Source organism: Eleutherodactylus coqui, chromosome 6 (assembly GCF_035609145.1).
Source record: "Eleutherodactylus coqui strain aEleCoq1 chromosome 6, aEleCoq1.hap1, whole genome shotgun sequence".
Lineage (NCBI taxonomy): Eukaryota > Metazoa > Chordata > Amphibia > Anura > Eleutherodactylidae > Eleutherodactylus > Eleutherodactylus coqui.
Genome location: NC_089842.1, coordinates 143,022,134 through 143,094,222, shown reverse-complemented (window position 1 = coordinate 143,094,222; position 72,089 = coordinate 143,022,134). Strand labels below are relative to the sequence as shown.

The 72,089-nt window shown below is 45.6% G+C and overlaps 1 protein-coding gene across 1 annotated transcript; it reads left to right on the top strand.

The window, feature by feature from the left end:
• The first annotated feature begins 13,094 nt into the window (after window positions 1–13,094).
• On the top strand, window positions 13,095–54,468 carry LOC136631485 (leukocyte immunoglobulin-like receptor subfamily A member 5). The gene is made up of 6 exons (XM_066605786.1): window positions 13,095–13,137; window positions 14,789–14,821; window positions 23,626–23,898; window positions 26,738–27,034; window positions 38,321–38,350; window positions 54,296–54,468. The coding sequence occupies exons 1-6, from the start codon at window positions 13,107–13,109 to the stop codon at window positions 54,436–54,438; spliced, it is 807 nt and encodes a 268-aa protein (XP_066461883.1). The 5' UTR covers window positions 13,095–13,106; the 3' UTR covers window positions 54,439–54,468.
• Window positions 54,469–72,089: the final 17,621 nt, after the last annotated feature.

Here is a 72,089-nt window from a genome sequence, read left to right as displayed (position 1 = left end):
ACACGGTCTATGCGACTGCAGCGTGTAAAGGGCTGTCACCATCGGACCCCCGCAATGTGATCAGGGGGTCCTGATGGGTCTCCAAGGCACCCGGAGGCTTGAATATAGCCTCTGGGTCTGCCACCTGGCTATGATGCTCAGACTCTGTCTGAGTGTCATAGCCTGTCTAATACCCTGCTATGCCTAGGCATAGCAGAGTATTAGACTAATAATAATAAAAAAAGTATTATGCAAGTCCCCTAAAGGGACAAAAATTATAAAAAAAAGTAAAAAAAAAAAAATATTTAGCAAATTTAAATCATCTTTCTCCCTTTACTTTGTAAAAAAGTAAAAAACAAAATTACTAGAGATGAGCGAGCACGCTCGTTTAAGGCTGCTACTCAATCGAGTAGCAGTCTTATTGAGTAACTGTGTACTCGCCCGAGCAGCATGCCGGGGGCGGGGCGGCGGGGGCCAGTGGGGGGGGGGGAGATCTCTCTCACTCTGCCCCCTCACATGCTGCTCGGGCGAGTACACAGTTATAACACGGAGGTTCCTAGCATCCATGTTATAGATCCATTCAGTTCCTCACTCAACTACGGAGTTCCACTTGAGCAGGACAGGTGCTGGACATAAAATTGGTGCAGCAGACAGGTTCAGGGAGAAGTGTCCTTTGTATCTAGCAGAGGCTGAGAGAGAGAGCCTGAGCTGGAGACACTGCACCACACTGCTGGAAGGTTTGCCGTGGCTATGCCTCATTGAACTCAAAGGACTTTTGTGTTGTTTATTACTAGACTGCCGATTTAAAAGGACTTTCATTATATCTTTTGTTATCTGCAGACTACCAGTACTTTATGTTCTGTTCTACAAGCTTGAATAAAAGAAAAGACGTTCAGCATTTGATGGTGGCCTGGTGTGTTTCCCCCTGCACTGCTACAACCTCTATGGGGTGCTTTGGTGTGGAAACATAGCCATGATAGAGCAGTTCCTATTTTTTGCCCCAAAGAAAGCAGCGGGTGCAAAAAAAAGAAGTGAAAATGAGCTGATTGAAATCAATGAGTTCTATTCTTTGCATTTTGCGGGTGGGATTTTCCCGCATTGCCGCCCACAAAAACTAGCAAAAACACGCTAGTCTCTTTAAGCCCTAGGAGACAGACCAAAATACACCAATTCTATGAAGAGGCATGTGCCTTTTAATAAATCTAGTGCATTTTACTTCAAGAAAGTTTCATTTAATAATGGCAAATGATACACCAGTGTTAAGCTGGGTGCAGGTGAAACAATTGTGTCCAGCCAGTTGTTTTACGTCGGAGTTAGACATAGCTGATGATATTTTTGTGCATCGGTCAGACATTAACAGTCTAAAAGAACAATGCTGCATGCTATGTTCTTCTGTCTCATGGAGGTAAACATCCGACGTCACACCTGATGTGCAGAATGCCAGAAACTATTCCATAGAATACAATGAGATCAGTTCAAGGCATCTATTTCCTAATGGCATTTCTGTATTATGCTGGAGGGGAACTATGCTGGATGGCCAGACATATGGGAAGTCAGCCTTAATAAATCTTCTCCAATGTCTTCATCATCCGTGTCACATGTCATAGTACCCTGCCCTATCTAGATCACAGTAAAATGACAACTAGTGGAGCTTTATTGTGCTGTGTCTGCAAGTCATGATGAAGAATGGGCCGTAGACAAGCAATCTAGATTAAACTTGGAAAGAATAGTCATGAAACCTCACCGAGGACACGGGATGAGTGATCTATGATTCAGCATGTGATGAGAATTCTGCTTCTGAGACACAAACCTTCATGTATCTTATTGGTTTACTTTTATTTTCAGATCTCTGGATCCTTGCTGACTACACAACGGCAAATAGAATACGTCTTGTTCTGGCCGGAGTTCTGATCATTTTGGCCTGTGGTTTTGTCATTGAATATTGGATCAGCTCCATCAAGCATTAGCAGAGTGTTATGTAATCACATTTTAAAATTGCTGGAGTATGTCATTTCTATAAATGCCCTTCTCAGTGGTATAGATGCTACCCAATAAATGTTGGGGTGTCACTTTTGGATTTTGAAATGAGTGAGATTTGCTGTATATACATTAGCATAGCCATTATAGAGATTTTCTAGCTGTTGTCATGGAATATAAAGTGTTAAGTTTCAGAATGCAATAAGTATATGTTTCTTACCTTTTATTGAACAATTGGCCCTTAAATAGAAGACTAAAACCTATGCTTTGTAGTGTGAGGAACTAGGATTTTAAGATAAGAAGTCAACAGACAAATTAAATAAGGCTAAGCTATGTTACCAGAGAAGACACAGAACTATTGCAGAAATAGTGTCTAAGGGCTCAGTCAGACGGGCGTTTTTTCGCGCGATTTGCGGATCGCATGCAAATCGCCCGAAAATCTGCTCCTAGCCGCGCTTCATTAGAAATGGGCCGGAGCTGTCCAGCGCAGTGCATTCAATGGAGACGGCAATACAGCCGTCTCCATTGAAAGCAATGCGCTGCGGGCGAGCCCGGGATGAATTGTCGGTAAGGGCTTAAATATATAAGCCCTTACCTGCAATTCATCCTAAAATGTGTTAAAATAAAAAAAAATTGTATACTCACCTTCTGCCAGCAGCCGAAGCTCCGCGCGGCCGTCCTGCAGTGGGTGTGAAGGGGGTGTGAGTCAGACCTGCCCCCTGATTGGCTCAGCGCTGAGCCAATCAGAGGCATGCCTCACTCACACCCATTCATGAATTCATGAATGGATGTGAGTCAGACCTGCCCCTAAGGCAGCAGTCACTCACCCATTCATGAATTCATGAATGGGTGTGTGAGTGTTTTCAGCCTCTGATTGGTCAGGGCTGTGACCAATCAGAGGCAGATCATTCAGCAGGCGGGGATTTTAAAGCCCCGCCAGCTGAATAGTGCCGAGAAGCAGTTCAGGAGAACTGACAGCGGCCGCGGCTGGACTCCGGCTGCAGCGGAAAGGTGAGTATACAATTTTTTTTTATTTTAACACATTTTAGGATCAATTGCAGGGAAGGGCTTATATATTTAACCCCTTCCCGACAATTCACCCCGCGCACGCCGGCAGCCCATTGCTTTCAATGGAGCGGCTGTATTGCCGCTCCATTAAATTCAATGGGCAAGCATCGTTCTTCTCTGCCACAGCTGTTACAGCTGTGGCAGAGAAGAATGATTTGTCTTCTAAATGTTCTCAATGGGGTCGGCGCTGCTGCCGCCGGCCCCATTGAGCGCATATACAGAAGAGAACAGGAATCGCAGATCGCAGATAGGTGCGATCTGCGATTTTTTGTTCTATAATTTATCGGACGAGCGCATAAAAAGCGCTCATGTGTCCGATACCATTGCAAAGCAATGGTTTTAAAAAATCGCCGGACGCATGCGCATGCGCAAATCGCGCGAAAAAACGCCCGTCTGACTGAGCCCTAAAGCAAAAACAATATCCTGACTTAGGTAATTTCCATGTCTGAGACGAGCCTTAAGAGCTTTGAGACTATTTGGTAGTTGTCAATAAGTCTTATATCAATAAGCATTTTCACCTTTGTAACAGTAAACTATGTAACACTAATCTTTGTACCAAGTAACTTTTGAATATGCCCTCTTCTTTCTGTATAAGAGTTGGTAATGTTGCTAATAAAGTAGAATTCATTGAGTTCTCATGGAGAAGTGTCTTGACATAACATGGAGTGATTTCATGCTATTGATAGATAATTGCTAGCAAATCTTCTCATCACGGGCTTCCATATCTACCAATTTGGCACCTGGCAGCGAGGTCATCAGATCGGTATCGGTGTGGTCCGATAACACTATCTGTTGCAATTATTTGGTGAAGGACACTTACTGTGTAAAATCATGACTTTTCTATGGACGTTTCCCTTGCAACATGAAGGAAGGAAAAACTATTTACAGACCATAAATCATATTCCTCAATTTGCATTATTACCATATGTCTTATTAATTAATCTGAAGACTGATCTCAACACAATAAATCAAATACAAGCCTGGTGCACATGGCAGATCTTTGTATAGTTGACTGTAAAATCCTTGCATCTACATACATAGTTGTATCACCATACGATACTTAGTACGGTGCTGTATTTCTTTCATACAAAACATCCTCTGTAGTCAGGACATTGAGGTGGATACAGTAGTTGAATGGAGTGGTAATATGTTTATCCACATGAGCACTAAAGGGCATATAAACAAGTACTGTACGTAAAGCAATGTAGTGTGCATAACAGTCTTGAATACTGATAACAGATAAATCATTTGGTGTAAATTCCTATTTATATGGGTGTATCTGCTTTTGACTATCAATGCTATTAACCTATTTATCTATGGATTACTATACTACAAGAATATTTTTCACTTGTTTCTTTTCAATGCTAGTATTTTCAATTGAAATCTATTGACTAGACGCTCTGTGTTAGTGTAACTTTTTAACTTTATTAAAAGTACAATAGACTATGTGTTTCAATGCTGAGATCCTGGACAAAAACACCTACTATGAGCTTTGATTTTTTTTATAGTGGCAGTCACTGGTTGATGTATTGTATGTGGCTGTATTACGTAGTTTACATACATTTGAAGCCATATGTTCAGCATGGTACTGGTATATCTTGTCGCCACCAGAAGCTATGGGTTTGGCTGCAGGTAATGCCCCGGCCAGGCCCCTCATTGCCAATTGGCTGGATTGCAGTGTGACAGGGAACCAACTGACAGGGGAGCATTGAGCACCTTGTGGCCCGCCAGAAGCACCAGCCATGGGAGGCTGCCGGGGACTATCAGGCTGAGGCGGAGATCAATAAAAGCATCCATGCATTGGACAGCGCACTGGGAGCAAACTGACATGGCAGCCAGATGTACAGCGCGGAGGCCGGTGGGGACAGTGAGCGCTTTTTGGTCAGCACTGACATCGCAGGATACCGTGAGTGGACATGGCAGTGTGTCGGGGACTGTGGCAGCGGACCAGGGAGCACTGATCGCAGGCCCCTAGGTAGGAGAAAACGCTGGGTGTGCTGCTCCAGGGACAATTATTGCTTGGCTGCAACCAAAGCTGCCTCACAGCTGCAGATGTGTGGCCTAGCGGGGACACTGAGACCAGCAGCATTGAAGGAAGACTGCCACGGCAGTGGCGTCAAAAGAGCAGCGAGACCACCTCTGCAGCGGGGGTCGCAGTCAAGCGAGATGGTCGGCTACACACTCACAGATCCGGCGTCTCACTGTAAGGAGTGCTGATGTCAGCCCATCAGGTAAAGTCACAGCCTCCAGCAGCCAATCACCACCTGTAGGCGTCATCTGGCTGTCAAGCCGACTAACCCTGGTCTCCACCCATACTTCTGGTGGAGACAAGATACACCAATACCGTTCAACATATATAGCATATACAAGTGATAGTTATAAAAATGTTAAGATTGAAAAAAAAAACATTTTTGTAAATCTTGGTTTTCACTGTATAAGGCCTAATGCCCATGGCCGGATTTCTGCGGCATTTCACCACAGCTATTAGGTTCAATAGAACCTAATAGCTCAATGTACACGCTGCGGAATCTTAAAGTAAACCAAAGGTATGACGTTTACTTGAACGCTTGTAAGCATTATTAAACAGTTTACACTTTGCAGTTTTCCAACAGATATGCACTTTAGTAGAGTTGCGGTAAACAGTAATACATTTAATCCCAATCCTTTTCCTTTCTTGCTAGTTAGGAAGGTAATCACAATTTACATTTTCTTTCTTTGCTATTTTAGAAGGTAATCCCACCAGTCTAAGTTATCCGGAGTTTAATTTCGAACAGTTATTTTTGCATTAGAAATGGAGGGCTTGAATGAGGCTGACTGCACTTGTACTGACTCTCAACTTATTCAGGGGCAAGTTACACTCACTGTTTTGCATAGTTCTTTCTTTAGTAGATCCTGCTCTTCCTGTAGCTTTCCCACACTTTCTCTCTCTTGCTGACTCCCTTCCTCATTCACCCTGCTTACTTTCCCGAGTTTGCTGCAACTCCTCCCCTCTACCAATCAGGGAATTTACTGAAAAGCAACCAGAGCTAGTGGTTGCTAGGCAGACTAGACTCAGCCCAATATTAGGAAAAACAATGTCTTTCCCCTGCATGATACCTTCTATGTTTCCTGAGGAGCGCATAGCCAGGTATTTAAGGACTTGCTGACTGTATGACTACCCTGTAGTAACCTCTGCGTCACTACACAGTGCGAGAAGATATCTTTCTGATGCTGTTAACATGTATAGCAGCAAAGCAGATAAATAAACTACGCTTTGGCATGGGGAATATTGCAGGTCTCTTTGGCCTCAGACGTCATTCAAAATCACCACTCTAGCCACTACAATTTATTTCATACCATACACAGCTAGCAGTGGGGTTTGGGAAATTCAAATTAAGCTGCACCAAACAGGGACAGCTCACAAAAATACAAGCTAAACTCTTTCGCTTTGGTCTTCTGTTCTCACATATCGTGCCTCCCAGGAATTGTGGCTTATTTAAGCGGTAGAGCTTTCTGCCAGCAGCCTCAGACATTATTCAAACTTGCTAGTTCGGCCACTATGAATATTTGTAGGCTTCTGCAGCTAGAAGTAGTTTTCTGAAAACTACAAAATAAGCTGATAAGTTATATTAAAAAGTCAACCCCCAAAAAACTGAACAAAAAAAATCATAAGGAAACACGAAGAAGCAAGGGGTAGGGAACATGTCGGTAGTGGTGGACGTGATAGAGGATGGGTCAAATTGACCCTTCAAGCTACTCCCAATGAAGCAAAAGCTCCATGTTCTGCAAGCCCATTCCTTTGAAGTGGTTCTGCCCATGCATTACAAATGGATGACACAGCACGTCTTAAGTACCACTACCTCCTCTTCCTCCCAGTCACAAGCACGCAGCAGTCAGTCTGCATCCCCCCTTTACTTTACCCCTGCCAAATCCCCAGCACCATCTGAAGCAGTCCACGTGGATCAGTCTGAGGAGCTGTTTGATAATTCAGTGTCATGGATGTCAATGGGCAGTCTAACGAACCAGAAGGAGAAGACCAAGACATTGAATGCACTGATGTCCAACTATTTTTTTTCCGAAGAGGAAGATGAGGGTGGATCAGTGTGTGTGGTTAGAACTCTACAGGCAATGTGTACTCAGGGGATGTGAAGGTGCCAGGGAGAATCATCATAGCCGCTCACAGGGGAAGGAGCAAGAGCCGGACATTGCAGGGCAGCACCTTACTAAGGCAGCGAGTAGGGTGTTGCAGGAAAACAAAAGGGCAGTGCCACCCTCAGGTACTACTAGTCGCAGCAGCACCAACATCATTCCAATAGCTAGGTCTGCTCACAGGATTTGTGCAGCCTGGACATTCTTTAAAACTGCGTGTGATGACAAAAGAGTGGTCATCTGTAAGACCTGCTGTAAGCGTTTAAAATGCAGCAAGAATGTAACCAACCTCAATACAGTGTGTATGAACAGTTATATGAACTCCCATAATCCACTGCTTTGGAAAGCCCACCTGGGCCAGAGGGCAAATAATCAGCCTCATCCTGCTTCCTCTTCTGCTACTGTAACTGTGTTTTTCTCCATGTCCCTCCATGTTAATGCAGTAGCCTCTGAGCACAGACAGGCAGTTTTCTATAGGGGCAGTAGCACGCTTACTCATCTCATACATCTCCTCCGCAATTGACGATTTGGCTGCAGGCTCCAGATCTAGGAGTGAGAAACAGAGAGCATAAGGGAGAAGTATAGAGGAGGAAGAAGAAGGGGAGGGAGATAATATAACAATAGAGGCAGGGGAGAGGGCTACACAACTTGCTTTCTATTCATCCCTAACCCCAGCCATTCTATGTTGATGGTGGGACCAGCTGGAGGACACTTTTAGGCATGACCCTGACGAATGTGGGCCATCACCCTTAGGCACTTTGAGGCATATGAGTGCTTTTATGCTGCGCTGCTTGCAGAAGGACTGTCACATAGCCCACATCAAAACATCAGATCATGACTGGGTGGCCACCTTCCTTGATCCCATCTGAAAGGCCAAAATTGACAAATCTCATTCTGGAAAGGGACTTCAAAATGAAGTAGTATCAGGACCTACTGTTAAGCAGCTTGTGCACAGCATTTTCCCGTGGCCATGGACATGCTTTCACAATGGTTCGCCACTCTGCAACTTATGGCTAATGAGCATCACCACCACCAATTGTAGGGGAGATGTAACAGAGGTGTGGCATAGTTTTTCAACCTGTTGCAGCTTGCAGGAAAAGCACAGAGTAGGACTTACAGTCACAGGCATAATCCATGATGGTCCAAGAGTATGTAAGACATGGCATTGGGCCCTTTGACTTCTGGGTGTCTAAGCTGGATAAGTGGCCAGAGCTTGCACAACATGCTTTAGAGGTGCTTGACTGCCCTGCTGCCAGTGTGCTATCAGAAAGGATGTTCAGCACAGCTGTGGGTGTGATAAGGGACAGACGCATCCGCCTGTCCACAGACAATGTGGATTGCCTCAAGCTTATATAAATAAACCAGGCATGGATTTCACTTAACTTCTGCATCGCCATGGCAGATTCCACTGATTAGCTAGTACGCTGGCAATTTTTGCTCACATATAACAGAGCATAGATTTATATAAAGTATTTCTGCATATTGAACCAAATTTGTGGCATGGCAGAATAGAATGCTTGCAGAAATAAAATATGCTGCAATACTGAAACATTTTGTATAAACAATCAAGCGAGTGCTAGTTCAAGTCCATTATGGGGAGAAAAAAATGTTAAAATAAGATTACTAAAGAAAAATTTTATTACTGCATTCGTAAAAATCCAATTTATTAAAATATCACATTATTTATACTGCCCTCTTGGAGCTGCTTCCATGGAAAATGTAAAAAAAAGTCAAAAGAAGACAACAGAAGGCAATTCTCTTAAAGGTACTAGTAATTATTAGGAATGTAAGTAACTGAAAATCTGTAATGACATCACCATCGTGTGATTAGGGGCGGAGCTCAGAGCTCTGGTGGTTCAGCTGCTCGCTGAGGTGTAATCGTGACTGGGATGAAGGACCTGTAATGACGTCACTGACATATGATAAGGGGTAGAGCATGCAACTCGCACAGTCACTCACGGACAAGTTGTTGATAGTACTTTGTTTTTATGTTTGAGTGCTACAACATTAACCCCTTAGTGACCACTCCATAGTGTTTTTATGTCCTGCCTTAGTGGGGTTTATTTCCCAAGAACGTAAAAATGTGTATCCCCTGAGGATTAAAGCCCTGCAGGCTCTGGACATGAGAGCTCCATGCTGTCAGTTCCCGAAGGTAGCTGACAACCTGGAGCTGTCATGGGAAGCCGCGGGGAGCCCCCCTTCAAACGGTAATGTGATCACTGCTATCCACCGCATACTGGCGATCAAATTAAAGTCAATAAAAAGTTTTAAAAAGTTAAAGATTCAGCTACCCTCATGGATCGCATCCATAGGGGCAGCTAAGGGAACTCACCCCCGTCCTCTGCAATGTCCCGCGGTGATCTGGTCCTTCAGGACCTGATGTTTCCCTTTTGCCCATGCATGCCACATGTCATTATGTCACACACTTGCACAGTAGCCGGGTGACCCAGGGAATTTGAAATCTCCTGGCTATTGAAGGTAGCCAGGAGGCAGGAGATAACACTGGGGACCACGGTGACTGGTCTCTGGGCCCGTTATCAACGGTATCCAATAGACACCGGCGATCACGGAAAAGTGTAAAAAAAAAGTTTTAAAAAGTTAAAGTCTCAGCTGCCCTCATGGATCAGACGCGGGCAGATGGAAATACTTACCTCCGTCCTCAGTGATGTCCTGTGGCAATCTACAGCTGCCGCGGGCTTCTGCACATGCACTAATGTGGTAGGCATGTGCAGAAGGACGGAGAGCCTTGCAAATTCAAAATCCCTCTGTGGGTGCCAGGATACTGGCTTGGATGACGGAATAAAGCAACTTGTGAAGTCATTGAGACGAGGGGAAATTGTATTTCAGTTTTGGCAAATATTTTTCGTTTGGTTTTAAGTTAGCTAAGACAGTCTCATATGAATACAATGTAATCGAGTCCAAGCTTGATATGATAACCAAAACAGAAATGAATGCATACCTAAATGTTTTGAAATCTGGTAAGGCAAAGTTGATGTCAGCATCTTGTTTTCTTAACTGAAAAAGCAAGATTTCATATAGGTTGTTAATATGAAAATGGATATACAAGAATTTGTTTCAATTGCTCTGTAAATGAAAATCCTTTGAATAAAAAGTGATTTAATAAAAATAGCCGAGTGCAAGGAGATGTCACCGGTCACACGATCACTGTTATTTATCGGATAACACTGATCATGTAAAGTTAAAAATTGTAAAAAAAAAGTTAAAGTTTCATCTCCCCAATGGATAATGGCGATCACGTAAAAGTAAAAAAAAAAAAATGAAGTTTCATCTCCCCTCACCGATGCGATCGGTGAGAGAAGATGAAACTTCTTACCGGAGGCCTCCGCATTTGAACCCCAACGCGATCCTCCTCCATAGACCTTCCCTGGCTTCTGCGCATATGCCCGCAGGCAAAATGCCAGACACATGCACAGGAGCCCGGGAAATTTAAAATCTCTTTGCTCCCGGCTACCAAAGGTCATATGATAAAAAGGTAGTGATCTACCATTAGCCCAGTCTCACACAACTGGATAGAAATTACGGATTCCGCATGCGGTAATACGCGGATCAATCAAATGCATTGAATTACAAAATTTCAATCAAATCAGAATGCAGCATGTTCTATTTTACCGTGGATATCCACGACATAGAGCCCATTGTGCTCAATGGTCGGGAAATATACCCACAGCCCATACGCAACTACATTGTGTACGGGCTATGGGTACCCGCATCATCATTAAGCGATGGCACGGGAAATAAAAACAAAAAACTGTGTGTGCATGACCGCCTGCGTAAGTACATAGTTATGCACAGTACATGACACGGCCGTACGCAGCGCCACGGCCAGGCTTACAGCAGGGATCCACTGCGGGCCTCCGCAAGCGGATTCCACATCCGGCCGGTTGAACAGTATTTAACCACTACCTATAATACGTAATTTACAAGAACCCCCGGGAACGCCCACCTTCTTGTAGTTCCAGTAGCAGCTTGTTGAGCGCCTTCTGTGTGAGACCGCCGCACCTCAGCAAGCTTACAAAGCCTCACAGAGTGACACTTTTTACACCCTATCCTTGCCACTGGGTCAGGAAATACCCCCCAATAAAGCATGGTAGAAGGAGGAATACCCGGTTTTATTGCCCCATGTGCCCATCCCAACCAGGCCCCCGTAATTACCCCTGTCTTCGGACATACCACACAGTTTACATTATTACTTTTATCTAAGATTTAAGGAACATCAAAAAAGGTGAGGGGAGGAGGGTGATTATTTTGAGGGAGTCAATTTTTTTCTGCACAAGTGAGCAATGGGGCCTGGAGTTTATTCAGTTGGGCCCTGAAATCCAATGGGTATTTCCTCCATTATAGGCCGAGCCATGTGTTCTATAAGGAGATTAGGGGCACAATGGGTATATTTCTGAACATGGCACAAACAGGGGTGAAAGTCTTCATTCATATGTATGCTGTACAAAAAAAATAGTTTTTAAAATGATACAATTGCCAAAAAAAATGATAATCGTAATTTTTTTCCTATTGCTTTGTTACATTCATTCAAAAACTGTGTGTGTGTGTGGGGGGGGGGGGGTCAAAATATGCAGTACACCCCTAGATGACTTTGTTACGGGGTCTAGTTTTTAAAATGGGGTCATTTGTGGGAGTTCGCCATCATTTTGGTTGCTCAAGGGCTCTACAAGTGGGCAATGGGGCCTAAATCACCTTCAAGCAAAAAGTCTGTTCTGAAAGCCACCGGCTGCTTCTTTTGGTTTGGGCCCCGTTGTACATGCAGACATATTATTAGGGCCACAGGACTAATGAGGGGTATCCATTTTGGGGTGTAAATCCTCATTTTTATGTGCACTATAGAAAACAATATGTCTTCAAAATGACATATTTGCAGAACTTTTTTTCCTCTAAATTGCATTAACTACTGAAAAAAACTGCGGGGTCAAAATACTCATGGCACAGCTAAGTGAAAACATTAAGGGGTGTAGTTTTTAAAATGGGGTCATTTGTGGGGGTATCTATAATTCTGACACCTATGAACCTTTGCAATCTTGGCTTGGTGCAGGAAAACAAAGTGTTTCTTAAGATGTTGATAAGCAATGTTAAATTTGTACGTCTCTTAAATGGTTAAAAAAACTACGGTTTTTCAAATGTGCGTCTAAAATAAATTAAACTTATAGAAAGAAATATCTTAGCAAAAAATTGTACAGTATGTTTGCACATATTTGAGATATTGCAATTGAAAATGTGAAAAAATATACACAAATTATATCGTTCTATTTTTACTACCTAAATGAAGTACAATATATGGCAAAAAACAATGTCAGAATCACTTGGATATGCAAAACCTTTATGGAGTTATTCTATGTTAAAGTGACACATGTCAGATATCCAAAATTTGGCATGGTCATTAAAGTGCAAACAGTCTTGGTCACTAAGGGGTTAAAAAAACTATAAATTTGTTATTGTCAAAATTGTACTGACTTACAATAAAAAGATTAAATATTATTTTAACTACACCATGAACATTGTAAGAACAAAAATCCCACTAAAAATGGTGAAATTGTGGTGGGGGAGGGTCTCTCCATTTCACCCCACTAAAAAATGTTAAAACGTTTTACAATAAATGATTTATTATGTTAAATGGTATCAATAGAAACTACAGTCCCTCCTGTAGAAACACATGACCTCATGTAGCTAGTCGTTGGAAAAATAAAAAAGTTATGACTTTCTAAAAGTGGGGATAGAAAAATTAAAACGAAAAAAAGCTTAAAACCTGCAGCGGGAAGGGGTTAATGAAAGTTGGACATTTTGTAAGAGTGTTTCTTGTAAGTGACAAGACACAAAATCAGGAAGTTTTTTTTTTCCTTTTTTTTTAAGGTGAAGAACTTCCCTCATTCCGCACTGATATCGTAAAGCTTTTCTCTGGTGTCTGTATGCAGGAGACGAATGTTGCCATGTCTTCACATCCCTTCACTATCTACTTCTGTAAGTAGACGGCTAAAACAATCTTCACACAGTAGAAGGAGCAGCATAGAGATTGTATAGACTGTTAGATGTATTATATGTTATGTCTCTGCTGTAGTACTAATGTGTACCTTTACACATGCGATTATGAGTGACTATTAGCCTATGTATATACGGCCCCCCACAGAGCACTGAGGGAGAAATTAGGAACAATGCACACGGTCGTATTTGCAGTGCGGAATCCGGGGTCGGCGTCCGCCCTCGGATCACACAGCAAATACCTGCCATAACACATTAAGCAAAATCGCTATTCCCTGCCAACAAACGGAAATCAACAGCGATTTTCCGCTAACGGGGGGAAAAAAAATCGCAACATTCTCTATTCTATTATGGGCCTCGCACAGATGGCTGCCATTGCAGTCAATGGAAGCCGTCCGTTCCGTGGCACTTCTGCAGTGAGCACTGCAGAAGTGTCACAGGATCCGAGTCAGCGACGGCTGTACTACGCATGTGAGCCAGCACATTCACTGGTCAGAGGCCAAATGCACAGGAGTACGCTGGGGGGGTACACAGGGGTCACTGCCAGGGCACATGGTTGGATTCCGCTGCAAGAATCTGCTGGAATCCCACCCGCTCGTGTACAATCTGCCTTACTCAGTAATTGCCAGTCTTCATGTTCAGGGTACACAGAAGCTATTCAATCTTTGAGCGACTGCCTGTTTGCTGTGAGGCGGCCAGCAGAGATCTCCAGCGCGCTCCACCTCCATTCTCTAACGGACTATCACTCCTGTGTACAAGTACAGAAGTCGCTGGGACGGTTGTCCCATGTAAAGGTATCTTAAGCTAGTGTACAACCCCAGACAGGCAATATTGTCATTCAGATTATATGTGATATGTCTATGAGCAGCATTTACTGAGAACTGTAGAATGATAATTATAATAATCTGCACAATGTCCTTCAGCTTCAAACAGACTGAACTGGAGAAAAGTTTCTATTGTATTGTATTGTCTATATTTATACTAACAGCTTGGATCCCTGATTCCTTCCCCCTTCCCTTTTAAATAGTAATTTATAATGAACATGGCCCTTCCTGTAGCAGCCTGTTATTTAATAAGCTGATATTTAGGGTTATGTATATGCACCCCTCTGTGTGCAGTATGTACAGGGCTGTGTAAGGTAATCACACTTTATAATAAATGATAATAATGTCAGTACATCCTGAGTTACGTGTCTTTCTTGTGGTTTTCCTGATACTACAGGAAATTGCACAAACACTGTATGAATGTACCATTACAGTCATAAACAATGTAATTTATTGTTATTATTTGAAAGTGGATGTCCGATTTGTAGGCTTTCACCAAAACTCCTTCTACTTGCAGTAAACTAACCAACCAGCATGTACTCCCCTCTTCCGGCTCTCTTTGTGTTCTGCACCGCCACTCCAGGTCCCCCTCTGATGTCACATTTACAGGCTGCAGAGCCTGTGATGTACCGTAAACTACGAAGCGAAGGTCTGAGCAGCAGAAGGAACACAGCGGGAGCGGGGAGAGGTGAGTATAAGCTGGCTTGTTATTATACTGCATGGGGAAGGGGTTTTAGTGAAAATCTACAACCCATTTAACAGCAAAATATTTTTCTCTTGGTTTTAACTGAATGCATCTTAACTTCCAGATATTCTGTTACCTGCATTACATTTAGCGTGGGGTGAGTACAGATATTTTTTGCACATTTTGAATATCAGTTTTTAATTGCTGAAAAGTCAAGCAAATATATTACAGATTCAAGAAAATAGTAGGATTCAGTAGAACTCTTCAGGGATAATAGCACAGGGTGATGTTGTTCTTGTTCAAAAATTGTGTTTTGGGTCTATGAATCTCAGGTGGCGAATAATATGATAGCTTGTTTTTACGTTTTTTTTTTACATTGTTTTTATCTGTTCTTTTACACTTTTTATGTCCCTGTAGGGGACTTGTACAATAGCACCTATGATCACTATGATAAGGCATTGCAGGACTTCTGCCCTGCAATGCCTTATTGCTTGTTACAGTGATCATAGACAATGGCGAAGCAGGACACCTGTAGCTGGCGTCCTGTTACCATGGCAACCCGTCAGGCTCTCTGCGATTATATCCAGTGATGTCACAGAGGGAGCGCACACCCTCTGTGAACCCTTTACATGCCATGATCTACATAGATCACAGCAGGGAAGGGGTTAACAGCGGGCACGCTGTCCTGATGCACGCCTGCTGTTGCATGGGGGCCCAGCTATCAGTGACAGACAGCTCCTGCTGCCGGATAGAGCGGGAGCTCTTCTGATCTCGCGCTATCCTTAGGGCGTAACTGTACGTTCTGTTGCACTAAGTACCTCCCTGCCAGGATGTACAGTTACACCCTGTGGCAGGAAGGGGTTAAAGATTACCCCAAATTGGTAAAAATAAAAGCATATAAGGCATCATTCAGCTGTTTAGATGCAAAAATAAGAAATAAAGCTGACAAGAAAAATTCAGAGTATAAGGGCTCCCACACACTTGCATTTTTTTAACGCTGCGTTTTTTGTTAACGTGATTGTCAATGGGACTTTCTAATGTTCAAAACGCAACGCAATGCGACTTGCATTTTGGTGTGTTGCTTTTTTAACATTGGAAACTCCTATTGACAATCGCGTTAACAAAAAACGGAGTGTTAAGAAAACGCAAGTATGTGGAAGGCCTAATACACACACTATCCTACCAAAATTATTTAGACACCCATATCAGTAGAATAGATCAAGTCTAATTAGCATGTCACGAGTCCTTAATCATGCTACATAGGATGCAGACCCTTGGAGGTGTTGGCCATAGTTGATTTTGCATTGTTTAGCTTAAAATACTTAATTCCAGGAAACTTACAGAGATTACATGTGGTATCATTGTTGGTTGTCTCATTAGTGAACTATCAGGTTATGACATTTCCATTAAAACCCAAGTCGCCATATGAACTATGAGCTATGTAATCACAAGGCGAAAGGGGGTGAGATGTAGCACAACTAAACCAAGAACCAAATGACCCAAAATATTAACCGATAGGAACAAATGACAGTTGGGGAGGGATTGTTTGCAGATTCACTTTTCCACTATACAGGAGGACACTGAGATTCTGCAAGAATTACCCAAGTCCGTGTTAGCAGCGTACAACAGGAACTGCACGCTATTGGATATACGGGTTATGCCAGTGCATACAAGCCATCCATCATGAAAGCCATCATGATTCTTGATCAGGTGTCCAAATACTTTTGATAGTAAAGTGTACTTCCTAGCAAGAAGAAATCTTGTAAAAAATTTGGTGCGTCTTATACTAGTAGTACACAATCAGGGGTCCTGTCTGCACCAGACTACCCCTCCACCACTTCCTTCATGATCAGTTGCAGCACTCATAAGAGAGAATTTTCTTTTCCTGTTTGGCATTAATCTTTATGATCAGTTAAGGGAAGAAAGGGTTCCCTACCAAACTCCCAAAACATACTAACTCATGCTTAAATATAACATTTCCTGTTAGAACTTATTTCAATGACATACTTGTCACTAACGCTCCCTGGTGTTATTTTGACCCCTTCATCAAAAATTCTACTTAATGACTCCAGTGCTGGACAGAAGAAGCCACTTGTAGTGCACTGGTTCTTATTGGCTATAACAAGAACAACTCCACCACCCAATCAACAGACCACCAGGGGGCACTTTAACAAGTATTTATCAGAAATATTTAGACAAAGAAGCTTTTTTAAAATTACTAATAATATTTTTAATGAGAAATGTTTTATCATTGGACAACCCCTTTAACCCTCTTCCCACTCTGTGATGTAAGCAGATCATTTCTTTGAATTGCCATACTTTTATATATATCTATCTGACATCCAGCTTTAACTGCCAGAATCACAGTAGCACAACTGTAGCACCCATAGTGACCGTGGCACCTAAAAGGTTTGACAGAGGGACCTTCTGTCAGTGTTACACTAATAAGAATAATTCATTGTAATGTATTAGTAAAAAAAAGTGAAAGTTTACTAACAATGTAAAAAAGTAAAAATATCTGAAGTGTAAAAAATAGTAAACCATATAAAATACATATACTATATGGACAAAAGTATTTGGACACTGCAGAAAATCAGCAAATATGCAAATACTGAGTTTGCAGAATGGTATGCTGGGAAAGGCATGGGTAAAATAAAAAGCTGCTCATTTTGAAATCATTAATCTGATTGAGCACTTGTGGGATGAACTGGAGCGATGGGTACGGCATTGCCACCCAAGCGCATCTTCACAACAATTTCTTCTCACAGCCTTGCAGGAGGAATGGCAAGCTATTCAAGCTTAGACTATGGCCCCCTGCACATGGGCCGAAATTCCGCGGCGGGATTTCCCGCAGAATTTCCACCCGTGGACTCTGACATAGGATTGCATTAGAAAACGCAATCCTAGGCAGAAATCTCACGTGGAAAACAAATCGCAGCATTTTCTATTTCTGTGCGGGTCTCGCAGAGGCCCGCACAGAAATGTCACTCCCGGGCCGCCGGCTCCGCTCTACGCATGCGGCTGGACAGCAGCCGGTACATCAGAGAGCCAGAGCTGCTGGAGCAGGTGAGAGCCGCACTGGTCGCTGCAGGGGTGCGGGTCCGGTTCCGCTGCAAGAATTCTGGCAGGGGATCCGAGCCGGCCGTCTGCAGGCGGCCTTAGAGAGAACTTGTGGAAAGTATGCCTCGACATGTTACCACTGTAATACAAGCGAAAGAATGGCCGACACGTTACTAAATAGAATAATAAAGCACTTTCTCTGAAAAACATACCGTGTCCTAATACTTTTGTCTGTATAGTGTATTTGGTATCAATAGGATTTTAACAACTCATAAAATACAGTAAAAACAATTCCAAAAAGTAGTTGCAAATTTTCTGTTTCTCTCTCTTCTACAACATCAAAAAAAATTAATAAAAGTTAGTGATGTAGCAATAGCAGTTGCAGGGGTCGCAATTGAGACTGGGCCCATAAGCTAGGGGGGGGGGGGGCAAGGGCCCTCTCACTACTAACCTCAGGGCCCAGTCACACGGGCACCGATGCACCCGTGTTACTGCACAAAGAAGACAGCCACGCTGCAGATGTGGACGACTCTCCACACCACCAGAAGAAAGAACACATGACCGGCAATGGAGCCGGTCATGTGTTCTTTCTTCCGGCGGTGTGGAGAGTAGTCCGCACCTGCAGTGTGGCTGTCTTGTCGTGCAGGAACACGGGCGCATCGGCGCCGTGTGACTGAGCCCTCACTGAGCTTCTCTCCAGAGGTATCGCAGATTTTTCTCCTACTTTACTACTTATGGCTAGGAGTGAATATAATAAACAAGGACATATAAGCTTTCTACAGACTGCACTTCAGGCGTGGAAGACTGACGTAAACTTACAAATGACGGACAACATGTTGCCTGTACTGTTGTACCTTGACGCCACCGGAAGGGGTTTGGCAGGGCTTGCATGGAGGATTGGCTGCATTCTTGAAGGTCCTAGCAGTGTCTGCAGTGATTTTTGCCTGCCCTGGAGGGTTAGGGTTAGTTTTGCTGTGAGGCTTACATTATTAGCTCTACATGTTTCCATGTTATAGCTGTAACATGGAAGCATTTACGGCTAATAATGTAAGCCTGACAGGAGAAGTAACCCTAACCTTAACCCTCCAGCCCAGACCAACATCAATACACACGCTGCTGCTATCCACTCCCTCCCAGCGCTCGGCCTCACATATGGACTCGCTGATGCACCCCTATCATTGATGTTGCGGCAGCGCGCTTCCCGTTCTGGCGCTGCACTTCTTGCCTTGGGTCAGCTCCCCCAGCCTCTGCTCCCCGCTCTACCGTTGTACTTGTTGCGCTGCCTCCGCTTCCCCCGTTGGCACTGTACTGAGCTGACAGTGACAGCGGCCCAACATGCTAGGAAGGCCCCACAGACGCTGGCCCCGACACTGACAGTGTCCAACATGCCATGCCGTCTCAACTGCCAAGCAGAAGCTAGGGGCTTGACAAGGGGTGTAGACCCCAGCAAAGCCAGGTCAGCCCCTAGCTTCTGGTGGCGTCAAGATACAATAGTACGCATGCTGACTTCTTTCTGTTATTGCAGAAGGCCCCTGAGTGATCGTCTGATGGAAATCCCTTAGTAGTTACAATGTGTAATGCCCCCCTTACAGCCCTTACATACCTGCTACATGGCTTAGTGGCGCCATAATGTTTACATTTAATAAATAGTCCTCATTGCTTTACTATTGTATGAGGAGCACATGTCACCTTCCCAGCAGTCAGAGGGTTACATCCTGTTTCCATCCAGCATTGTTTCACTTTGATTTTTCTATTTCTTTTTTATGAAAATACTAGCTTACCCGTCGCGCGTTGCTGCGAAGACAGACAGACATACATTCATTCGTTTTTATATATCTAGATAACAACCAATCACAGCGCAGCTTTCATGTTACCTCAGTGGTATAATATATAACAACCAATCACAGCGCAGCTTTCATGTTACCTTAGCAGTATAAAATATAACAACCAATCACAGCGCAGCTTTCATGTTACCTCAGCCGTAAGAGAAATAACAACCAATCACAGCGCAACTTTTATTCTGCCTCAGCAATATAAAAAATAGCAACCAATCACAGCACAGCTTTCATGTTACCTCAGCATTCTCAATATCCAGCAATTGTCTTGCGAAACGTTCGGCGGTGCATCATTTTCTGGTTGAACACTCATCCCGTTGCTCGTAATGCCTTTTGCTTTCGTGCTTGAGATGGAAATCAAACGATCTTTGTCTGGGGGGGCATAACTGTCGACGATGCTCGCACGCGCGCCACCTATCGTAAGATAGTTGTACTATGCCCATAATCTTCCCAGGAGTGTACTCAGCAACTTCCCAAAGTCTCAAGGCAATTGGATGAATGGTGTAGTAATGCATAAAGGACAGACAGACAGACATACATTCATTTATATATATCAGGAAGTGAGAGAATTAGATTCCATACGTAAAATTTGGACGCTAATTCTTTTGCGCATAGAATCGAATAATCGAGTTGGGACCCATTAGCTTTTCCTATTTATGACATATTCAATGCCCATGCCAAATTTCAAGTTTCTATGTGAGAAAATTACATTCCGTACGTAAAATTTGGATGCTAATTCTTTTGCACATAGAATCGAATAATCGAGTTGGGACCCATTAGCTTTTCCTATTTATGACATATTCAATGCCCGTGCCAAATTTCATGTTTCTATGTGAGAAAATTACATTCCGTACGTAAAATTTGGATGCTAATTCTTTGGCGCATAGAATTGAATAATCGAGTTGGGACCCATTAGCGTTTCCTATTTATGACATATTCAATGCCCGTGCCAAATTTCAAGTTTCTATGTGAGAAAATTACATTCCGTACGTAAAATTTGGACGCTAATTCTTTGGCGCATAGAATTGAATAATCGAGTTGGGACCCATTAGCATTTCCTATTTATGACATAATCAATGCTCGTGTCAAATTTCAGGTTTCTATGACATTGGGAAGCGAGAAAATTAGATTCCGTACGTAAAATTTGGACGCTAATTCTTTGGTGCTTACAATTGAATAATCGAGTTGGGACCCATTAACTTTTCCTATTTATGACATAATCAATGCTTGTGCCAAATTTCAAGTTTCCATGACATTGGGAAGCGAGAAAATTAGATTCCGTACGTAAAATTTGGACGCTAATCCTTTGGCGCTTAGAATTGAATAATCGAGTTGGGACCCATTAGCTTTTCCTATTTATGACATAATCAATGCTCGTGCCAAATTTCATGTTTCTACAACATCGGGAAGAGAGAGAATTAGTGGCAATGATGGAAATCGAACGATCTACGTGGGGGGGGGGGGTCGTAACTGTCGACGACGCTCGCGCACGCGCCATTTATCATAGAATATTTGTACTATGCCTATAATCTTCCCAGGAGTGTACTCAACAACTACCCAAAGTTTCATGGCGATCGGATGAATGGTGTAGTAGCGCATAAAGGACAAACAGACAGACAGACACACAGACAGACAGACATACATTCAATTTTATATATATAGAAAAGACTTTGCTATCAGTCGGTAACCCTATTACTACATTATGCAGGAGAAATCATTGATGATGACGAAGGGAAAGCAAATCTACTAAACAGCTTCTTCTCAAGTGTGTTCACCAAAGAAAAGGAAATGCCACACAAGATGCAGGGGAATAAAACGAACCCCTCACAAAATATCTCATACCTAACGCAGGAGGAGGTGCGGAAGCGTCTAAAGAAAACTAAAATTGATAAATCACCGGGCCCAGATGGATTACACCCAAGGATACTAAAGGAACTAAGTGACGAGATAGCTAGGCCGCTATACCTAATATTTCTAGACACTATCAAGACCGGAGTAGTACCATTGGACTGGCGCATTGCCAACGTGGTTCCAATTTACAAAAAAGGGAGCAAAAGTGAGCCTGGTAACTACAGGCCAGTAAGTCTCACTTCAGTAACGGGAAAAATTTTCGAGGGGATTCTGAGAGACGCCATCGATGAGTACCTCAAGGAGATTAAGGGAATAACTCCTCACCAGCATGGATTCATGAAGGGTCGCTCATGTCAGACAAATCTGATCAGTTTTTACGATGAAGTAAGCTCTAAGCTGGACCAGGGAGAATCTATTGATCTTGTATATCTGGACTTCTCTAAAGCCTTTGACACCGTGCCACATAATAGGCTAATATACAAAATGAGGCAGCTCGGACTGGGCGTAAACGTGTGTAAGTGGGTAAAAAATTGGCTCAACGAAAGAAAGCAGAGGGTGGTAATAAATGGTTTGTACTCTGATTGGACCACAGTCGCTAGCGGGGTGCCACAGGGTTCAGTATTAGGCCCCACTCTGTTCAACATATTTATCAATGACCTGATAGAGGGGCTGCACAGCAAAATATCAATATTTGCAGATGACACAAAATTATACAATATAATTAATGCAACGGAGGACAATGTGCGGCTACAAACGGACCTGGATAAGATGGGGGCTTGGGCAGAAAAATGGGAAATGAAGTTCAATGTTGAAAAATGTAAGACTATGCACATGGGCAGGAGAAACGGATGTCACCAATATTCACTTAATGGGGTACCGCTAGGGAAAAGTGATATGGAAAAGGATCTAGGGGTATTAGTGGATAATAGACTAAACTGGAGTAACCAATGCCAGTCAGCTGCTGCAAAGGCAAATAAAGTCTTGGGGTGCATTAAAAGAGGTATAGGGGCGAAGGACGAGAACATTATCCTTCCATTATATAAGGCACTTGTCAGGCCTCACATGGAATACTGCGTACAATTCTGGACACCGGTGCTCAGGAAAGATGTCACAGTGCTTGAAGGGGTTCAAAGAAGGGCAACTAAACTAATACATGGAATGACGGGACTGGAATACCCAGAGAGGCTATCCAAATTGGGACTATTTACTCTAGAAAAAAGAAGGTTAAGAGGCGACCAAATAACCATGTATAAGTACATGAGGGGACAACACATGGATCTCTCCCGTGATCTGTTTACACCCAGGACCACAAAGGTAACAAGAGGGCATCCGCTACGATTAGAGGAAAGTAGGTTTCATCACCAACACAGAAAGGGGTTCTTTACTGTAAGAGCAGTTAGACTGTGGAACTCTCTACCGGAGGAAGTGGTGATGGCAAAATCGATAGAGGAGTTTAAAAGGGGACTTGATGTCTTTCTGGAGAAGTATATTACAGGATATAAATATTAGGTTAAGTGTCAATCCTGGTATACAGGCAGGTAGGAACTATTAGGGGTTGATCCAGGGAACAGTCTGGTTGCCATTAGGGAGTCGGGAAGGAATTTTTCCCCCAAAAGGGCTAATTGGCTTCTGGCCTTGGGGTTTTTTGCCTTCCTCTGGATCAACACAGTAGGATAGACAGGCTGGACTAGATGGACAATGTCTTCATTCGGCCTTACATACTATGTTACTATGTTACTATGTTACTGGTAATGGTAGTGTATGCAGGCGGCTAAACTTTTTCCCCCAGGCCCATGAGCCTGTATCTACACCCTTGCTAAAAGGTAATATATGCACTCCAAAAGAATGCTATTGAAAACTGTAACTTGGCCTGCAAAAGTCAACCTGTCATACTGGCAAGTCAATGGAAAAATAAAATTGTTATGGCTCCCGATATGCAAGATCATAGAAATAGATTTCTGCTATTGTATAGAAGTGCATACTGTAATTAAACATCCTTTACCTTTGTGACATAATCCTGGTGACCCATACAACTACAGTGGGGGGAGAAGAAAAGTTATGGCTATCAGAATGTGGTGATGCACAAATATAAAAATGTTCCAACCTAAAAACCTGAAATATTCCGTGTCACTAAGGGGTTAAGTAATTTATGTAATGAGAAGAAGACATAAATAACATTTCTGTACAATAACATCACTTTACTTATTTTTTCCAGGAAATAAAGCAGAAATTCGAGCCTTTCCCAGTAAAGTAGTGAAGAAGGGAGACGATGTAACAATCAGGTGTTCAAGTCCTTATAATCAGGGAGAATTTCGTCTATATACAAAAACCGATTATTCTGAATATTCTGCTTCCAAAGCCATAAATGTAAATGAATATAACTTTACTGTGACAGATGTGCAGGAAGACAATTCTGCTTATAGATGCATACAGTTTACTAATGCCGGGCCGAGTGAGTGGAGCAATGTCCTTACATTACAAGTAATAGGTAAGTAGATGTTATAATATCTTTATTTATAACTAGTGCCAACCAGAGGCGTAAGTTGAAGCTTCTGGGCCCCAATGCAAAACCTGTAACAAGGCCCCCAACTATAATGCTTTATTCATAGTTCTGGGCTCCCTATATGCAGAAGAAAGGCCTTATGGGCCCTCTAAGGGTCCTGGGCCAAGGTGCAACTGCATCCCCTATAGCTAAACCAGTAGCGCCAGCATATTCCACAGCGCTTACAAAACAGGGGGAACAGAAACAAGACCACAGTTACATAGTAATCAATTGATGGAAACAGTAGGGGTGAGGGTCCTGCTCCAACGAGCTTACATACTACAAATAATGTGGTGATACAGAAGGTAAAGGGGCTGGAAAAGTGCAAGGTATGGCAGGGTGGAGAGTGAGGGATGCTATACAAACAGACAATGGTCAGACTGATTGCAGTGGGCGGTTGATTACGGCTAGCAGGGATTGCAGTCAGTAGGGCAGGGGCATGTTATCAGGCAGAGTACAGAAGGGTTTGGTTTAGGGGATACGGTATGCCTGCCTGAAGAGGTGCATATATAGAGCACACCAGAAATTTTGTGGGTTGGGGATTGCCCGGATAGTTTTAGGTAGTGTGTTCCAGAGGACTGGTGCTGCTCTGGAGAAGTCTTGGAGACAGAAATGAGAGGTTCGAATTAAAGGGGCACTTAATCTGATTTCATTAGCAGAGCGGCGGGCATGGGCTGGGTGGTGAATTGGGATGAGGGAGGCAATGTAGGGCGGTGCAATGCTATGGAGGGCTTTATGGATGAAGGTAGTGAGTTTAAATTGAATTCTGTATTTGACAGTCAGCCAGTGCAGTGAAAGGCACAGGGCAGAGGCATCCGAGTGGCTGGACAGGAAGATGAGCCTGGCTGCTGTATACAGGATGGACTGGAGAGGGGAGAGTCTGGCACAGGGGAGTTGCAATAATCGAGCTGAGAGTGGATGAGGGCAACAGTGAGAGTTTATAGCATGTGCACGGTGAGAAAAGGGCGGATTCTTGTGATGTTCTTGAGGTGCAGCTGACATGTTTGGACGAGTGATTGGATATAGGGGATTAAGGAGAGATCAGAGTTGAATATAACTCAAAGACAGCGTGCGTGCCGTCTGGGAGTTATGGTGGTCCCACCCACTGAGATGCAGGTGTCAGTATGAGGTCGGTTAGCAGAGGGTGGAAACACCAGTAGGTCAGTTTTTAAGAGGTTCAGTTTTAGATAGACAGAGGACATAATGTTAAAAACAGTGGACATACAGTCGGTGGCGTTCTCAAGAAATCTTGCTGTGATGTCACAGGAAGAGGTGTATAACTGGGTGTCATCAGCATAGAGATGGTACTGAAAGCCAAATCTTCTGATGGTTTGTCCTTTAGGGGCTGTGTAGATGGGGAAGAGGAGGGGGGTGAGAACAGAGCCCTGGGGGACCCCAACAGCAAGGGGAAGAGGAGGGGAGGTAGAGTAAGCAAAGACACTTTAAAGCCCTTCCCTGAAATCAATTGACGGCGTACCAGCAGCAGAATCCTCTACCGCAGCAGCCGCGGCTCCATTGAAAACAGTGCACGGACCTGCATTCGCGCATGTTTTTGCACGTACATGGGTGCTCACTTATGTACGCACAAAAACACGCTCGTGTGAAGCCACCCTTTGGGCTGAGAAGGGAGTAAAAAGTGTCAAAGAGCCTTTTAGGGTTGTGAGATAGTAAGGAGACAAGAGAGGTGAAGTAGACTTGTTTGGCATGGTGGAGGACAAGGTTGTAGGTTCTGAGCATGAATTTGGAGTGGAGAAAGGTTTTTGTGACTTTCTCCACAGCAGTTCAGCATCGCTGGATGAAGCGCATTTAAGGCGTGAGCCAGGGGATAATGCCAGTAGAAGAGGGATGGTTAGGGTGAAAAATGCTGCTGGTTGGGGAGTTAAACCCACTACAACTCCCAGCATGCCATCAGTCTGCAAGTGTCAGGTTATACTGAGAGTTATAGTTCTACCAACCTGTACTTCCTTCTGTTGAGATTTTGATAGAACTACAACTTCCAGTGTGCCCTGACAGTTCCAGACATTCAGGACATGCTGGGAGTTGTAGTTTTACACAATGCTGTATTTTGACCTTTATTTTATTGCCATAATACAGAAGTGCGTCCCGTAACTCCGAGCATTGTACATTACTATAATGGTTGGAGTTCAGGCCAGGAGACCCACAGGCAGGCCGGGACACACCATATTATGGACACAAAACGGAGATCAAAATACAGCAGTTCGGCTAGGAGCAGAGAATTTTTTAGCAGACAGAGTTATACTGGGTTCACATCATATTGTTACCATACAGCTGAAGCTGCGTTTCAGTGTGCAGCCTGTGTGTCCTCATAGGGTGCCTTCTAAATTGTCAAAAACAGAATTCAGCAAGAACCGCAGACTGAACCAGAGGTTTCCATGCCGTCCCTGAAATCCGGAAATCTGAACTGCTAACTGCAGTTTTTTCATGTGGATTTGCCAGCAGGATTCTGCTATTTTCAATTCTGCACCAAAATTTGCACATTAGCAGTGTGGATTTTGGGGCTGAATATTCCGCAGGGGGTATAGTCCACAACCTGCTGCAGAATACTCCATCCTGTGTGAAGGTCCCTCAGGAGCACTGACTATGGAGCTGCCTAGTGCTGGAATATCACATAACATTCCCGCTTATCCAGCATGGTTTTATCACATAATGAGGATTTCAAGTCCATAAATTACTAAACTAAAGGGATTTCCCTGTTTGTCTTCATTATTTCCAATTGGGTGATGATTGGATATATTATATCTCAAGAACTCTTTATCTCTTGCAGATCCACAGAAACCGAATATCTCATGTGTGCAAGATAATCCAGAAGACCCTAAGCTCCTAATAACCTGCAGCGCCCCAGACCCTCCAGAGGGGTTCAGAGTTAAGCGCTTTCATCTGTATTTAGGAAGGGAGCAGATAAGAGATTTGCCTCTTAAGGAAAGCTCTCCACAAGTGACTTTTCAAGTCTCTAACTCCTCAAGAGCATACAGATGTTCTTATGTAATAGAAGTAAAGGAAGAACCTAACCAATTTATTGAAGCACCAATCAGTAATGAAGTGACAGCTACAGAATGTAATGGTGAGTATATAAGAGGTAGAAGGTACGTGACGACCAGCAGTGACAGAGGGAGATAAGGACAGCATATTTTTATCAAAAATAAACTTTACTGAACCAAAACATTATTACACGTACTTGAGCCTTACATCATAACTCTCTGTACCAAGATATTCTCTTAAAGTGACAGTAACTGAATATTCACTGAAACCCAAAATAACAAAAACAATATTTGGCATTAACACATTGCCTTTTGGGTTCTCTTAGCTTTGTGGCAGCAAGACACCTATGTCATGACCCTTCTCTATTTGTGCATGATACCAATTTCACTCCAATGTCCAGCCCTTATAGCCTGACCTCTCATGCTTTATAGGAGATGCATCCTTCACTCACTGGATGCCCAAAGTCATTGGTGTCATATCTACAGAGGTCTTCCCACACCTTACAACAACTACAATACATTGCTGTCCATAGCTCTATCAATGCGTCACATAGGACTCTAAATACACAATGCTAATATATGTCCGCTGCATTGTTGCACTATTACAACCGGCATAAACATCACATATTACATCCTACACATTTACCATTACACCATCCTATCATCTAACTGCACAAGGCCATGCATTAAACTATGGTCCCATAACTAATATCGTACAGTCACACTACTAACCCTTACAGGTAGCCCTATAATAGCCAGGGATTTTATTCCTTAGAGTCCTGGAGGAATTAACACATTTACAAACTCTGGCAGCATGTATCCTGCCTGATATGGGCTGCTCCATAGTGCATGGACACTTGCAACTATTCCCATCTTTAAACCCTGTACAGAACATTTCACTACTGCTGCCTCAGTGTTGGGTAAAACGAAGAGGAAGACTCGCTCTCATCCCATGCGCTGCAGGGTCCTTTACCCAGTGATCTGGACACTCTTCCACCTGTTGTAGCCTGTGATCAGTCTCTCAGGCCCCTGCACCCCCCCCCCCCCAGTCTGAGGAATCCGCTGCAGTCATGTGAGGGGGCATGCCCAAACATCCTTCAACACTATTCCCTGCTGCTTACTGTTTTAGAGCTGAGCTGCATCAAATCATGTCACCTCCCTCTGAAGGCCCTTCCCCACCATAAAACAAGGTGTTACAATAATACAAAATACACAAGTACACAGGAGTGTTTAACCCCTTAAGGGCTGACACCCACTGGCGATATTTTCTTTCTTGCGCTGTGAGAGCACGTGAAAAACTCTCGCCTCGCAGCGCAAGAAAGACACCGCAATAAGACTGGGATATCATCAGTCTTTTCAATGGGGCCAGTGGCAGCAGCGCTAGCCCCATTGAAAAGATATGGAGAATATCGCGGACTTCTGCCACAGCTGTCACAGCTGTGGCAGAAGTGCAACATGCTATCCCATTGCTTTCAATGGGATCGACGCTGCTGCCGGTCCCATTGAAAGCAGTGGTTTGTGGCAAACCCTGTAGTATGATTTTCGGAGAAGGGCTTGAAATGTAAGCCCTTCCCTGAAAATCATCAATAAGTGGTAAAACTTTTTTTTTTTAAATTACTAACCTCTCCGCCGCTCAGACGCATCCTCTGGCTGGCTCCCTGACACTGCTGTCCAGCACTTTCAGCAGGCGAGGATTTTCCCCGCCTCCTGAAAGGTCTGTGCTGATTGGCTGAGTGCTTTGCCAATAGCAGCTAGTGCTTAGCTATTGGCTGAGCGCTCAGCCAATTACAGATAGTGCTCCCGGCTTTTTTCTCGCACTGCGCTGCGAGAGTTTTCACTTACTCTCGCAGCGCAGTGGAGAAAAAAATGCCAGTGGGTGTCCGCCCTTAAAGTCTAAAATAAATCAGGAATTCTCAATCCTTATTTGTACCGTGGACCCTCTGTCAGTCTGGTGAACGTTGAAAGTGGATGTGTCCTACATGGTTGAAGCGACAGAATTGCATGTGTGCCGAGGGCCCGTTCATTTCAATGGGAGTGCTAGAGGTAAGCAAGTTCAACTGCTCAGCAATATCCATTCCTGCAGAGACCTTTAGAATCAATGGGATTGCTAACGGTCACATCTCCACCAATCATAAAAGTTTTCCCTTATCCTGTAGATAGGGGATACATTTCTGTCCTGACACAACCCCTTTAACATATACAAGATGGGCCATGGAAAATTAGCCCGATACCACACTCTTATGAAAGTTGTCTAAAAGAAAACCTTTGTTGTCCATAGCAACCAATCACAGAGCAGCTTTCATTTTACTTCAGCAGTATAAGAAATGAGAGCTGTGCTACTGAGCACCGCCACTGGGGATGTGGAAGACAGCTTTTATAAGATTGTGATGCTGAACTTCTTTTCTGTGATCGACCCTGTATATTAATGTATCTACAACTGTAATGTATGTATGATCTGTAATATCTGCTGGTGAAACGTTCTGCTAATACTACTGCTGTCTGCTGCTAACAGTCCAGATTGAAAAGTATATATAAAGTTTAAAGACCCCCTGAGATCTCTCCACTGAACCCTTGGGGGTCCGTACACGTTCTGTGATACTACTGCCGCCTGCTGCTGACATTCATCACTGAAGGAATTGTAATAATAGAGTTTATAAGCCATCCGAAATTTAGCCACTAACCCTTGGGGGTCCATAGACTCTGGGTTATCTGCTATTGAGATATAAAGGCATTAGAACTTGATGAGAGTACAAGGAGCTCAATGTAGGCTGCTACAATTTTGTAACACATATTTACAGACATTTAAGTACAAAAGATAAATATTCGTAATTCCTCATTTACACGGGCACGCAAGGATTCCGCTGCTGAATCCCACAGCGGAATCAGCCCTTGGCTCACAGACATTGGCATAAAAGACAGCTTGTTAACTCTCTGGATTCAGCGCGGGTCTCCTCCGTCGCGGCCGGATCTTTTCTACAGCAGGGCGGATGCATCCAGACACACCGGCCAACATGCCAGGCGCATACACAATAACTTCTTTGCTTTCGAATCTCCTGCTTTCCTGCATATCCACGGCATGTACGCAGTGAAAGATGCAGGTGTGCCGCGGAAGGGACGGCTTCCATTAACTTCAATACAAGCCATCCCTGGGGGATCCGCAGGAAAATAGAGCATGCTGCAATCTCTTCCCGCGCGTGCAATCCGCACCCCTGGAAACAAAAATCACATTCACTTGCTTTTAGCTGCTATGCGAGCGTCCATGTCTCCCTATGGGCATGTGAGCGGCAACATGACCGCCTATGGGATGTTGGTATAGCATACTACGCACACAAAACCTGCACTAGTAGTACGCTGTCACCATACGCTCATGTGAGACAGTGCTAAGGCTAGTTCCTATCCATATCAGTTGTGTCCAGTGTTTTAGGGTGTTTTCACACTGGACAAAATTTTCCCCAGAAAATACTTTTTATTTTATATCCAGATGAGATGTTCTTCACGTAGTTTAAAGTTACATAGGCTGAAGCTGCCTTGACACTTGAAAGACATCACATGAGAATATATTTTCTCACAACAATATTGCAATCACTAGCGTGAAGGAGCAAAATGGAGGTAGCGGTTTATAGTTTGCCGCTGACTGCAGAAGAGCAGCAGGTGTTTGGATTTTTATTGTCACTCGGTGGATGACTTGGAGAGTATGGTTTGACAACTATGACTTTAAAATTTGTAGATATCCTGACTGTTCCTACTGTGAGTGCAATACACATGGTGGCCTGCAGAGGGCTAGACACAGGCATTCTGGTACTGCAGAAAGAGAGGGTTAACACCTTTTGGGTGTGGCGGAAACTAAACATAAAAGAATCAGTTTTTGAGGGCTCCTCCACACTGATTCACAGCCCGATATCACCCTCATAATCCTTCTGAAAACCCCTGGATGCTAGGAAACTCACATGGAAACACACTCGCCTCCTTGCGGTGCTTCCCTTCATCCCCACTGCGGCTGTCACAGCCGTGGTAGAAGATTGTGATGCTCTCCCACTGTTTTCAATGGGGCCGGCGATGGACCTATTGGAAACAATGGGTGATATCACAAAAGAAAGGACATACTGCAAAGTGTTTCATGCATAGAATTGCAACACGGTGCCATGCAGGAAAACATTGCCATTTTAAATGGGTTTCATATTTGTGCGTGATTTGTGCATCCTGCAAAGCACAAATCTCACATGATTTTCTTTCCAGTGTGAAGGCGCACTGACACATTTAGCTCAGTGTGCTCTGGATACGAATTTCCCCAGCAGGTTCTGGGGTATTTCTGTAGCCTCCTAATTGCAAAACTCTGATTACAAACTCTTATTACGCACGTAATAAGAATTCAGACTGAGACATGTGTCGAGTGTGGAGCCTTAAGAGAGTTCTGGGGAGGTACAATCCCAGAGCTTCTTTTATTAAAACACATAATACCTGCCCTTTATGGGTGTATAACATATGACATACATAATGTATATTTATTTGTATTGGTTAAGTTGTAAGGAATCTCCTCCCTCCCCCCGCCTCCTCAGGCCCTGTGTACAAACTAGCCTTTGTCCCCTCAACATGTGGTCAGACAAAGACTAGTTCCTTTGTCTCAGAAGTTGAGGAGGGGGTAGGTAATTGTCCAGCAATTACCATAATGAAACTATGCTGCTATCAACCTCTACAAAGTTAAATCACTACAGCTGCGTAATACATCTAGTTTATACAGTCCTCTCCGGTTGACCCTCCTCGGCAACCCAAATCTAGGCAGGCCCTTTGAGCAAACCAAGACGAGCTCTCCGAGCCAACCACGGGTTCTTCACAGTCCTTGCGACTGGACCACAGCTAGCCCAGTGGTCCCCCGTAGTCACTGACTCGTAATTCCAAGGAGGGTGATCTGGCCCTACAATCTGGAGTGTGTTGTATGTTGGATTTAGGGTTTTCAAGGGGGTGTAGGACTTGTCCACTGCTTCTGGGGATGCGTCCAGCAAACTCATTGTGGGAGCGGCCTTTTCAGCAGCAGTTTCACAGGTCTTCCGGACACCGGGGATAAAACAGCAGGCTAGAACTACAAAGATAATGAATACACACAAAACAGCGGCGCCTATCTGGGCCAGGATCCTTTGCCACCCACTCATCCATGAAAAGTACTGGTCCCAAGGGTCAGTTATTCCTGAGTTTCTTTTTAGCTCTTCCGATAGTGCGGTCAGTTTCTTAATGGCAACTGTGACTTTACCTGTGCGTCCCGTGTTGTCTGGGATGTAGGTACAACAAGTTTCCCCTATCATCTTATAGACATCTTTTAGATTTCAGCTAAAATCATATCTAAGGCCATTCTATTTTGAAAAGTCATAGTCGGGGTAGGTCCTAATTGGTCGACTAGTCCTTTTAAGGCATCTCTGTTATAATTTATAAACCGCTGCTGATTCTAATAAATATAATTAATCCAGCCCACATTTTTATTTACCATAATGATTGGAAAAAATGGACTCGAACCCAGCTTTAACTCGGTCCCTAGCTTTAAACTCGCCAGGTACCTCCCCCCCCCCCCCCCCTTGGCTGTCCTATTGCGTTGATGTACACGTGTAGATCAAAACTAGCCTCTATTCTCGCTCTATGGTAACTATTGGGTGTAACCTCATTCACTCTAATCAGAGATTCTGGTCAGAGTAGCCAGTCTCTACAGTCATGGTGTCCTCGAAGGTAGGGTCGGCTATGGCCATCATGTTTTTCAAGGTTTTTATTTTAGGGCGTAGGGGGTTAATTACGGACACAGGGCTAGGTGAAGGCTTCCATTCATGAGCATCTGCCATATCCCTCATAGCGTCCGTCTTCTCCCCAGACGTTATCAGTGATGCAAACATATTGTATTCCCTGGGTATATAAGTCATTTAACCAGCTGGACCGGGCTGAATCTGGCCCACGGTGGGGTTTTGCTCCTAGACACGGGATCACAGTACAATAGTCGAAGGAATATGTGGCTACTTGAGCGTTGGATGAGTTACACCAGAAGGTAACCGTACCCTCATATTCCTCTGACCAAGGATTCCAGTTGCCACTCTTCTCTCTAGTGATTATTGCTCAAGATCTGCCCCCTCTCTAACTAACCCCAACAAAAGCAATGTCCACAGCATAACTAAGCCTGGTTTCCCGGATCTGAGGTTTTCTTACAGTGTGAAGCGTGGATCCAAGTGGGTTTTCCGGCTAGTTTCACAGCTGTGGCAGTAGTCAGAAGCACCTGGTAGGGACCATCAAATCGAGGCTCAAAAGGGTGCTTCTTGAGGAACTTCTTGACATATACCCAATCCCCAGGCTGCAAGATATGTGTCCCAGTGTCTGCCTCTGGGTCTGGTAGAGAACACCTCTGCATAGACTTTGTTTAGTGCTTTGGCAAGGGAAGTCACATACTTAGTCAACACATCAGATTGTAATTGTAACTACTGGGGATAGTAGCAACCTAGCCTTGGGGCTGACCCAAACAGGGAGATAGTGCATGATCTATCACTGAATAGTGCTATTGGGTGACAGTCTGGCTAGGGTAGCCCTATTTCCTGCGTCATTTTAAGCATCTTTCTCTTTAGTGTGCCATTAAGTCGCTCTATATTTCCACTACTATATGGGCAGAAGGGTGTATAAAAGGCCTGGGATACACCCAGAGCAGACATGACATGTTGCATTATTTCACCTGCGAAGTTTGTACCTCTGTCTGACTCAATCACTTCTGGCACCCCATATTTGCAGATTACCTTGTTCATGAGCTTCTTTGTGGTTACCTACTCATTTACCTTTGTAACAGGGTAGGCCTCCAACCTGAAAAGATATTAACAACAACAAGCACATATTCATACTTCCCAACAGGTGGGAGCTGAATGTAGTCAATTTGCAATCCCTGAAATGGGTAAAGTAGTCTAGGCAAGTGTCTTTGGGGCACCTTTACCTTCTGTCCTGAGTCGCCTATGGCACAGATCATGCAAGTTTGGACAAATGATGCAGCAGCTACAGAGAACCCAGGAGTCACCCGTCCTCGTTCAAGTGTCAACGTCATTGTTGCTTTTACTAGGTGCCTCTTTCCGTGCGTCAGCTGGGCCATCATGGGATACAGGAACTGTGATAGGCAAGTACTGTTGAGTGTTCGCCATACACTGTCCTGTTTCTGCTTCTCCCATTTTTAGTCTATTCATTCTTTCCTTTCTTGCTGGCTTGTAACTGTAAAGTCCTTAGCATATTAATGTCCAAATTTTTGTCAATGTCCAAGTTTTTGCCTCTGACTTGTGCTGTCAGTATCTTCTTTTCTTCTTTCTTTCACAGCTTGAGGGCCGTTGCCTATGCTGTGCTGTCGGCGAGGGCGTTGCCTCTTGCTTCCTTATCAGGTAAAAGTGGGGCCTCCATGAGACTCTGCACCACTGCACCATTCTTAATTGGTTGTCCTGCTGAGGTAAGAAACTGTCTGGCCTTCCATATTGGGCCGTAATCATGAGCTATGCCAAATGCATACCAAGAATGAGTGTAAGTGGTTGCCGTCTTACCTTTCGCCACTATACACGCCTCAGTGAGGGCCTTCAGTTCCACTTCTTGTGCTGAGACATGCGGAGGCAGAGCTTCTGCTTCTAGGACATCATGTTGTGTGACCACTGCATATCGAATGTGGAGTCGTCAATCCTCACCCTGGTACCATCTACAAAAAGCTCAAAATATGCATTGTCAACAGGGGGTTCCAGTAACTGTTTGCATACCTGCAGTTTCTTGCTGCATCAGTACTAAATAATCAGGTTGGTGTTCTATTTCAAATAGATCAGAATCTTGTAGCAAAATTTTTTCCTTTTTTTTTTTTCTTTCTTTCTTTTAAACCAATAGCTGATCTACAATACCTAGATCACCTATGCCTCCCCCCCTTTCGAACTGGCATACTCAATTGAAAAAAAAAAGAGTAGCCGGGTTCAAGGTAGTACAACGTTGAAAAGAAATGCCAGGAGGCACAAAAACAAGCACATTGTAGGTCAAGGTGACATTGTATGGAGCAGAATCTGAGCGAAAATACCCTTGTCTTTTTTTTTTGGTCGCAGTTAGCATTTCTAACACAAGAGGGTGCAACACAAGCAAGAGAGTAGAGGCGTGTTGTGTAATATACTGGGAGAGAAAACTATTACCAGCCACCCAGTCTAATGGCATTCAGGGAATTACACTGTTTGACCTTGATTATCCTGTCTGACTCTAAAATATACAAAGACATAAGGAAAAAACTAAAGAATGCGGATGAATTGACATCCTACTCTGAGCGATTAAGTCCCTCTTTCTCACATAAAAACCAAGACTACTTTTAGCAAATTGCGTGAAAAAGTTTGCTGGGTGACTGTAGGGATATTATTCCATCTGTAGGAGCCTTCCTTAACATCATCTGTCTGAACATCCACTGCAGAAGCAGGCAGCGGAAAACAGAAAGCCCCTGGGGACACAATATGAGAGAGCGTCCCCTGCTCATGGATCCTTGGCTTCAGTCCTCCATGCATCAACTCCAATCTTCTATACACTATAAACCAGCTTAGTCATCTACTATGTTATAAGCTGCATCTTTGCAAGGAACAAAGGTTTGTTTCCATGAACTTATCACACATTCAAAGTGGCCACATTTTGGAGTGTAATAAAGTCTGGTCAAACAAAACCTTCAGACAATGATGATGTTAACACTGGATACTGTGGCGTTGGGAAATTAGGCCTCCCGAGTGTAGCAAGATGGCTGCCAGAGGAGGAAGGGGTGGGACTTGGGGTTACGAAGCTTCCAGGTGAGACAAGATGGCTGCTGGAGGAGGAAGGGGCGGGGCTCCCCACAATTGCTGCAGACATCACACCATGTGGGGTTCTGGACACTGTTGGCATGGCAAGTCCAGCAGGCGCAACCACCATCATGGGAGGAAGGGGGCGCAGTGGACCTTGACACAAAGACATTACGTTGTTTATGATACAGGTAATACACATCCCCACTACCCTATACCACCCCTCAGCAGCCTGGAGTACCTCTCTGTCTGCCAAAGCCCCCTTCTTATCTCATAAAACATTTCTCCATTCTCTGTATACAACCCAACCCCCCCTCCATTATTCTCATTTCCGAACATACTCTGTTCCTTTCTTTCAGCAACTAAATCACATGCTCTATGCCCTTATCTTTGCTTGCTTTGTTCCCCATTCTCTGGAATCCCTGGACAACCTGGGCCTATACCCAATTCTACTTTGCCTGCTCATTCTATCCTGTCCTGAATTGCTGAGCACAGTAGTACTCCTTTACTAGATTCCACCTTTCTCAAATCCTCCTGGTAGAATCCCTTCTTTCCCCGCAAATCACAATGCACATTAACTCTATAACACAAAACAAAAGGAACAGACGGGTTTACTAGGGAATACCCTCAGTAGCTTAAAGTATACATCTCGCCTATCTGTGCAACAGCCCACCCTCTATTAGTAATCCCCAGTACCAAACCCTGCACACACTTTGGACAAGACATTTGATTATACACAAAGACTGACGATTATATTCGGTGACCAAGACTTCAACAATATTTGGAGTATCCAGCCACCAAACACCACGGCTATAATTTCCACGTATCCCTTTAAATATGAGAACATGACGTGCTTGATCATACAAGTAAAGACACCTATTTTCCTCTGACACGCTCGCTCAAAGCTTATATGCTCATAACGTGCCTTACTATACACTAGAGTCCGTCTTTCAAATTTAACCCTCACAAAATCTGTCTGTTGGTCTTGTGTACACTGTCTTTAATTGCCTCAAACACGACATTCAAAGCATACAGAATACCACTAGACAGGTTACACGGTGGAAATTTGAAGTAGGCAAAACTAAATTACCTGTCTTTGGTGATTGCCAGCAGTCTGGCCTAGGGACAGGGAGGTTAACAGTTGGAAATCAGTTCCCACAGGTACATTAACTTAAAGCAATCTTACTGTGCTCTGTAGATAGTGGGCCCACTGATTTCATCTGTTGATCTCCCGATCTCTCTTTTATCCAGACTGCTGCTGATCACAGCCTACAGCCCACCCAGGCATGCCACTGTTCTGGATATGAATTTCTCCAGCAGGTTCTGGGGTATTTCCGTAGCCTAATTGCTAAATTCTGATATATGCGCGTAACAAGAATTCAGACTGAGACACGTGTCCAGTGTGAACCTAAAAAGAGTTCTGGGGAGTTACAATCCCAGAGCTTCTTTTATTAAGGCACATAATATTTATTTTTATTGGTTAGGCTATAAAGAATCTCCTCCCTCTCCTTCACCTCCTCAGGCCCTGTGTACAAACTAGCCATTGTCCCCTCAACATGCGGTCAGGCAAAGACCAGTTCCTTTGTCTCAGAAGTTGAGGAGGAGGTGGGGAAGGGCTGGAGAGAAACCCAATATATACTTTCAGTTTCACTGCATACCTATGTAACTTAACCCTAGAGTGGCTGCACTGGGCTAAAAATATATATATATATATATATATATATATATATATATATATATATATATATATATATATACACACACACACACATCCTTTCATCATGCCATTGTCCAGCAATTACCATAATTAAACTATGCCGCTATCAGCCTCTACAGAGTTAAATCACTACAGCTGCGTAATACATCTATTTTATACGAATCAATGGACATTTTACACTAATTAATCATCATTTCTACTACAAGTGGAGCTGAAAGGGCTGAAAGTCTGAGGTCCAGTGTGGACCAGTGAGAGGTGGTGTGAAGATGCTGCATCAGGAACTTGGAGCCTCAGGTCCAGTGTGGACCAGTTCTGGGCCGTTACTAGTCTGATAGAGGGAGACGCCCTTTAGACACCCCAGGAGGGGTTGGTGACAGTGACCCTATGATTTGTGAACCAGGGACAGTTGTGACATGCTGGACTCTATTTGTGTGCTGCGAAATTTAAGGAAATCCTGACTTGAGAGTAATTTCTATGCACATGATGTCCATTCCAGTGCGAGAGGCTGGCGATCCGCAGGCAAGTGATCCCTGCTTGCCACACTACTCATGGTTGGTCCTCTGTCCTGATGGGACTTCTCAGTGTGGCTTTGGGTAGATCAGCCTCCAGTCAGATTCTATTCTTGAAGTCTTGAAGCAGCTCACCTCCTCCTTCAGGTTTGTTATGTAGAAATAACTTTACTCTATGGCATTTTATATAAGTTTGCCAAGCTGTCCAACAGTTATGATCTTTTGAATTAGAGCTTCTTTACGCAGTCGTATTTGTGTACATTATTAATTTTTAATCAAATAACGTTTGTTTTTGTGCATATAATAAAAGGAAGAATCACTTGTATTTTCTTAAACATTGATATTTGTTTTTTGATTTTGTAGAAAAAGAAGAAATAACTGTTACCGATGATGGTAAGTTTTTAACTAATCAGAGAAAACTGAGTTGATGCCTAAATGAATCCAACATAAAATACAAAAGGCATCTTAAAGCACCATACAAAATCGGAGTAATCACTAATTTTCCTGAATGTAATATTATTGGTAGTATAGCAGTAAAATAAGAGGGTGGAAAAGCACCTCAGCCAATCACAGGCAGCTCTCACTGAATGAATGACAGGCGAGAGCTGCCTGTGATTGGCTAAGCGCCTCAGCCAATCGGAAACGGATCTTTCAGCAGGCATGGATTTTAATTCCCCGCCTGCTGAAAGAACATCATTGCAGAGCCGTGGACAGAACAGAGAAAACATGGCTGAGCCCTGGCAGCTGAAGAAAGGAGAGTATGTGTGACAGCTGCAAATAGGGAATTCTTTATTCCCCATGGGGATGAAGAAAACATCTGCCGCATGTGTCAGATGTGTTGTTCATCCCCACGGGGGACATGGCAGAGGCGGACAGGTATATATATAATTTTTTTTAATGTATTTTTTTAATTTATTTTATTTTATTTTTTTACACTAAAATGTTTGTTTTTCAGGGAAGAGCTTATAGTTAAAGCTCTTCCCTGAAAAACAATTTAGGGGCGTCGGCAGCCCATTGCCTTCAATGGAGCTGCCCGCAGCAGCTGCAGCTCCATTGCAGGCAATGCGCACACCTGTATGCACACATGTTTTTGCGCTTACAGGGGTGCGCGCCTATGTGCGCACGAATGTACGCACAAACACACACTCGTGTGATGCCACCCTGAGGCAGGCTTCACAGGGCAATACTCAGAGAATTGTACGTGCATTTCAGACACGCAAAAAGAAAACAGAACATGCTCTATTTTTCTGCGTATTTGTGCACCAAACGTCCCCATAGAATTCAATAGTGGGGGGTGCAAAAGTGCATATCTAGAACTCATTAGACGAATTAGCCATTTCAATCAGTGCATCTTTGTGTCCTGCATGCACAAGAACACGCCCTGTGGGTAGAATAAGTGCAATGAAATACACAGATACGTGGGTAAAAAGTCTTGTACAGAGCGCAAATACATTGTGCTGAGGCGTGCACAATTGTGCTTACACTCGTGTGAAGCGGGGCCATAAGAAACAGCACACTCCTATGGCCCAGCAATACAGCCGTGCACACTCGCTCAGCGTGCACGCTCACTTAAATTTGCTTTATATAGCACTTATCTGGAATACTTCTGGTCCTTCTCTGTTTGGAAAAAAAGCTGGCACTATCGTTGATAAAAAGAGTCAATATAATCAAAATGATTATAATGCCATAGGTGCTATTTATTCTCCATAACTCCCAGGTATGGATCACCTATAACATTATTAGGAAGATCTCTTATGGAAAAAGCAAGTACCCCATATAAGATTGGGGAAGATGTAGCTGGGTAAAACAGTAGATGGAGCATCTCTTCCTTACTTGTGGACCTATTTCTTGGCTTCCCCAATGCAACCTTTATAAGGGTGGGGGAGATAGTGAAGAGAATACAGTAGATTCTATAGCTAGGATATTGTTGTTTACTTTGGGGGGAATGTACGCTATTAGATTCTCTGGGCCCCCACAATACTCTTCATTCTTAGGGTGTGGTGGAAATTTCAGGAAATCTTTAAAATTAGAGAATGTACAAGTTATATGCCTCTCTGGGATAGTCTGTATTAAGGGGAACTGGTTATGTTGGAGGGTTTTGAACAGTGCCAGTGTATATGTTAAATAGAAGCCATAAATGTGATGTAAACATAGCCCGTGTTTACTAAACTCTCCAGTAGGCATTTCTTTTTGACACACCGGCTACATTATTAGGCCTATGCTGGGGGAGATTACAGCGACAGGTGCCTTTAACCCCTTGAGTGGCACGCCCAGAAAATCTCCGGGGCTTGCTGCACTGACCATGCAGTTAAACCCCGGAAGGTTTCCGTGGACAGCTCTAGTGCTGAAATGTGCAGAGCACTAAGTTGTCAGCTGAATTTTCCAGGGTTTAAAAAGGGGACTCCCTGCGGGGAGTAAAGAATCCCCTCCCACAGCTGCCACAGTTGTGACAGCTGTGGGAGGGGACCGCGAAGCACTCCTATTGATTTCAATGGAGCCGCCAGCGGCCCCATTGAAGGCAAAAGGATGCCAGCACCCCCGCAGTGATTTTCGGAGAAGGGCCTGAAATATAAGCCCTTCCCCAAAAATAATTTCTGCCTGCTGAAAGAACATAATTACAGTGCCAGCACCAGAGCGGAGAGACGCGCCTGAGCCCCCGCAGCCGCGGAGAGGTAAGTATGTATTTTTATTTTTTTTTCACACCAGATAGAAATGATTTTTAGGGAAGTCCCCAAAAATCACTGCGGGGGTGCCGGCATCCTATTGCCTACAATGGGGCCGCCAGGAGTGGCGGCTCCATTGAACTCAAAGGAGTGTTTCGCGGTCCCCTCACGACACTGTAATTATGTTCTTTCAGCAAACGGGGATTTAAAATCCCTGCTTGCTGAAAGGGCTGCGTGTGATGCATGTGATTGGCTGAGTGCTCAGTCAATCATAGGCAGCGCTTGGTCCATTCAAAGAATTCTATGAATGGACCAAGCGCTGCCTGTGATTGGCTGAGCACTCAACCAATCACACACAGCCCTTTCAGCAGGCAGGAGATTTAAATCCCCAGCTGCTGAAAGAGCATAATTACAGTGTCGGGACCAGAATGGAGAGAGGTAAGCATGTATTTTATTTTATTTTTTCCCACCAGATAGATATGATTTTCGGGGAAGGGCTTATATATTAAGCCATTTCCCGAAAATCACTGCGGGGGTGCCGGCTTACTTTTGCCTTCAATGGGGCTGCCGGCAGCGGCGGCTCCATTGAAATCAATAGGAGTGCTTCGCGGTCCCCTCCCACAGCTGTCACAACTGTGGCTGCTGTGGGAGGGGATTCTTTACTCCCCGTAGGGAGTCCCCTTTACTCCCCATGCTCATCTGAACGTACCCTTTTTTCCCCACACTCATCTGAACGCACCCTTTACTCCCCACGTTTTCTGAACGCACCCTTTGCTCTGCAGAGCAGATTTTAGTGGGATGAAGTTTACACTGTGATAATTAAGCCCCCTCAATGAAGAGTGAGTGAAACTAATTTTTCTTCAACATTATTGAACCTGAGCGCAGAATATTGTTTGGCTTCTGACCACATCTTACGGTTTTCCCGCCAGATAGGACTTCTAGCCCATTGTGTAATTCACCCCTCGTGCAGTCTTTTGACCAAATAAACTGTTGGAATTTCCTCAGGAATACCCACAAGATGAGTGTAGCGCTGAGTGGGATAATGGCAAACAGTGAACATAAGATTGACATTGCTGCACTGTTTGAAAGTGGCGAAGAAGAAAGCAATATAAGCTACTTAGAAAGTGACAGTGACCAAGAAAATATCAGCAGCAGTGATGAGAGTGACAGTGGTGAAGAACTGCTTGAGAGCGCAGACATTGAGCTACAGAAAAAATACATCAGAGGCACTTCAGCACCATTTGCAGTGGATCAAATGGGAATGTAACCCTGCAGAACAGCCCAGTAGAAAACCTTATTTTTCTGGTTTTGCAGGTGTTTGTGCACAACCTTCTTCAACTGCTTCAGCTTTGCAATGTTTTGAGCTTTTTTTCAGCGACGATTGTGTACGCAATATCGTCATAGAAACAAATAGGTATGCAAAAAATTGCATAAATGATGCAGAAGATATGGGAACAGGAGCAGAAGCGAGAATTCGATTTTGGTTGGACGTGTGCTTTTTTTAGCTTTGATTTTGACAATGGGCTTAATTAGCAAGCCGGAATTCAAGCTCTATTGGGCCAGAGATTATATATTCCAGCCCCCTATTTTTTATGAGACTATGTCTCTAAAAAGATTCCAGCTATTACTTCGCTATCTACACTTTGCTAATAATGAAGAAGCAGACAGTAATAACCGTCTACGCAAAATTAGGCCACTACTAGAACTTCCTCATAATTCATTTAGGAAAACATATATTCCAGAACAAAATATTTCCGTGGATGAAAGTCTAATGTCGTTCAAAGGAAGGCTAGCGATGAAGCAATATATTCCGCAAAAGAGACAGGTTTGGGATAAAAAAAATTTTTTTATGCAAGTTGCTATCAGGATATGCCTGGGACTTTTTCATTTACACTGGACAAGGGGGAGAAACACGGGATACAGAGAGTACTTCACAGAAACTTATAAGCCATGCTTCAGCGAACAAACTTTTGCTGTGCCCAGAACTTTGTGGGAAAGGCTATGTCGTTTTCATGGACCGGTAGTTCTCAAGCCCTTTGCTATTCCATGAGCTGCAGCAGCATGGTTTTGGAGCCTGTAGAACCATCGACTTACGGAGGAAGGAAATGCCTAAAGAATTGCCGTCTGCTAAATTGGAAAAAGGAGACGTACTTTGCAATACATCTGGAATTTGTGCTGCAATCAAATGGCAAGACAAAAGAGATGTGGCAATGTTATCCACATATCACAGGGGAATAATATGCAACAACCGGAAAACAGACAGAAATACCAATGAAGTGGTGAGGAAACCTGACGTAGTCATCGAGTACAATACAAACATGGGTGGAGTTGACAGATTGGACCAATAAATAAAGCCGTACAAATGCCTCAGGAAGAGCGTCAGATGGTATCGGAAGCTATTCTTCCATTTCCTAGACATTACTCTTGTGAATGCCCATATTATGTATGTGAGAAGTGGTGGAGAAAAATGCTGTCTCCTGCAATTTAGAATTAAGGCAGAAATTAATTCATGGACTTCTAGAGAAGTATACGATGGAAAAGAAACCAGTCCTGGGAGGAAGACCCGCAAAATAGACCCACCTGCTCATCTTACTGAAAGACATTTCCTATCTCCTATCCCACCCACACCAAAGAAGAAGTATCCCAGCAGTGTGCCGAGTTTGTCCGGGAAGGAAAGAAACCAGATGGAAATGTAAGCTTTGTGGGAACATTGCATTACATCCAGAAGGCTGTTTTAAGACGTATCACACCAAAAGAAAGTATTAGAATTTCTTGATAGATTTTTTTTTAATTTATGAATTCTTTTATTTTATTTTCCTAAATTGTTATAATGTGTTCTTTCATTGCAAAAAAATGTTGCAAAGGGATTGTTCTGTTCTTTAATAAATACTTGCATGAGAAAATTGCATTATTGGCTCATTTAAAAAACCTGCCCTCTGAGGCACGACATGGTAACAATAAACCTGCCACTCAAGGGGCTAAAAGGGTTTTCAAGGCAGCATCCCCCAGGACACACCAAGGTCGTGGTGGAAGCCTTTCCACCGACTCCTGTGTAGTGGGCAGGAACTGACAGCCAAAGTCCAACTTCAGCAGCCATATAACCCTTTAGATGCCATGGTCAGTGCAGAAGGGTTTATAGAGGTAGGGAGCTTCTACTTTCACTCGATCACCAACCTGTGATGTAATTGCAAGGTGCTGATGGTTGCCATGGCAACCAGAGGCCAACTAAAGGCCTCTTGGTCTACCTATTATGCCCTACCAGAAGAACAGTCTTACAGTCAGTAAAGAAAATGACAGTTGGTGATAATATACTGAAAAAATAACTAGTCCACTATATTATCTAAGCGATGAAATAATTACATGATGAAGACCTCTTGTGGGACATATATAGTAAAAAATAATGTTTTTCTGAAAAAAAAAAATCACATAAAAATAGAAAAAGAATTACCAGTATTCCAATGAAAACAATTATGAGAAAACTGCAAACAAAAATAAACTTATTTCGAATCACCATAAAAAGGTTTATGGGTCCTCACTAGTGATGAGCAAACGTACTCGTCCGAGTTTGATGCTCGGGCGAATATTAGGGTGTTCGGGATGCTCGTTAATCTTAACGAGCACCACGCGGTGTTCGGGTTACTTTCACTTTCCTCTGTGAGACGTTAGCGCGCTTTTCTGGCCAATTGCAAGACAGGGAAGGCATTACAACTTCCCCCTGTGACGTTCAAGCCCTATACCACCCCCCTGCTGTGAGTGGCTGGGGAGATCAGATGTCACCCGAGTATAAAAGTCGGCCCCTCCCGCGGCTCGCCTCAGATGTGTTGTGACTTAGCTGAGGGAAAGTGCTGTTGTGTTGGAGCTGCTGTAGGGAGAGTGTTAGGAGTGAGTGTAGGCTTCAAGAACCCCAACGGTCCTTCTCAGGGCCACATCTATCCGTGTGCAGTACTGTGGAGGCTGCTGTTAACAGTGTTGCACAATTATTTGTTTTCAAAATCGGCTGTCTGCAGAGCATTGCGCCCTGCAGTAATAGTCCAGGGACAGAAGTGGTGGTTAGGCAGGGAGAGTGTTAGGAGTGAGTGTAGGCTTCAAGAACCCCAACGGTCCTTCTTAGGGCCACATTTAACCGTGTGCAGTACTGTGCAGGCTGCTGTTAGCAGTGTTGCATATTTTTTTTTTTTCAAAATCGGCTGTGCAGAGCATTGCGCCCTGCAGAAATACTACAGGGACAGAATTGTGTAGGCAGGGCCAGAAGACATATATTATTGATTGAATATAGTCAGTGGGCCTTCCCTTTAAAAAAAAAAGGGAAAAATTCTATTTGGCCTGCCTCTGACAGTCCTCAGCGTTCTGGGTACGTGTGTGGTGGGTGGAGAACGTAAAGAAATCATACGCAGCCAGCTACGTTTAACAGCAGGCTTGCGCCAATTTATTTCCTGCCTGGGAAAAATCACCACTCTGCTGCACTTCATATAACACTGCATTTCTGTGGAACACATTTCTTATCTGATTGAATATAGTCAGTGGGCCTTCCCTTTAAAAAAAAGGGAAAAATTCTATTTGTCCTGCAGGCTTGCGCCAATTTATTTCCTGCCTGGGAAAAATCACCGCTCTGCTGCACTTCATATAACACTGCATTTCTGTGGAACACATTTCTTATCTGATTGAATATTGTCAGTGGGCCTTCCCTTTAAAAAACAAAAGGGAAAAATTCTATTTGTCCTGCAGGCTTGTGCCAATTTATTTCCTGTCTGGGAAAAATCACCGCTCTGCTGCACTTCATATAACACTGCATTTCTGTGGAACACATTTCTTATCTGATTGAATATAGTCAGTGGGCCTTCCCTTTAAAAAAAAGGGAAAAATTCTATTTGTCCTGCAGGCTTGCGCCAATTTATTTCCTGCCTGGGAAAAATCACCGCTCTGCTGCACTTCATATAACACTGCAGTTCTGTGGAACACATTACTTATCTGATTGAATATAGTCAGTGGGCCTTCCCTTTAAAAAAAAGGGAAAAATTCTATTTGTCCTGCAGGCTTGCGCCAATTTATTTCCTGCCTGGGAAAAATCACCGCTCTGCTGCACTTCATATAACACTGCATTTCTGTGGAACACATTTATTATCTGATTGAATATAGTCAGTGGGCCTTCCCTTTAAAAAAAAAGGGAAAAATTCTATTTGGCCTGCAGGCTTGCGCCAATTTATTTCCTGCCTGGGAAATCACTGGTAATACAGCATGCTGAGGGGTAGGGGTAGGCCTAGAGGACGTGGACGCGGCCGAGGACGCGTAGGCCCAAGTGAGGGTGTGGGCACAGACCGAGCTCCTGATCCAGGTGTATCGCAGCCGACTGCTGCGCGATTAGGAGAGAGGCACGTTTCTGGCATCCCCACATTCATCGCCCAATTAATGGGTCCACGCGGGAGACCTTTATTAGAAAATGAGCAGTGTGAGCAGGTCCTGTCCTGGATGGCAGAAAGTGCTTCGAGCAAGCTATCATCCACCCACAGTTCTGCGCCGTCCAGTGCTGCAAATCCGAATCCTCTGGCTGCTGCTCCTCCTTCCTCCCAGCCTCCTCACTCCACTACAATGACACATGCTCAGGAGCTGGAAGACTCCCAGGAACTGTTCTCGGGCCCCTGCTCAGATTGGGCAGCAGTGGTTCCTCTCCCACCAGAGGAGTTTATCGTCACTGATGCCCAACCATTGGAAGGTTCCCGGGGTCCGGGGGATGAGGCTGGGGACTTCCGGCAACTGTCTCAAGACCTTTCAGTGGGTGAGGAGGACGATGACGATGAGACACAGTTGTCTTGCAGTGAGGTAGTAGTAAGGGCAATAAGTTCGATGGAGGAGCGCACAGAGGATTCGGAGGAAGAGCAGCAGGACGATGAGGTGACTGACCCCACCTGGTGTGCAACGCCTACTCAGGACAGGTCTTCAGAGGGGGAGGCAAGGGCAGCAGCAGGGCAGGTTGCAAGAGGCAGTGCGGTGTCCAGGGGTAGAGGCAGGGCCAGACCGAATAATCCACCAAGTGTTTCCCAAAGCGCACCCTCGTGCCATGCCACCCTGCAGAGGCCGAGGTGCTCTAAGGTCTGGCAGTTTTTCACAGAGACGCCTGACGACCGACGAACAGTGGTGTGCAACCTTTGTCGCGCCAAGATCAGCCGGGGAGCCACCACCAACAGCCTCACCACCACCAGCATGCGCAGACATATGATGGCCAAGCACCCCACAAGGTGGGATGAAGGCCGTTCACCGCCTCCGGTTTGCACCGCTGCCTCTCCCCCTGTGCCCCAACCTGCCACTGAGATCCAACCCCCCTCTCAGGACACAGGCACTACCGTCTCCTGGCCTGCACCCACACCCTCACCTCCGGTGTCCTCGGCCCCATCCAGCAATGTCTCGCAGCGCACCGTCCAGCCGTCGCTAGCGCAAGTCTTTGAGCGGAAGCGCAAGTACGCCGCCATACACCCGCACGCTCAAGCGTTAACCGTCCACATAGCGAAATTTATCAGCCTTGAGATGCTGCCGTATAGGGTTGTGGAAACGGAGTCCTTCAAAAGTATGATGGCGGCGGCGGCCCCGCGCTACTCAGTTCCCAGTCGCCACTACTTTTCCCGATGTGCCATCCCAGCCCTGCATGACCACGTCTCCCGCAACATTGTACGCACCCTCACCAATGCGGTTAGTGGCAAGGTCCACTTAACAATGGACACGTGGACAAGCACAGGCGGGCAGGGCCACTACATCTCCCTGACGGCACATTGGGTGAATTTAGTGGAGGCTGGGACAGAGTCAGAGCCTGGGACCGCTCACGTCCTACCCACCCCCAGAATTGCGGGCCCCAGCTCGGTGGTGGTATGTTCGGCGGTGTATGCTTCCTCCACTAAAGCACCCTCCTCCTCCTCCTCCTCCTCCTCCTCAACCTCTGTCTCGCAATCTAGATGTGTCAGCAGCAGCAGGACGTCGCTAGCAGTCGGTGTCGCGCGGCGTGGTAGCACAGCGGTGGGCAAGCGTCAGCAGGCCGCGCTGAAACTACTCAGCTTAGGAGAGAAGAGGCACACGGCCCACGAACTGCTGCGGGGTCTAACAGAGCAGACCGACCGTTGGCTTGCGCCGCTGAGCCTCCAACCGGGCATGGTCGTGTGTGACAACGGCCGTAACCTGGTGGCGGCTCTGCAGCTCGGCAGCCTCACGCACGTGCCATGCCTGGCCCACGTCTTTAATTTGGTGGTTCAGCGCTTTCTGAAAAGCTACCCACGCTTGTCAGACCTGCTCGTAAAGGTGCGCCGGCTCTGCGCACATTTCCGCAAGTCCCACACGGACGCTGCCACCCTGCGCACCCTGCAACATCAGTTTAATCTGCCAGTGCACCGACTGCTGTGCGACGTGCCCACACGGTGGAACTCTACGCTCCACATGTTGGCCAGGCTCTATGAGCAGCGTAGAGCTATAGTGGAATACCAACTCCAACATGTGCGGCGCAGTGGGAGTCAGCCCCCTCAATTATTTTCAGAAGAGTGGGCCTGGTTGGTAGACATCTGCCAGGTCCTTGGAAAGTTTGAGGAGTCTACCCAGGTGGTGAGCGGCGATGCTGCAATCATTAGCGTCACCATGCCTCTGCTATGCCTCTTGAGAAGTTCCCTGCAAAGCATAAAGGCAAATGCTTTGCGCTCGGAAACGGAGGCGGGGGAAGACAGTATGTCGCTGGATAGTCAGAGCACCCTCCTGTCTATATCTCAGCGCATTGAGGAGGAGGAGCATGAGGACGATGAGGAGGAGGGGGAAGAGACGGCTTGGCCCACTGCTGACGGTACCCATGCTGCTTGCCTGTCATCGTTTCAGCGTGTATGACCTGAGGAGGACACGTGGCCTGAACTCGCGCTGTATGCCCTGGAGGTGCTTGCTTGTCCTGCGGCTAGCGTCTTGTCAGAGAGGGTGTTTAGTGCGGCTGGGGGAATCATCACAGATAAGCGTACACGCCTGTCAACCGACAGTGCCGACAGGCTTACACTCATCAAGATGAACAAAGCCTGGATTTCCCCAGACTTCTCTTCTCCACCAGCGGACAGCAGTGATACCTAAGCAATAGGTAGGCTGCACCCGCGGATGGAAGCATCGTTCTGTATCACCATCCAAAACAGTGACATTTCTGCTTCATCAATCTGTGTATAATATTCCTCCTCCTGCTGCTGCTCCTCCTCCTGAAACCTCACGTAATCACGCCGAACGGGCAATTTTTCTTTGGGCCACAAGGCTCACTCATATAATTTTTCCAAACAATTTTTATACGTTTCAATGCTCTTACAAGCGATGAAACTTTAACTTGAACCAATTTTTCGTTAAACTGGGCTGCCTCCAGGCCTAGTTACCACTTAAGCCACATTAACCAAAGCGATTAATGGGTTTCACCTGCCAACTTGGGCATGGCCAATTTTTTCTGAAGTACATTAGTACTGTTGCTACACCAATTTTTTTGGGCCCCCCTCACCTACAGTGTAATCATTGTAATTTCTATGTTCTTCGCCTGCACTCATGGTACAGAAAGGTGTGTGGGGTTGGCCTACACTTTTTCTACATAAATGTAACTGGGGCCTTGTCTATACTGCAGCTATTGAAATGTGAAAGAGACTGTTATCTCCCTAAACTGCTGCAATGGGAATTGTTACTGGGGCTTGTCTTGAGTGCTACTATTACTGAAATGGAACTAAGACTGCGCTCCTCCTATACTGCTGCTTCGGAATTGTTACTGGGGCTTGTCTTGAGTGCTACTATTACTGAAATGGAACTAAGACTGCGCTCCTCCTATACTGCTGCTTCGGAATTGTTACTGGGGCCTGTCTTGAGTGCTACTATTACTGAAATGGAACTAAGACTGCGCTCCCCCTATACTGCTGCTAGTGATATGTTAGTGGGGCCTGTCCCTAATACTACCGCTGAAATGTGAATAATTCTGGGCTGTGCCTATACCGCAGCTAATGGTATGTCACTGGGGTGTGGAAACAGAGGCTTCACAAAGACATGATGGCGGCGAGGCCATTTCCCACCAACGCTGTTACTGTTAAGGTGCATATAACCACGGACACGTGGAGAGGACACATAGTGCCTCCAAAACATCTCCCTCCTCCTCCAACAATGAATACATTCTTGGCAAATACCTTTGCATTGGTCCGTCTGGTGGCAGTCCAAGAATTTCACCTTTAACGACACTACAAGAGAGCACCGCCATCATCCCCCCGCCACGGCCCACTTAATCATGGCCACATTCCGAAAACCAACGACATAAAACCGCGCTACTAGGTCCGCAGTCACCACCACATTACCACCAACGAGGTTACTGCTAAGGTACATATTACCAGTCTGACTGGGGCATGCAGTGTGGGCCAAAGCCCACCTGTATTGTATCTGACGTTAGCTCTGCTGAGTAGGGCACTGCAATGGGATATATTTATGTACCGCCGGTGGCTTCCTGGCACCCACCCATGCTGTAGGTGCACACAGAGTTTAACCTACATCTGTCCACTTCTAAAGAACCCCAGTCTGACTGGGGCATGCAGTGTGGGCCGAAGCCCACCTGTATTGTATCTGACGTTAGCTCTGCTGAGTAGGGCACTGCAATGGGATATATTTATGTACCGCCGGTGGCTTCCTGGCACCCACCCATGCTGTAGGTGCACACTGAGTTTAACCTACATCTGTCCACTTCTAAAGAACCCCAGTCTGACTGGGGCATGCAGTGTGGGCCGAAGCCCACCTGCATTAAGCACGACATTACTACCTCAGCTGTGTTGGGCAATGCAATGGGATATATTTATGTACCGCCGGTGGCTTCCTGGCACCCACCCATGCTGTGGGTCCACAGGGAGTTGTAACTACATGTGTCCACTTCTAAAGAACCCCAGTCTGACTGGGGCATGCAGTGTGGGCCGAAGCCCACCTGCATTAAGCACGACATAACTACCTCAGCTGTGATGGGCACTGCAATGGGATATATTTATGTACCGCCGGTGGGTTCCAGGGAGCCACCCATGCTGTAGGTGCACACGGAATTTAACCTACATCTGTCCACTTCTAAAGAACCCCAGTCTGACTGGGGCATGCAGTGTGGGCCGAAGCCCACCTACATTAAGCACGACATTACTACCTCAGCTGTGTTGGGCAATGCAATGGGATATATTTATGTACCGCCGGTGGCTTCCTGGCACCCACCCATGCTGTGGGTCCACAGGGAGTTGTAACTACATGTGTGCACTTCTAAAGAACCCCAGTCTGACTGGGGCATGCAGTGTGGGCCGAAGCCCACCTGCATTAAGCACGACATTACTACCTCAGCTGTGATGGGCACTGCAATGGGATATATTTATGTACCGCCAGTGGGTTCCAGGGAGCCACCCATGCTGTAGGTGCACACGGAGTTTAACCTACATCTGTCCACTTCTAAAGAACCCCAGTCTGACTGGGGCATGCAGTGTGGGCCGAAGCCCACGTGCATTAAGCACGACATTACTACCTCAGCTGTGTTGGGCAATGCAATGGGATATATTTATGTACCGCCGGTGGCTTCCTGGCACCCACCCATGCTGTGGGTCCACAGGGAGTTGTAAATGCATCTGTGTCCACTTCTAAAGAACCCCAGTCTGACTGGGGCATGCAGTGTGGGCCGAAGCCCACCTGCATTAAGCACGACATTACTACCTCAGCTGTGTTGGGCAATGCAATGGGATATTTTTATGTACCGCCGGGGGGTTCCAGGGAGCCACCCATGCTGTAGGTGCACACGGAGTTTTACCTACATCTGTCCACTTCTAAAGAACCCCAGTCTGACTGGGGCATGCAGTGTGGGCCGAAGCCCACCTGCATTAAGCACGACATTACTACCTCAGCTGTGATGGGCACTGCAATGGGATATATTTATGTACCGCCGGTGGGTTCCAGGCACCCACCCATGCTGTCAGGCCACAGGGAGTTGTAAATGCATCTGTTTCCACTTCTAAAAAACCCCAGTCTGACTGGGGCATGCGGTGTGGGCCGAAGCCCACCTGCATTAAGCACGACATTACTACCTCAGCTGTGTTGGGCAATGCAATGGGATATATTTATGTACCGCCGGTGGCTTCCTGGCACCCACCCATGCTGTGGGTCCACAGGGAGTTGTAACTACATGTGTCCACTTCTAAAGAACCCCAGTCTGACTGGGGCATGCAGTGTGGGCCGAAGCCCACCTGCATTAAGCACGACATTACTACCTCAGCTGTGTTGGGCAATGCAATGGGATATTTTTATGTACCGCCGGTGGGTTCCAGGGAGCCACCCATGCTGTGGGTGCACACGGAATTCCCATTGCGGAGTTGGACCTGGCTGTGACTATTTATAAAAAACCGCGGTCTGACTGGGGCGTGCAGACACCTTGACAGAATGAATAGTGTGTGGCACATAGGTTCCCCATTGCTATGCGCGCGTTTGCAGCTCCAGATGGAGGTGGCACAGGATTGGATTTCTCATTGCTTCTGTACAGCATTGCGGACTATCGGCCCGCCCCTTTTATGGGGGGGTCGCTGTCTAGGCATGCCAACCCTCTGCAGTGTGTGCCTGCTTTTCCTCTGGCAGACGCACTTATAAATAGACATGAGGGTGGCGTGGCATGAGGGCAGCTGAAGGCTGGGCAGGGACAGTTTGGTGTGCGCTGTGGACACTGGGTCATGGGGGGGGGGGATTTGGCAGCATGTAACCCAGGAGAAGTGGCAGCGGAGTGTCATGCAGGCAGTGATTGTCCTTTGTTGGAGGTAGTGTGGTGCTTAGCTAAGGTATGCCATGCTAATGAGGGCTTTTCAGAAGTAAAAGTTGTTGGGAGGGGGGGGGGGCCCACTCTTGCCGGTATTGTGGCTTAATAGTGGGACCTGTGAACTTGAGATGCAGCCCAACATGTAGCCTTTCGCCTGCCCTATCCGTTGCTGTGTCGTTCCCATCACTTTCTTGAATTGCCCAGATTTTTACACATGAAAACCTTAGCGAGCATCGGCGAAATACAAAAATGCTCGGGTCGCCCATTGACTTCAATGGGGTTCGTTATTCGAAACGAACCCTCGAGCATCGTGAAAAGTTCGTCTCGAGTAACGAGCACCCGAGCATTTTGGTGCTCGCTCATCTCTAGTCCTCACTATGGGGAAAAAGGAGTTGTCTGAGTTATCTAATGACCCATTTAGATGGGACAAGCTGTCAGTCAAACAGTATCTGGCAGCTCGACCCGGTGATGCTCACTTCTGTTCTGTTACACGGTAGCAAGAAACGCTGGCATCGCTCAGAACGCTGCCTGCATGGAGGCGAAGTGGGCCGGGGAGCGTTCTCTGCCAACCCACCTCAATTACTGTAAGCAGAAAGTTGTTCAAAAGTGACCGACTGCTGTTTACACTGAACTCATCCTTCACTTTTCTGCATGCAGAAACTGAACAACTCTCATTCAGTCGCTGCATGCAATTATACAGAATGATGATCATTCAAATTCCAGAGGGAGCGCAGGAGTCTAAACGATGATTATCCTGCGTAAATAAGCCATAGGGGATGTCGCAGGCTTCTGTCGGCAATGACAGAGCTCTCCCATCACTTACTGAGTTGGCTAGTTATAATCTTAGGCTGGATTCACACAAACGTATACCGACCGCTTTTTCACAGCGCAAAAACAGAAGATGCAGCCGTGACTCAGTCATGGCTGCCTCTTGTTCATGCGATTTTCAACTGCAGCACCCGTGTGAAAGAGCCCTCATATGTACACTGAGGCTGACATCTATGCAGCCGCGGCACTTCAGTCTTTTAACTCTTTCCTGTCAAAGCAATTTTCAGTGTTGACTATTTCATTTTTTTCATCTCCTTCCAAAAGTCATAACTTTCATTTTTCAGTTGACATAAGTATATGGGGCTTGTTTACTGCAGGATTAGTTGTATTTTTAATACCACAATTTAACATACCTTATACATACCTAACGTATTTAGAAATGCAGCAAAATTAATTTGGGGATGTTTTCTGAGTTTGGTTTTTACAGTGCTCATTGTGCAGTAATAATGTTGTGTTCTCTGTAATCTGTAGGCCAGTACAATTGTGGTGATATCAAATTTGTATAGATATGTTTTACTACTTTTACACAGTAAAAAAACTTTAACTGGTATTCTCACCTCACCTTACCATGGCTAAGATATGAAACCTGCCGCTGTTTCATGACCACCTCAGTGTTACAGAAACAGCTGAGCTGGCACCTTATGCTGCTTCTGTAACTCCCAGTGAAGTGAACGGAACTTATGGAAACAGTGCAGTGCGCTGCTATGCTCTTTCTCTAACTACCATTCACTTTAGTGCCAGCTCGGCTGTTTCTGTACTCTTCGGCGGGGCAGTCGGATCACATCTGCAGGCTTCTCAATTTACAAAAAGTTGTGACTTCTGTGTGACGCCACCCTGAGGAGGATCTTATTTCTCTGCTTTGTACCTGTGTGACAATTGATATTTATATGGATACTCATGTAAGGTTTTTCAAGTAAGCAAAGAATTAAATACCAACTGGCAGAGATCTTGAAAATCACAAGTAACTAATACAAAGTGCTGTATCTGAGAAAATTGTGTATTTTTTTATTATATAAAAAAATAACCATTTTGCTGAAAAGGTTAAAGACTTTTGTCCATCATTCGCAGGGGCTGCTGAAGAAAAGCAGAGAGATTACACAAGAGGAAACACGATCCGCATCTCTGTAGCCGGCGCTCTCCTTGTAATAATCATAGTTGTTGTCTCAGAATATTGCTACAGAGAGAAGAAGCGGACAGCGGATGAGAACTGATGTCCAACCACAAACGGATGTGAACTCAACTTTTAGAAAGCCACCCCAGTTTCATTGTTGTTATATTATTTTTCTGCACTGCTGTTAAAGGGGGCGGCACACAAAGAATATGGTTTATAGTCAAACCCAGCCTATAATTCTAAACAGTTTTTGTATTCACACTTATTTTTAAAAACAACTTACATTTACAGAAATTCCAGAACTAATGTTAGACTGGCGTCACCTGCAGTTTCTATTTAATAGCTTTTTTTGCATCCACCTCAGGAAATTTTTCGAGGTGGGCACATGGGCATGTGGAGAGATCCCTGATGTGGCGAGCCCGTTGCTTTACAGTTATGTTTTTAAAGTGACCCTCCAGTCCTGGACAAACAAAGATGGCCGCACCAGCTTCTCTGACTTCCTGATGCGCACTGCATTATTAAGCATCATTAGTCCAGGACACCTGCTTTGGTTAACCAGTGCTGCCCACATAAGCAGTGCTGGTCAGTGTCTTAGCATACTATGCACAATGTGCATCAAGTAGTCAGAGAAGTGGTTTGATCATCCTTGTTCGTCCAGGTCTGGAGTGTCGCTTTAAAGGTGTACATACACATAAGGCCGAAGTAAGACCTTAGAAGAAAGTTGGCTGAACCAGTTGGGGCAGTTGACTATTGTGTATGAGACTGTCAAACTTTCTCCAATGGTTGATGTTCTAGTAAAGAGGGATTGGGCATGAGGGATTTTAACATACCCAGTCCTTTGCTTCCACAGGAAATAAGCCACTACCTGAAGTGTTTGGCAGCGGGTTATTTTACTTTCCCCGCTGAACATACACACATGCTTAGCCAAGCCCAGTCATCACATGTATGGAGGCGTTGGGAGGAATAGCTGTCAGCTGAACTACATCTACATAAGGTGGGCACAAGGAAAGACTAGAAGCAATGGGATGAAACTGAAAGGGAGGAGACACAGATTAGAAAAAACTTTCTGACAGTGAGGGTGATCAATGAGTGGAACAGGTTACCACGGGAGGTGGTGAGTTCTCCTTCAATGGAAGTGTTCAAACAAAGGCTCGACAAATATCTGTCTGGGATGATTTAGTAAATCCTGCACTGATCAGTGGGTTGGACCAGATGACCCTGGAGGTCTGTTCCAACTCTACAATTCTAGGATTCTGTACGTTTAGCTGTTTTTTGTATTCTTCATTTTGTTGCTAAATAAGGATTTGTATATTAGTTTATTGAATATTAGTTTATTGTTCTTCTAGCTTTTTGAATTCTACGTTTTCTTGTACAATAATAATATTAACATTGTTTCCTTGAATATATGTGTTTTTTTTCTTTCTTGCATCCGGATTTGAGGCATGCTGACCGCAACCTTTAATATGTTGTTACTATTTAGTGATTCCCACTTTTTGTGTTTTGTATATTAATATCACCTACATAACTTAATATGTGTTTCTTGCTGATTAGTGATGTATTCAGACAATATCAAAAAATGAAAAACTTCTATTTCTTCAAAATGCTTTATAGATGTAAAAATCCCCTTGCTTTGTTTTGTCAGTGACATATTCTGCCCATGAGGTTTATACAGCAAGAAAGGCCAGTAGCTACCACTGAGGCTAGTAGCTTCTATCTCTCTATATGATCTAGACTAAACCTTGCTTGAATGCTTGAGATGGGGTAAGATCCCATATTGTATGATTGATATGATTGTAATTCCAATTGAATGCTTGAGATGGGGTACGTTCCCATAACAGATTGATTTGAGTGCTTGCTGGATTAGTGTGAACTACTTAGTGGAGGATTTCTGGTCTAAGACTATCAGACACAGGAACTATCCTTAGTGGAGGATTCCTGGTCTGAGACTATCAGACACATGAGTTACCTTTACTTCTAACCTGCTCTTTAAATAGCAGGCTTATAACCATACTATATGGTTCCCAATTAGAGATGAGTGAGCACCAAAATGCTCGGGTGCTTGTTGCTGGAGTCGAACTTTCCGCGATGCTCGAGGGTTTGTTTCGAGTAACGAACCCCATTGAAGTCAATGGGCGACTCGAGCATTTTTGTATATGACCCAAGGTTTTCATTTGTGAAAATCTGGAAAACCAAAGAAAGTGATGGAAACGACACAGATACGGATAGGGCAGGCGAGGGGAAACATGCTGGGCTGCATCTCAGGTTCCCAGGTCCCACTATTAAGCCACAATAGTGGCAAGAGTGCCCCCCTCCCCCCCCTAACACTTTTTACTTCTGACAAACCCTCATTAGCAAGGCACACCTTAGCTAAGCACCACACTACCTCCAACTAAGCACAAGCACTGCCTGCGGCACGCACCGCTGCCTCTTCTCCTGGGTTACATGCTGCCCAATCCCCCCCCCACACAACCCTGTGACCGCAGGGCACACAAAAGTGTCCTTGCGCAGCCTTCAGCTGCCCTCATGCCACACGCTGGCTGCATAGCCACACCACCCTCATGTCTATTTATAAGTGCGCCTGCCATGAGGAGGAACCAGAGGCACACACTGCAGAGGTTTGGCAGGGCCAGGCAGCGACCCTCTTTAAAAGGGGCGGGGCGATAGCCCACAATGCTGTACAGAAGCAATGAGAAATCTAATCCTGTGCCACCTCCGTCAGGAGCTGCAAACGTGGGCATAGCAATGGAATCCATGTGCCACACAGTATTCATTCTGTCAAGGTGTCGCATAGCTCAATCGACACCGCAAGGGGAAAGCCATCTACACTCTGCCCCCTTCCCAAGTCAGTCAGTGTCTTTGTGCCAGACAGGTCAAACACCGCTATGGGAACTAAGTGGGCACCAACAGCATCGGTGGGTCCTAGGCAACCCAAGAGATGAACAATTAATAAATCTGAGCGGCCAAACATGGCAGACATTTTTCTCGGCCCACAGCTCCAGCAGTCGTAGGCAGGAAGCGGACTTTCACTGCACCCAGGACATAGCCCTCTGCACAAATCCTCAGCAATCGTGGGCCTAGAGCAGACTCCAATGCTAGCGTAGCTGTGCACGTCTCATTAGCGCTGTATTGCTCCTGTAGTTTGTCCCAATGCAGTGCCCCGGATAGTAGAGCTAACGTCAGATTAAATACAGGTGGGCTTCGGCCCATGCTGCATGCCCCAGTCAGACTGGGTTTTTTTATAAATAGTCACAGGCAGGTACAACTCCGCAATGGGAATTCCGTGTGCACCCACAGCACGGGTGGCTCCCTGGAACCCACTGGTGGTACATAAATAAATCCCATTGCAGTGCCTTGGACAGCAGAGCTAACGTCAGATTAAATACAGATGGTCTTCGGCCCATGCTGCATGCCCCAGTCAGACTGGGTTTTTTTATAAATAGTCACAGGCAGGTACAACTCCGCAATGGGAATTCCGTGTGCACCCACAGCACGGGTGGCTCCCTGGAACCCACTGGTGGTACATAAATAAATCCCATTGCAGTGCCCTGGACAGCAGAGCTAACGTCAGATTAAATACAGATGGTCTTCGGCCCATGCTGCATGCCCCAGTCAGACTGGGTTTTTTTATAAATAGTCACAGGCAGGTACAACTCCGGAATGGGAATTCCGTGTGGACCCACAGCATGGGTGGGTCCCAGGAAGCCACTGGCGGTACATAAATTAATCTCATTGCAGTGCCCTGGACAGCAGAGCTAACGTCAGATAAAATACAGGTGGGCTTCGGCCCACACTGTATGCCCCAGTCAGACTGTTTTTTTTTTATAAAAAGACACAGGCCGATACAACTCCCCTATGGGAAGTCTGTGTGGAGTGGACCCACAGCATGGGTGGGTCCCAGGAAGCCACTGGTGGTACTTAAATAAATCCCATTGCAGTGCCCTGGACAGCAGAGCTAACGTCAGATTAAATACAGATGGTCTTCGGCCCATGCTGCATGCCCCAGTCAGACTGGGTTTTTTTATAAATAGTCACAGGCAGGTACAACTCCGCAATGGGAATTCCGTGTGCACCCACAGCACGGGTGGCTCCCTGGAACCCACTGGTGGTACATAAATAAATCCCATTGCAGTGCCCTGGACAGCAGAGCTAACGTCAGATTAAATACAGATGGTCTTCGGCCCATGCTGCATGCCCCAGTCAGACTGGGTTTTTTTATAAATAGTCACAGGCAGGTACAACTCCGCAATGGGAATTCCGTGTGGACCCACAGCACGGGTGGGTCCCAGGAAACCACTGGCGGTACATAAATAAATCCCATTGCAGTGCCTGCAGAGCTGAGCTAACGTCAGATTAAATACAGGTGGGCTTCGGCCCACACTGCGTGCCCCAGTCAGACTGGGGTTTTTTATAAAAAGACACAGGCAGGTACAACTCCCCTATGGGAAGTCTGTGTGGAGTGGACCCACAGCATGGGTGGGTCCCAGGAACCACCAACGGTACATTAAAAAATCCCATTGCAGTGCCCTGGACAGCAGAGCTAACGTCAGATAAAATACAGGTGGGCTTCGGCGACATCTACAGAAAACTGACCCCCGACCGACTAAGACAGATACGTATCATACATTTTTTTGTCCTTCTCTCTCGGACTTATCAAAGGTGTCGGGCCAGTGACCTTCCAGGCCCCCCTTTTGGGGAACCTGGAACAGCACAGAGCTCTTATATAGCTCTTATATACAATCATTAAGTTCCACTGGACATTAACCTCTCTATGAGAAGAAAGTTGTTCCCTGAAAACCCACATGGACAGTCCATTACTAGTTTCACAAATGTTAATGCAAGTTAAATTGTTTTTTTGACGAAGGGTTGATGAGCAAGGACTCACACCCATAAGCGCTGATCCGTGGGGGGCCGCGTGGCACCTTGCCTTCTTTAGATTAACCCCCCCCACTCTCTGGATTGAGAAACATAAAATCAGTCGTGCCACAGGTGTCGCGTGGGTCCCACATGGACAGTCCCAGTAATAACTGTTTATAGAAACATCAGAAATGGTTAAGTTAATTAAGATTAATGATTAACAATGACTGGTTTGAACACTTCTGTTAGTATCATACTATATTGTTACACTGGGATGGGGCAGAGTGCCCACTTGATGCCCACTTCCTTCCATACTTCGAGTCTCCCCCTTCTATAGACGAAGAGGGACACTCAGTTTGGGATTCTCTTTGGGTTTTAGAACCCAATACGATTTTAATCCTTTGATGTTTGTTATAATTTCTGTTACAATGTTTTACTCCTATAGGTACCGCTGCTATCCGCTGGTGGAGAAGAGAAGTCTGGGGAAATCCAGGCTTTGTTCATCTTTATGAGTGTAAGCCTGTCGGCACTGTCAGTTGACAGGCGGGTACGCTTATCCGTGATGATTCCCCCAGCTGCACTAAACACCCTCTCTGACAAGACGCTAGCGGCAGGGCAAGCAAGCACCTCCAGGGCATACAGCGTGAGTTCGTGCCACATGTCCAGCTTTGACACCCAGTAGTTGTACGGAGTTGAGGCGTCATGGAGGACGGTCGTACGATCAGCTACGGGAAGTTTACCATCAGTTTGTCCACCAGGGCCCTGTGGTATAGCATCACTCTCGAACCCCTTTTCTCTTCGGGAATGAGAGTGGAAAGGTTCTCCTTATACCGTGGGTCGAGCAGTGTGTACACCCAATAATCCGTAGGGGCCAGAATGCGTCTAACGCGAGGGTCACGAGAAAGGCATCCTAACATGAAGTCAGCCATGTGTGCCAGGGTACCTGTACGCAACACATGGCTGTCCTCACTAGGAAGATCACTTTGAGGATCCTCATCCTCCTCCTCCTCCTCCTCCACAGGCCATACACGCTGAATGGATGAGACGCAAGCAGCATGGGTACCCTCTGCAGTTGGCCCAGCTGTCTCTTCCCCCTCCTCAGGCTCCTCCCCCTCCTCCTCCTCAATGCGCTGAGATATAGACATGAGGGTGCTCTGACTATCCAGCGACATACTGTCTTCCCCCACCTCCGTTTCCAACCGCAAAGCGTCAGCCTTAATGCTTTGCAGGGAACTTCTCAGAAGGCATAGCAGGGGAATGGTGACGCTAATGATTGCAGCATCGCCGCTCACCACCTGGGTAGACTCCTCAAAGTTTCCAAGGACCTGGCAGATATCAGCCATCCAGGCCCACTCTTCTGTAAAGAATTGAGGAGGCTGACTCCCACTACGCCGCCCATGTTGGAGTTGGTATTCCACTATAGCTCTACGCTGCTCATACAGCCTGGCCAACATGTGCAGCATAGAGTTCCACTGTGTGGGCACGTCGCAAAGCAGTCTGCGCACTAACAGATTAAACCGATGTTGCAGGGTCCACAGGGTGGCAGCGTCCGTGTTGGACTTGCGGAAATGTGCGCTGACCCGGCGCACCTTGCCGAGGAGGTCTGACAAGTGTGGGTAGCCTTTCAGAAACCGCTGAACCACCAAATAAAAGACGTGGGCCAGGCATGGCACGTGCGTGAGGCTGCCGAGCTGCAGAGCCGCCACTAGGTTACGGCTGTTGTGACACACGACCATGCCCGGTTGGAGGCTCAGCGGCGAAAGCCAGCGGTCGGTCTGCTCTGTCAGACCATGCAACAGTTCGTGGGCCGTGTGCCTCTTCTCTCCTAAGCTGAGTAGTTTCAGCACAGCCTGCTGATGCTTGCCCACCGCCGCACTGCAGCGCCGTGCCACACCAACTGCTGGCGATGTGCTGCTGCTGACACATCTTGATTGCGAGGTAGAGGTTGCGTTGGAGGAGGGGGAGGAGGAAGGTTTTGTGGAGGTGGCATACACCGCCGAAGATACCAGCACCTACCTGGGGCCCGCAATTCTGGTGGTGGGTAGGACGTGAGCGGTCCCAGGCTCTGACTTGGTCCCAGCCTCCACTAAATTCACCCAATGTGCCGTCAGGGAGATATAGTGGCCCTGCCCGCTTGTGCTTGTCCACGTGTCCGTTTTTAAGTGGACCTTGCCAGTAACGGCGTTGGTGAGTGCGCGTACAATGTTGCGGGAGCCATGGTCGTGCAGAGCTGGGATGGCACATTGGGAAAAATAGTGGCGACTGGGGACCGAGTAGCGCGGGGCCGCCATCATGTTTTGGAAAGCCTCAGTTTCCAGAAGCCTGTACGGGAGCATCTCCAGGCTGATAAATTTGGCTATGTGGACATTTAAAGCTTGAGCGTGCTGGAGGGTGGCAGCGTATTTGCGCTTTCGCTCCAACGATTCTCTTAGCGACAGCTGGGCGCTGCGCTGAGAGACATTGCTTGATGGGGCCGAGGACAGCGGAGGTGAGGGTGTGGGTCCAGGCCGGGAGAGGCTCGTGCCTGTGTCGTGAGAGGTGGGTTGGATCTCAGTGGCAAGTTGGGGCACAGGGGGAGAGGCAGTGGCGCAACCCGGAGGCGGTGAACGGCCTTCGTCCCACCTAGTGGGGTGCTTGGCCATCATATGCCTGCGCATGCTGGTGGTGGTGGCTCCCCGGCTGATCTTGGTGCGACAAAGGTTGCACACCACTGTTCGTCGGTCATCTGCAGTCTCTGTGAAAAACTGCCAGACCTTTGAGCACCTTGGCCTCTGCACGGTGGCTTGGCACGAGGGGGTGCTTTGGGAAACAGCTGGTGGATTATTCGCTCTGGCCTTGCCTCTACCCCTGGCACCCCACTGCCTCTTCCAACCTGTCCTGCGGCTGCAATTGCCTCCCCCTCTGAAGACCTGTCCTCAGTTGGCTTATCACACCAGGTGGGGTCAGTCACCTCATCGTCCAGCGGCTCTTCCTCCGAATCCTTTGTGCGCTCCTCTCTCGGACTTACTGACCTTACTACTACCTAACTGATACACAACTGTGTCTCATCATCATCATCCCCCTAACCCACTGAAAGCTCTTGAGACAGTTGCCGGAAGTCCCCAGCCTCATCCCCCGGACCCCGGGAACTTTCCAAAGGTTGGGCATCGGGCACGACAAACTCCTCCGGTGGGAGAGGAACCATTGTTGCCCAATCTGGGCAGGGGCCCGAGAACAGTTCCTGGGAGTCTGCCCGCTCCTCAGAATGTGTCATTTTCATGGAGTGAGGAGGCTGGGAGGAAGGAGGAGCAGCAGCGAGAGGATTCAGAGTTGCAGCAGTGGACGGCGTAGAAGACTGGGAGGTCGATAGATTGCTGGATGCACTTTCTGCCATCCACGACAGGACCTGCTCACACTGCTCGTTTTTTAATAAAGGTCTACAACGTGGACCCAAAAATTGTGATATGAAGCTGGGGACCCCAGAAACTTTCCTCTCTCCTAATCCCGCAGCAGACGGCTGTGATTCACCTGGACCAGGAACTGGGCCTATGCCCACACCCTCATGTGGAACTCCGCGTCCTCGACCGCGTCCACGTCCTCTACCCTTCCCCTACCCCTCAGCATGGTGGATTAAGAATCGAGCAGAGACAAAGCGGTGTAAACATTTTTGTGAATTATTGCCGAGCAGTTGGTGCCTGCCAGCGGTAATATAACGCAAAATGAAGCCAGAGATAAATTATAAGGAAGGCTGCACGCAGGCCTTGCTGTGCACTATGCAGTTTGGATGGACGTGAAGTCCCACAGGCCACGCAGGCAAATGCACTGGGTCACCGGTAGCCGTGAAAAGGATTTCTTTTTTAAATTTGCTTTTTTTTCTATGCAATGCAGGCTGAGGCTATGCAGTGTGTATTGCACTTTCAATCTATGGGTGTCTGACACACCGTACACTTCTGAGGCAGCTGGCGTCTAACACAGAGCGGTGTAAAAAATTTGTGGTTTCTTGGCGTACACTTGGAGACAGACAGTGCTGACGTTACGCTAACTGCGGCCAGAAAAATATTTAAATGAAGGCTGCATGTAGGCTCTGCTGTGCAATACTGAGGTACTACAACTCCCAGCAACCATGGAGTTAAATGCACACGGTCACAGGTAGCCCTAAGAAGGACCATTGGGGTTCTTGTAGACAGGATTCTACACTACCACTGTCCCTGCCTGACCAATACTGCCCCTATACTCAAGTACAGACTGCAGCCTGAGAACGCTATAGCCTGCACTATATATGCATTAAAAAAAAAAAAAACTGCTCACAGCAGCCACAACAGTAATGCACTAGGTGAGCTGTGGCCCTAAGAAGGACTGTTGTGGTTCTTGAAGACGCTAACACTCTCCCTATAGCAGCAGCAGCAGCAGCAGTAGCAGCACTTTCCCTGATCTCTCTTAGCGTGTGTCTGTGGCGAGCCGCGGGCGGCCCCACTTTATATACTCGGGGGTCACTTGATCTCGCCAGCCACTCACTGCAGGGGGGTGGGATAGGGCTGGAACGTCACAGGAGGAAGTTGTAATGCCTTCCCTGCATGTCTATTGGCCAGAAAATGGCGCAAATTTCTCAGGGAAGGAAATGGAATTGACTCGAACACCGCGTGGTGCTCGTCTCGAGTAACGAGCGTCTCGAGTACCCTAATACTCGAACGAGCATCAAGCTCGGACGAGTACGCTCGCTCATCTCTAGTCACCTCACGCTGGAGAAAAGTAACTAACATTATATCTAGAGTCCTAGGGAAAGACTTTCCCCCCACTCCATCTGTCTGCCTCTTAGCCAACAAACCCTTGGGTTTTAACAACCAACAGAACAAATTGTCACAACAGATATGTATGGCGACCAAAATATACATCGCTTCCCCATGGCTAACACCCAACCTTTCTCTAGAACCTATTAAAGCAAGAGTATCTAGAATGATGCTTTATGAAAAATTGTCGGCCATGAGAGGAAACAATTATGGACATATTTCTCAAGACATGGAAACCCTGGGCCGACTTCTTAGACATGCCGGGCCTAAACAGACCCCTCAGCGCATAAGGTACCAAGCAGACCTCAGTGTGCGACAAACCATATCAACCAGAAGAAAGGAAAACACTAACTCTGAGATAAAGCCCAAAAAGTCAAAACTAAGAGACAAAAGACAACAAAGAAACTAACAAGGCATTGACTGGAGGGGGGGAGGAGGGGGGGGGGGGGAGCGACAAACATACAGGCTCTTGCACTAAAAACTCAAACACAGTGTGGACCAACACCTTCTTCTTTTACCATCCTTTATGTTCAATGCATAAAACTTGAATACTGTTTTTATGGCACCCCATGCACGGTGAATACATTTTTGCAACTATTTGTAATATTTGAAATTTCAATAAATACTTTTGAGATAAAGTGCTGAAAAGTAATGTTAAATTTGTACGTCATCTAAATGGTTTAAAAAACACAAAAGTTTTTCAAACGTGCATTCAGAATAAAGTAAACAGATGAAAATATATATGCTATCAAAAATGTGTACATTATGTTTGCACATATTTGAGATATTACAGTTGAAAATGTGAAAAAAATGCCATTTTTTTCTAAATTTTTCCAATATTGGTACTTTTAATAAATATACAACCTAAATGAAGTACAACATGTGGCGAAAAAATAATGTCAGAATCACTTGGATATGCAAAACCTTTTACGGAGTTATGCTATGTTGAACGGCACATGTCAGATTTCTAAAATTTGGCTTTGTCTCTAATGGGTTAATAGTGTACAGTGTAGGTAGTTGGTGAGCAGAAGACTGTAAGAAACCTGCAGAGATTACTTTCTTTACTCAGAAAATACAGCAGACAACTTGACCAGTAATAACTGTATTTGGGGGGTTTTGCAACATGTATATATAATATAGTTAGTCCGTGACAACCAGGATGCTGTAATGCTTTGGGAAGTCTCTCTATGTAATAGAACATTCTCTTACAATTAAACTGAAGATAATATCTGAATAGTCCAACAGGACAACTCGGGGCTCACAATAGTAGTCTAGGAGGAGGCGGCTGACACTACCTCCATTTGTGTTATGCTTTTCAAACACAAGGTGCTCTTTCCTGTACAGATGGTCGCTTTTAGCCACTTTGCAATGCAGTCACCGCTTTGCTGGCAGCTTACTCTAGCACTGACCACCACTCACCTCCCCAATGCCTGAATGCGTTACCTCCTCAGCTCTGCTCCTTGTTCCACTAAGGATACACACTGCCTTACTTCCCTGCACACAGATCACATGAGCGACCCCAGGAACAGTTCTACCCACATTAGCATTGACTGTAATCTACACACACACACACTTCTTGTCTGGGCCAAATCTCCCTTCTGACCGTCTTGACCAAGGATGTGCTGCCCTCTGCTGTGCAATACAGGGACAGCAACTAGATGCTGCCACAGCTTCTTTCTGTGTTACACTACTTACTACTGGTCGTTTTATAAGGGGCAGATTAATCTCTTGGGCCCTCTCAGGGTCCAGTTATGACTGCCTCATCTGCACCACCTACAGTTATGCCCCAGCTTTGAGTAAATTCTGGTTTTCACACGTTTGAAATGACATTAACAGTTAAATATAGACTAGCTGATATACCTGGCTTCGCCTGAGTTAATTTGGTACTGTTGTTTATCTCGTGTTCACATGGAAAATGTTATGAAGTCGTGGTTACTTTAGAGATAATGGGAAAAACATATGTTCACCATTTTGCATAGTTCTCTGCGTTACCCAGGAAACACCATGTGGAGGTAACCATGCAACGTTTCCTTTATATAAAATGACATCAGGAAGTGAGAAAATTAGATTCCATACGTAAAATTTGGACGCTAATTCTTTTGCACTTAGAATTGAGTAATCGAGTTGGGACCCATTAACTTTTCCTATTTATGACATATTCAATGCCCGTGCCAAATTTTAAGTTTCTATGACATTGGGAAGTGGGAGATTTAGATTATGTACGTTAAATTTCGACGCTAATTCTTTTGCGCTAGAATTGAATAATCGAGTTGGGACCCATTAGCTTTTCCTATTTATGACATAATCAATGTTCGTGTCAAATTTCACGTTTCTATGACACCGGAAAGTGAGAAAATTACATTCCGTACGTAAAATGTGGACACTAATTCTTTTGCACATAGAATTAAATAATTGAGTTGGGACCCATTAGCTGTTCCTATTTATGCCATAATCAATGCTCGTGCCAAATTTCAGGTTTCTATGACACCAGAAAGTGAGAAAATTACATTCCGTACGTAAAATTTGGACGCTAATTCTTTTGTGCATAAAATTGAATAATTGAGTTGGGACCCATTAGTTTTTGTATTTATGACATAATCAATGCTTGTGCCACATTTCAGGTTTCTATGACATTGGGAAATGAGAAAATTACATTCCGTACGTAAAATTTGGACGCTAATTTTTTTGCACATAGAATTGAACAATCGTGTTGGGACCCATTAGCTTTTCCTATTTATGACATAATCAATGCTCGTGCCACATTTCAGGTTTCTATGACATTTGGGAAGTGAGAAAATTACATTCCGTACGTAAAATTTAGATGCTAATTTTTTTGCACATAGAATTGAACAATCGAGTTGGGTCCCATTAGCTTTTCCTATTTATGACATAATCAATGCTCGTGCCAAATTTCACGTTTCTATGACACCGGAAAGTGGGAAAATTACATTCCGTACGTAAAATTTGGACGCTAATTCTTTTGCACATAGAATTGAACAATCGAGTTGGGACCCATTAGCTTTTCCTATTTATGACATAATCAATGCTCGTGCCAAATTTCACGTTTCTATGATACCGGAAAGTGAGAAAATTACATTCCATACGTAAAATTTGGACGCTAATTCTTTTGCGCATAGAATTGAATAATCGAGTTGGGACCCATTAGCTTTTTCTATTTATTTTTTTTTTTTTAAATCAGGTTTATTGGATTTTTGGATTTTAATTATAATACAAACAAGTGAAATAGTCACGTATACTAAATTATAGTATCAGAAAAACTAAATATACAGTTTGCTTATTCTTTTGCATAGATACAAACTTTTAAATTCCAGGGCTGGATACTCAGAGTCCCTCCCCCTCCCCTAGGTCCGAACTTCCAGGGGAACCATAAACGAGGAGGCCCAAAAGGGGGGTGGGGCGGAGCCCAGTCCTAGAGCATACAAAATCTGGAAAAACTTTGACAAATAGGGTAAGAAAGTTATATGAATATTAGGGGGAAAAGAGTGGGAGGATAATAGGAGGTAGGGGAAGGTGAGGACGGGGGGGGGGGGGGGGGGGGTAGGCTTGCGGGGTTGCGGAGGATAAGCTGTAAATCCCTAAGATGCCAGCGCAGAGCAGTCGCTCTCTCTCTTACCACATGTCCAGGCGTTCCGTTACGCCATTGCAACTTCACTCCTGAGTCCAGCGTCCGGGGTCCGATGTGTTCCCCATGTCATGAGAAAGTGTAAGTAACAGCGTTTCAGCTTTCCACTCCCAGGGCGGGACCCCCGTTCCAGTCAGTCAACCCAAGGAGGTTTGAGATTACTATTTGCCCTTTCTCAGCTCCTTCCAAGGGTACCATGTGAGGATGAAATCCTCCTGTGTGTTCCTAGACCAGCTTGTTAGTTCCTCTAAGTTGCAGATTGAGTCCACCTTCTCCCTCCATTGGCTTAAGGTGGGAGGGGATTGTTGGAGCCAGTAAAGCGGGATTAAGGCTTTTGCAGCGTCCAACAGGTGAGCTATCAGTTTGTGTTTGTGTGGGTGGAAATTCGTGGAGGGTCTCCACAGGAAGATCATGTCCGGAGTGATTTTTAGATTTGGGGATAAAGCTCTCAGGTCGCTTTCCACTTCTTCCCAGAAGGGCACTATTTTTGGGCATTCCCACTAGATGTGGAGGTAGGATCCTACTTCGTTGTTGCATCTCCAACATTTGTTGTGGGGCGCTAATTTGTAGTCATTTAACCATTGGGGAGTTTTATACCACCGTACTAAAAGCTTATAGTGGCTTTCCTACATTAGGACACGAGGGGATATTCCGTAAGCTGTTTTCAGTATGAGTTTAACTTCTGCTGTTGAAAGGGAAATCTTTAGTTCTTTTTCCCAGGAGCTTATGAAGCTGGGTTTGGAAGTTCGGGGTGGGACTATGTAGTTCTTGCGAATATTGGAAATTTTTTTTTGTTTTGAACTACTCTCTTACGTTATTTTTTCAAAGGTAGTTTTTGGTCTAGTTGACCTGAATTTAGCTAGGAACTCGCTTATCGCTTTTTTAGTGTGTGAAGCCTGGAGAAAGGAGAGTTTAATGTTGGGGGCTAGCGATGTCATAATGTCCTCTATAGGTTTGTGGGCCAGTAGCTGAATGTCATTAATTTTGGTTCCTTTAAATTGCTTCCATATGCTTGTTGAGCCAGGGTCTGGCTTTTTTCCGAGAAGTCTGCCCAGGCTTCGGATTGGTGTTAGGGGAGAAGGGTCTGGTGCTAGTTCTCCTTTAAATTTGTCCCATGTTTCGCACGGTCCCCTTATGAGTGGGTCAAAGTTCTTTGCCCTGTACTGGGATTTCTTGGGAAACCACAAGTCCTCTATCAGGGACTCCCCGTATGAGGCTAATGCTAATTCTTGTAGCAATGGGTCTCTAGAAGGGTGTGTTAGTTCCAACCAGTAGTTAATTTGGACGGAGTGAAAATAGTCTTGGAAGTTCGGTAAGTCAACAGATTGTATGCTAGTCTGGGTCTTTTTTGTTTCCAGACGAAACTGGTGCAGATAGAATGCAAAATTTTGAAGAGCGCGGTTGGAAGATATATTGGGATCATGCGCATTTTATATAGCGCCACTGGTACAATGTACGCTTTTAGGATATTTTTTCTCCCAAACCACGAGAGGGAAGGAAGGTCATAGGTTCTCAATAAACTTTTAAGTTGGCTGACTAGAGGCCGGAAGTTTTGGGAGTAAAGGTCTTCTGTTTTCTTGGTCAGTTTGACCCCCAGGTAGTCCACTTCTGATTCAGACCACGTGAAGAGTGAGCTGGATCTCAGTGGGGGACACTGTGATTCCGGGATTGAAATATTTAGGATTGTGGATTTGGCAAAGTTCACTTTGAAGTTTGACAGGGATCCGAAATCGCGTAGTATTGAGGCTAGTCTGGGTATGCACCTCTTTGGTTTGGTAACTACGAACATCACATCGTCCGTGAACGCTGCTGCGGATAATGTGCTCGAGTTTATTCGCAAACCTTCTATAATCGGGTCCTGTCTAGAGATGAGCGAACATACTCGTCCGAGCTTGATACTCGTTCGAGTATTAGCGTGTTCGAGATGCTCGTTATTCGTAACGAGTACCACGCGATGTTCGGGTTACTTTCACTTTCATCTCTGAGACGTTAGCACGTTTTTCTGGCCAATAGAAAGACAGGGAAGGCATTACAACGTCCCCCTGCGACGTTCAAGCCCTATACCACCCCCCTGCAGTGAGTGGCTGGCGAGATCAGGTGTCACCCGAGTATAAAAATCGGCCCCTCCTGCGGCTCAGCACAGATTTATTCTGACATACTTTAGGGAAAGTGCTGTCTTGGTGCAGCTGCTATAGGGAGAGCGTTAGGAGTATTTTAGGCTTCAAGAACCCCAACGGTCCTTCTTAGGTCCACATCTCTCCGTGTGCAGTACTGTGGAGGCTGTTTTTTGCAGTGTTGCACATTTTTTTTTTTTGGTATATCGGCCGTGCAGAGCATTGCGCCCTGCAGTAATTAGATATAGTGCAGGGCCAGTAGTGGTGAGGCAGGGACAGAAGACATATATTGTGAGGCAGGGACAGAACACATATATTGTGAGGCAGGGACAGAAGACATATTGATTGAATATAGGCAATGGGTCTTTGCAAAAACTATTGGGGAAATAAATCTATTTGGGCTGCCTGTGACTGTCCTCAGTGTTCTGGGTCTGTGCTGGGTGTAGTAGTCCTCCTCATTCATACGCAGCCAGCTAAGTGTTACAGCAGGCTTGCGCAAAATTATTTCCTGGCTCTGTCTGGGCTGTTAAATCACCGCTGTATTGCAGTCCACAGTGCAACACTCTGCAGTTCTTTGACATACTCCAGGGCCAGAAGTGGTGATGCAGAGAGAGAAGAGATATATTGATTGAATATAGGCAGTGGGCCTTTGGAAAAACAATTGGGGAAAAAAATCTATTTGGGCTGCCTGTGACTGTCCTCAGTGTTCTGGGTCTGTGCTGGGTGTAGTAGTCCTCCTCATTCATACGCAGCCAGCTAAGTGTTACAGCAGGCTTGCGCAAAATTATTTGCTGGCTCTGTCTGGGCTGTTAAATCACCGCTGTATTGCAGTCCACAGTGCAACGCTCTGCAGTTCTTTGACATACTCCAGGGCCAGAAGTGGTGACGCAGAGAGAGAAGAGATATATTGATTGAATATAGGCAGTGGGCCCTTGCAAAAACAATTGGGGAAAAAAAATCTATTTGGGCTGGCTGTGACTGTCCTCAGTGTTCTGGGTCTGTGCTGGGTGTAGTAGTCCTCCTCATTCATACGCAGCCAGCTAAGTGTTACAGCAGGCTTGCGCAAAATTATTTCCTGGCTCTGTCTGGGCTGTTAAATCACCGCTGTATTGCAGTCCACAGTGCAACACTCTGCAGTTCTTTGACATACTCCAGGGCCAGAAGTGGTGACGCAGAGAGAGAAGAGATATATTGATTGAATATAGGCAGTGGGCCTTTGCAAAAACAATTGGGGAAAAAAATCTATTTGGGCTGGCTGTGACTGTCCTGAGTGTTCTGGGTCTGTGCTGGGTGTAGTAGTCCTCCTCATTCATACGCAGCCAGCTAAGTGTTACAGCAGGCTTGCGCAAAATTATTTCCTGGCGTTCCGTAAGCGAAGTCAGCCTCCAAACACAGGCCAATAAGCGGCACAGTTAATTACAGCGTTCTGTTTCTGCATTACTGGTAATACAGCATGCTGAGGGGTAGGGGTAGGCCTAGAGGACGTGGACGCGGCCGAGGACGCGGAGGCCCAAGTCAGGGTGTGGGCACAGGCCGAGCTCCTGATCCAGGTGTATTGCAGCCGACTGCTGCGGGATTAGGAGAGAGGCACGTTTCTGGCGTCCCCACATTCATCGCACAATTAATGGGTCCACGCGGTAGACCTTTATTAGAAAATGAGCAGTGTGAGCAGGTCCTGTCGTGGATGGCAGAAAGTGCATCCAGCAATCTATCGACCACCCACAGTTCTGCGCTGTCCACTGCTGCAACTCAGAATCCTCTGGCTGCTGCTCCTCCTTCCTCCCAGCCTTCTCACTCCATTACAATGACACATTCTGAGGAGCGGGCAGACTCCCAGGAACTGTTCTCGGGCCCCTGCTCAGATTGGGCAGCAATGGTTCCTCTTCCACCAGAGGAGTTTATCGTGACTGATGCCCAACCTTTGGAAAGTTCCCGGGGTCCGGGGGATGAGGCTGGGGACTTCCGGCAACTGTCTCAAGACCTTTCAGTGGGTGAGGAGGACGATGACGATGAGACACAGTTGTCTATCAGTGAGGTAGTAGTAAGGGCAGTAAGTTCGAGGGAGGAGCGCACAGAGGATTCGGAGTTAGAGCAGCAGGACGATGAGGTGACTGACCCCACCTGGTTTGCTACGCCTACTGAGGACAGGTCTTCAGAGGGGGAGGCAAGGGCTGCAGCAGGGCAGGTTGCAAGAGGCAGTGCGGTGTCCAGGGGTAGAGGCAGGGCCAGACCGAAGAATCCACCAACTGTTTCCCAAAGCGCCCCCTCGCGCCATGCCACCCTGCAGAGGCCGATGTGCTCAAAGGTCTGGCAGTTTTTCACTGAGAGTGCAGACGACCGACGAACAGTGGTGTGCAACCTTTGTCGCGCCAAG

Bases quoted from the DNA above. Each gene is read 5' to 3' on its own strand.
- LOC136631485 (XM_066605786.1), top strand. From the start codon at position 13,107: ATGTCTTCACATCCCTTCACTATCTACTTCT. The intron at 14,822-23,625 runs GTGAGTACAGAT...TATTTTTTCCAG, and splicing joins TGCATTACATTTAGCGTGGG to GAAATAAAGCAGAAATTCGA. The intron at 38,351-54,295 runs GTAAGTTTTTAA...CATCATTCGCAG, and splicing joins AATAACTGTTACCGATGATG to GGGCTGCTGAAGAAAAGCAG.